Here is a 72089-nt window from a genome sequence, read left to right as displayed (position 1 = left end):
TTTTTAGCCCTAAAAACTCTTCAACCCTTTCTTTTTTTTAATACAGCATCATTGATGAGTGTTTTGTAAACCAAATGTGTGTCTGGCGAGCAAGTTGTGAGCTAAGTATTTATGATGATTTCATTTGTAACCACTTGGACACTCATGGTGTAGGTTTATTCCTCTGTGGTATCAGCCCAGAAGTCAGCACTTCGATGTTATAAATTATCATTGATATGGCCATATGTATAAATTACCTGCTTACAAAGCATAAAGTTGAAAGCCTAGTATATTTGATTTTATTTTGTATATGTTTAGGTCATAGCAACTAGTAAACCTATACCATGTGGACCTTGTGAAGAGTGAAAAGTAAACACTAAAGGTAATGTATGGTGTCCTAACTGCGAAGAAGGATTAGGTTCAACATATTTGAGTCTGCATAAAAAGTCTAAACGAACACGAAATCATAAAACCATTGATATAAAAAATTATAAACCATCTATCCAAGCTATCACAACAGAATGAGACAGACATGGTCAACAATTCAACTTGTACTGTCCAAATCATTTAACACCTTGCTGTGACCAATGTATTTCTAATAGTCATTCAAAATGTTTTGGGATAAAAAGTTTAGCAAGTGTGGTGGAGAAAACAAAGATTGAAAAATCGAAAGAATCTAGAAAAGGATATGAAATCCATCTTACATCTCTTGGATGAAATGGTAAAAAACCAATCAAGCATCATCAAAACAGGACAACAACAATGTGAAGGAATAAAAAATCCATCCTAAAAACCAGGGAAGAAGTAAATAAACATCTGGACCATCTTGAGAAAAAATTATGCCAAGAAATAGACATCGTCTGGTATCAGAAAAATTTAAAAGCAACATATTTTATTACTGAAGTTAGAGGAGAAAAGACAAAGTTAGAGAAAATGCAAGATAATTTACTTTCGGTCAGTACAAATAGTTCAAAACTTTATACATTTCTAGGCATACACTAGATTGAACAACAAGTACACCAATATCAACAATAAGTTGTTGATCTGGAAAAAAAGACAGGGCTAAAGCATTTAACATCAAAATGAATCAAAATGATGAAATAGAAAAGATAGTCAGACAATTGGAATCACGAAACTCCTTAGGAGAAATGACAGTCGTTAAAACAGAAACCAAATTAAATAGAGTATCGATTATGAGAAGGGAAGCACAAGTCCAATCGCGAGAAAAATCCAGCATAAGCAACATGATAATGAATATTGAGACAAAGATGGATATCAACATAGGGTATATCAGTGACATGATTTGTCTGATGGATGGGAGACTTATCATAGTTCAGAATGAATTCAATGTTAACTTACTTACCTCTGATGGCAATCTTTACATATTACCTATAACTAATGAAGCCTTTACTGCTACACAGATCAATCAGGACACTATTGCCATAACGTATCCTAGTGAGGAAGCCATAAAAATCTTCAATATGGAGAATGAAACAGTGACCATCATATCATATCATATTAGACAAAGCATGTCTGGGTACTAGTATATCATATTCCAATAATGCTCTTGCTGTTGGTTTCGATGGTTATGAACACGAAGAAGATGATGTAGGTGAAATCCGCATTATAGACTTAGAGAGAAACACGCTGAAGTCAATACTAGTTCGGAACAAAGCATCACTGATTTACCTTATTTACTGTAACGACAGAGTAATCTATAGTGGGCATAATAGTACAGTACGCTGTGTAGATGAATCAGGTAATCAGACCTGGCAATATGGACAGGATTTATCAGGACCATGGGGACTTTGTACAGATACTTATGGTAACATTATTGTAATAGACCAGCAATCTAAACAAGTTATAGTAATATCAAAAGATGGACAGAATAGTAAAGTACTGATTAATGAAGAGGATGGACTAGAGAAACTGCAGTGTATTTGTTTCAACTATAATGAATTTTCAGGTTTTGTGTGTGATTTCGATGGCACGTAAATAGCAAAATTTAATTTATCTTCGGGATAAAATTTAGGCGTTCATTTATAATAAAAAGACATTACTAGTATTTTATATGCTTTATAAAATATGAAACCTCAATCCCAAAGCAAAATACTAGTACTAAGAACAACGAACTGACTTGTGCAATGTGATGTTTAGATTTTGACATTTACTGGTGTCATGTGAAAGTAAAATAACAAAATATCGAAATCCAAGGAAAATTCAAAATAGAAAGTCATTTATCAAGTGGCAAAATCGAAAGCTCAAACACATCAAACGAATGGAACGCAAACTGTAATAGTTCTGCTAGCATGTCAGCTAACTGCTAGTAGTCTGTTGTTATTTATGTATTATTGTCATTTTTTTTTTAATTTTCTTTGGTTACATCTTCTGACATCGGACCCGGACTTCTCTTGAACTGAATTTTAATGTGCGTATTGTTATGCGTTTACTTTTCTACATTGGCTAGAGGTATAGGGGGAGGGTTGAGATCTCACAAACATGTTTAACCCCGCCGCATTTTTGCGCCTGTCCCAAGTCAGGAGCCTCTGGCCTTTGTTAATCTTGTATTATTTTAATTTTAGTTTCTTGTGTACAATTTGGAAATTAGTATGGCGTTCATTATCACTGAACTAGTATATATTTGTTTAGGGGCCAGCTGAAGGACGCCTCCTGGTGCGGGAATTTCTCGCTACATTGAAGACCTGCTGGTGACCTTCTGCTGTTGTTTTTTTCTATGATCGGGTTGTTGTCTCTTTGACACATTCCCCATTTCCATTCTCAATTTTATCTGAATCATTTCCTTGTGTAAAATACTGCTTTGTGTGTGTCATGTTTTGTGTGGCTTGTGCTTTGTGGCCATTTATTTATTGGATTGTTCGTTGTTTGGTGTTATATGTATAAAATGATTGATTTGTGTGATGATGATAATTGAATTGTCCTCCGTGTGATGTTACGTATTGACTTATTTTTGTGTTGTCATGGATTGAATTGTTCTTTTTGTGATTAAACTATTGAATTGTGATTTGTGAGATGTTATGTATTGATTTGTGCTTTTGTGATGTTGTGTAGTGCATTGAAGTGTTTCTATTGTGATGCTATGTATTGAAAAAAGTAAAATCACTGAACTCAGAGGAAAATCAAATCGGAAAGTCCCTTATCATGGCAAAATCAAATGACAAAGCACATCAAAAACGAATGGACAACAACTGTAATATTTCTGACTTGGTACAGGCATTTTCAAATGTAGAAAACGGTGGATTAAACCAGGTTTTATAGCGCTAAACCTATCACTTTGTACGACAGTGTCATCAAATTCCGTTATATTTACAATGATGCGTGAACTAAACAGACATAATAAATTAAATAGTCAAAATATGGGTACAGCAGTCATCATCGTGTTACAATTTTAAAAGAAACAATTTAACAGAGCACAAAAGCATCTATCAAATTAAAATTATGTTTTAAATTGTTCTTATTTTGAGTTATGTTTGTATGATGCAATGTATTAAAGTATTCCTTGTGTGATGTTATGTATTGAATTGTATTGAATTGTGATTTTCGTAATGGTTTGTTTGTGATGCATTGTATCGAAGTGTTCCTCATGTGATATGTATTGAGTTGTGCTTTCTGATATGTTATGTATTGAATTCTGCTTTGTGTGGTATCATATATTGAGTTGTACTTTTCGTGATGTTACGCAGTGAACTGTGCATTTAATAGTGTCATAGGTTGCAATGTTACCGTGTAATGGATTATTTTCTGTATGATGATATATTTAGATATGCTTTCTGTACTGTTTTCATTAATATTATGCTTTGTGTGATGTTATGTATTGAATGGTACGATTTGGGATGTTATGTTTAACTTTTTCCTTGTGTGGTGTTATGTATTGTATTGTGCTCTGTGTGGTGGTACGTATCTAATTGTACTTTTGAACACGTTTTAAATCTGTCATGTAAAGTCCCTTTATAAATTGCTATTCTGTTCAGTTTACTCATTTATGAAGTTCTACCTGTGACCTGTAGTTGCTAATATCTACGTTATCAGGTCTGTTGGATAGTTGATTTATTGGCATTCTAGAAATATTCTTTTTTATACAACGGCAACACTTTTTTATGTTCAGCTAAGCTGTTTGTTGGTAAATATCTTAGATTTTGGTTACTAACTGTTTTCTACCATCTTCGAATTGTCGTTTGCAAATACTAACTATTAAAATTGAGAATAGACTGTTTGTTTCCTGGTTTGAATTGTTGCACATTGTGTGATACCAGACCCTTTTACAGCTTGCTGTGCGGTATGGATTTTGCTCAATGTTGGAGACCGCAGAGTGACCTATTGTTGTGTACATTATGTCATTTGGACTCCGGTGAATAGTAACATTGAATTGACAATAATACTGCATCTCCTTATTTTTATTATTGTACACACTTTAATGAGCCATCTATTATATTTGAAGCTATTACTTGAATTTTTCAATTCATAAGTGCTTTTCATTTGTTTGAACATTTTCCAGTCAAAATTCCATGCTAGAAATTTTATAATTTATCTGAATTCGTTTTCTTTTGTTACTTAAAACAAATTTTAGTTTTAATTTCAAATCTCCAACATTTATCTCTCCTTCCACTTTTTATACCCGTGCTCCAAAGGAGGGGAGGATAAATGGTTGACATGTTTCCTGCAGTCTTTTCCATCGAATTTTAACTCTATTTCTCTTAAGAACTGAAAACTACAAATTCTTCAAAATTCTTCATGCATAAATTCTTTAAAAGACAGAGTAATTAAGAAGATCTAAGAAGTGTGAGCAAATGAACATGGATTGACCATGAACACGATTAATGTATCACGGCCAGTGTGCATGGTATCTAAAAAAGTAAACCTTTATAGAAAGTCCAATTAGCCGAATTAGATGCCTCCGATCGAAGAAGGAGTGGAAATATTCTTTGTCTCTAGTCTTACAGTTTTGAAAACATGGGACAAACTGACAGAAACAAGGACAAAAAGATGCAAATTACTGGAAAGGAAGTAAATTTCCTATTAAGAAATATTGACAGGGAGCACATTTTAAGATACTTTTTGACAATTAAAGAATAAATTTGATGACAGGACTTACAGTCCGTGTAACGTAAAAGTTAACAAAACGAACGATGCCCGAACCATGTACGGACGATGCCCGAACGATGTACGTACGCTTCCCGAACGGTGTACGAATGCAAACGAAACGCTGACCGAACGTTGTACGGACGCTGAACGAATGATGTACGAACGAAACCATGTACCATAAACCATACCATAAACGATAACATAAGCGTCCTTTTATCATATATCCTATGGTTTTGCGTTAATCGTTTCATTTAGCGTATACCGTATCGTTTAGCGTACATCGTTTCGTTTAGCGTATACCGTATCGTTTAGCGTACATCGTTTCTTGGCGTGCATAGTTTCGTTTAGCGTTTATGTTTTTTTTTTTTAAATATAAAACATGAATTGTGTTCTGTTAAATCTTTTTATATAGGTGATAACATGCGTAAAATTCGGATCAATCAACATTTTTTTGAAAATAGCCTATGGTATCACCCTTTTTTTTCAAATGAACAATTCAAGTTATTTAAGATGGAAGTCGGTATTAATATAATGTTCTTACAAAAATATATTCCGTGTCTTAAGATTGACTTTTTGTTCAAAAAGATTGTTTAATATTTTTATGTATTCTCTTTTAGAACATGTCTTTTAAAATCGACTGAATAGCAGTTTTATCTATATATGTCGTAATTAAACCATTTAGTTTTGTATTATAGATTTTTTTTATTCATTTTAAAATCAGACGAAAAAAAACAAAATATTCGAGAAATTTCAAACAAAAACAATTATTCATTATGTGCCTCATCAACTCTAAACATAAATCCCTACCAATGTACAAACGATTGTGTATTATTTTACCTATAAATGCCCTTTACTTTAAACAATCATCAACATAGGCGGATCCAAGGGGGCCTGGGGGGCCCGGGCCCCCCTTTCGTGGGAAAAAATTGATTGATTATATAGGGAATCATTGAAGCATGACTGGAACGGCCCCCACCCCCCTTTAGGTCAGTCAGCGCCCCCCCCCCCCACCCCCCCCCCCCCCACACACACCTTTTAGGAAAAGTTCTGGATCCGCCATTGATCAACAATTGTCCGGCAAAAAACTAGACCATTTCCTTCGATTCCTGATTGTTCTTATACCATTTTCTCTAATTTTCTTTTACCATTTTCCTCTGTTCTTTATTTTGCCCGTTATACTCTTAGACTATTCTAATTTTGTATTTTTTTTTTCTTTATTTTCCTGTATTTATACCTCCTTAATTCGGAGCAACCCACCCTAAATATACATATGATACACACGGTCTATATATGTCATCGCTTGTGCCATAATACACATGTTTGCATAACACAGGATGTCCTTGTTCATATTTATTTTAAGTATTGAATGCTTTTTTGTAACTTCATTGTGCACCAGGGTGTAAAAGTGTTGACCGAAGTACATTTTGTAAGAAGCGCGAAAGCGCTTCATTCTGAAAATGTGCTTACGGTCAACGCTTTTACAACCCTATGAAGTTACAAAAAGAAGCATTCAATACTTATAAATACATTTTTTTAGCTAGGATTATGAAAACACGATTTTTATCAAGTTTTTATTTAATTTACCTGTGCACTCTATTGTGGGACCTCGTGTCATCTTGAATGATACATTTTATTGTGTAATGAAATTGATTAAGGAATAACGCAAGACTGCAGTGTAGCCAATCAGAATAACGTATTATAATTCAATTCAAATCTTTATTGCCATAAAACTACATATTTATAGTATGTGACACAACATATAATGACACATACATCTGATGTTAGTATAACATTGTAAATGTCCTCCTAATGATACATCTAATAGTTGGCACTGGCCATTAAACATCTAACTATAAATTCATCCGTCATATTCTTAGTTTTGTTATAATGTGTAAATCAAACAACATGATGAAACAATAATTATTGCAGATTTTCACTAGGGAAATACTGGGAAATAATTGTAAACAAAACCACTCAATCACATCCCTACGACACAAATTAAAGTCTAGCCTTTTCACATTAAAATACGTTATTTTTATCTATTTCAATCTATTTTGAATAATTTCAAACAATTTCAAATCAAACGGTCATTTTTCTTCTTTGCCATAAAAAAACAATTATTTTCATTTCTTATTTTAAACAGATCGATTTTTTTTTTCAATGGTCGGTGCCTGTCAGCATTTATAAAACCGTGTTTGCCAGAAAAAAAGCTACATAGAACAGGAAAATAGCAATGTCTTAGAAATACTTCGAGTCCCGACATGTATTTTCTAATTTCTGTTGTAATGTGGTGTAATGCAAAGTGGTAATTCCTGAATACTAATTTGTACCCATCAAGCATCTGGGGTTAATAACAAATCTATGGACAGTAGTCTCTTTTTCTTTACTCACAAAGTATTCACCTAAATCATGTTTTATTTATGAAAAATGCTCATTGCTGGCGAATGTTAAACATTGATCTCTAGGTTTTCAATTATTTAGTTGTTGGGTTACTTTCTGATCTCGCAAATCTGACATTTTATGGTCATTATTGTTTGCATCCAATTGCACCAATGCATTCAAAAGATATAAACGCAACACCGTACAAGAGTCGTTATTTTACATAAACTATTAGTTTTTTTTTCTTTAACGAAAACGAAATACGAAACCACTTCTCGCAATTCGCTTTGGGGTTATTATGCTTGTCTTTTGACAAAATATAGCATTGTTTCAAAAACAAAACGTATAAGAGTAATATATAAAACTGAACTAGAGTGAAGAGTTGAGAAGTAGGAATTCCGAATTTCAATTGAATGATCTAAATCTTAGTGTATTTCTGATCTATGTCACCGTCACCAGCTAATAAAAGCAAAATGGATAAACATTATTTATGTATGTGCCTGTCCCAAGTCAGGAGCCTGTAATTCAGTGGTTGTCGTTTGCTTATGTGTTACATATTTGTTTTTCGTTATTTTTTTTTTTTACATAAATAAGGCCGTTAGTTTTCTCGTTTGAATTGTTTTACATTGTCTTATCGGGGCCTTTTATAGCTGACTATGCGGTATGGGCTTTGGCTCATTGTTGAAGGCCGTACGGTGACCTATAGTTGTTAATGTCTGTGTCATTTTTGTCTTATGTGAATAGTTGTCTCATTGGCAATCATACCATATCTTCTTTTTTATATAGTAGATCTTTCTAATTTTTAAAACAATATTTCTCTTGCTTCGTTGATAAAAGGACACTTACAAAATAGTGAATACTATCCTCGCCAAGATGACTATAGCTGCTTGCGGTATTGGGTTTGATATTGATAATATTTAAATCTGCATTTGAATAACTGCACCATTTTACTCAACTGCAATGGTATTAAACTGATAACCGTAACTGGAATTACGACTATCCCAATATGGCGACGGCAGATATATGTAAAATCTTTACAGCCATTTTTTTCTCAAATGTAGCATGTTTTTGTCAATAGTTAGTCAGCTGCAAGGTTTTTCTATACCATTAAATCGTATTTGAATCGTAACGGTGCACTGTAATAGTCTAAGCGCTTTGAAAATTGCCGTTGAAAAATTCTGCCAAGATCTGTTACAGAATAAGGTTGTCAAAGTTGAGAAAAACGCTTGGTACTTTTATATACTTTGTGGAAAGATAGAAAAAACACTATAATTTTCGTCAGAACTCAAAGATTCTTCGGTATGTCCCATTGTCTTCTGAATACTTTTTAAGATGAACAATTTAAAATTTTTATACCAAACATTTAAAATTTTACTCGGCGTTTATAAACAGCATTGGAAGTACAACATCTTATAAACGATAATCATTGATAAAATTAATGTAAATGAGCCACTCTTTCTCAGGTTGAGATGGAATATGTTCGTTATTTGATTTAACGAGTTTAACAATCGAAACCCCTGCAATATCGTCTTATGGCAAAACTAAACTTCCAACAACGGACAATGATTTCTAATTATACGATATTCTTGCAATGGATGTTTTAAATGCAATGAAGAACTTATCAAGTAAGACATTTCTTATCCCTTTTCAAATATGAAGTCACATGCACGAAAAAGTTTGTCTGACAGCATATTTCATCTTGGCCACAACTCCCCCACCCCTACCCTGTTAAAATTTAATGGTATCTCCCTAGTGTTGATTTCGACCTCGAGCTTTTATTGTAACCGCCGAGAAATAGTCAATTGTAAGTCGATGTGCCTCTATTCTCCACCAACACAAAACCACAAGCTGAGTGAGGAGACTTTCTTGCTATAAGACGTCTAGAACTATTTTCAACCTTGTCGTCTTATTTTTAAAATTATGTCATTGATGATCTGATCACTACAACGCTTTAAAAAAGTATTCGTTCTCGTGAAAACTAAGATTTGTTTAACTTTCAAGTTTTATCGTGGTCTCTTCTCATGATATAGCGGCTATTTGTATGTTGGCTTTACAGCTAATTTCCTTATGCATGTAAAGCGAAACTTTGGTTAGCTTGCTTGCTTAGTTTGTATATTTTACAATTGTAATTGGGATAATGTCCAATAAAATTTAAATATAATATATACAGATTAAAATATGCCTCTATATTGTTTGAAGATGTCAATGTTATTTACAAAGCTTGAATCCATGTTTATACAAACTAAGCAAGAAAGCCTATCAAAGCTTTACTCTACAAGCATTAGGAAATTAGCTGTAAAGTCGACAAGATAACAGGTTAATGTATTCAAGTGAATTTAAGATCGGTTGCAATTACAATGGTTCAATCAATCTTATCTTTGATGTGCCATATTGGCATCCCTATAAAATAAGACAGTCCATGCGTGACCCATGACATTAAATATTATGAATGTCAGTGGATATTTTCTTTGTGAAGCTAGCACTAATAAGTAAGTAAAAGAGGGACGAAAGATACCAAAGGGACAGTCAAACTCATAAATCTAAAACAAACTGACAACGCCATGGCTAAAAATGAAAAAGACAAACAGAAAAACAATAGTACACATGACACAACATAGAAAACTAAAGAATAAACAACACGAACCCCACCAAAAACTAGGGGTGATCTCAGGTGCTCCGGAAGGGTAAGCAGATCCTGCTCCACATGTGGCACCCGTCGTGTTGCTTATGTGATTACACATCCGGTAAATAGTCTAATTCGGTAGGTCACATTCATGAAAGGGAAGGGGATTTTAGTTACGACGTAAGTAAGTAAGTAAATTATTTATTATAGTGACATGTGTTTTTCACAAAATATTATATAATACAGTGAGATATAAAAACAATAATTAGAACACCCGACCCTTTGGGTCTATAAGTCACTTTAAACATGAATTTCAATGGTACGACGAACAGAAATAAATAAATGTTATCGAAAATTTTCATCAAACATTTTTTTCTCTTACTAATAACATATATTATTAACGTGTCTAAAATATTTTGAAAAGTGAAATTAAACTCTTGAAAAGATCATTTATGAACGTCGTTTGTGTGAATTCACTTTTCGGGATTCAAGGAAAAAAACTTTTAGCAAACACTGTTGAGGAACACAAATAAAAAAATAATTCTGTATCATAAACTTAGTTTGTTAATATTTCCAACTCTTAAAACCAGCTGATATTTTTTTTTATTTCTTCATGTTAAATAACCTAACAAATGGGGATACATGTATACACGACTTCCCAAATTTAATCTAGTAAAAATTCAACTACGTTACCCAACACTTTTAATATTGAAACAATACAAGATATAGATATGTATTTTTTTTTTATCATATTGAATACTAGGAGCTATCTGAAGTCTGTTCATAGGATCTCAGTCTTAATATAGGCGTGGCAATCCATCACTTTTATCCAATCAAATGTCCTTAATATTAAAGAGTGACGTGCAATTGTGTCTGTGTCAAGTCAGATAAATATAATTATTCATATTTCTGGACGTACATATGTCAGAGTTTAGGCTATTTCATTCGATAGTAGTAGATGAAAATGTCCACTAGCAAATGTCTGCCTGTACCACTGAAAATAGATATAACTTCCGGACTAGCGAACACAGGCAACCCAGTTACTAATCTTCCTGCTTCCAACTGAACGACATGCTCCAGGTTGTTGGAATCTTGATCTATTTTAATATCATCTGGAGAAGGATTACAGGAGAATAGCATAGTAATAGTCTTGTTTCGATTAAAATCAAATGAATCCTTAGACCATACTAAAATTTGTTCTAAATCGCTATTTAAGACATTCGCTAATTTGTTAGGACTAGTACTTGAATAAGAAAAGGATTTTTCATCAGAACACAATCGAGTTAGACTTATCAAATTACCAGCTTTGTCATATACATGAATAAGGAATAGTAGGGAACCTAATACAGAGCCTTGTGGAACTCCTGCATTAGTATTCTCAAAAGGCAAATATGAACTTGAAACAGAAACGCATTTTGTATATTTGAAATACAGTGTATACTAATTAAGTGATTAAATACGTTTTTAAATACATTTTTTTTTTCAAATACTTTGCCCACTACTGATAATAATGAGATTGGTCTAAAATTGGAAATCTGTGATTTGTACCCGGTTTTGAAAATAAATAAATGCTCAAAGTCAACTCATTTTAAAGAAGTTTTGAAAATAAAATGGTCAAATAATTTTTTTTTACATAAAGCAGAAATAAATTTACATGTTACATTATGAGATCAAAATACCTTAAATACCCCAGCCCAGAGATATCGTGTATATTCGACTGAATATACCATATCCAGAATTTTACATTCATACTTGTTACGTAACAAGATCTGGGCCTAGGTAAAAAGATCCAACAGGTGGTGTATATTCTAAAGTGTTTATCGCCTTCCATTATACATGCTGACGATGACATTTAGCTTTAGGGCCATTTTGTTTTCGCAAAGACAAACAAAAATTAAATAATTTTATATATATAAAATATTCTGTTGAAACATGTTTCATCATTTTTTTAAATAAAAGGTAAACAGGTTCACAAGCACAACGTCTTCGCAATTTCTTGTTCAGATCCATGGACACAGATGTCAGAATGAGTAAGAAAACACTAAATTCTTATACAAATATATTGTAAAATGGACGCCAAACACATTTTGATAGAATAGTGTACTGATAAATTTTCTTGTGTATTTTCTATGTTCTGGAAACTTCAACATCCCATCAACAATACTTAAATTAAAGTCCTAAGTTTAATCAAGTAAACATATATTTTTTAAAATATCATTTGCAAGGCTGCATGCCCATAGCATCTATCGTTTTCATATATTTCTTTTCCGCCATGCATAAGTTTAATCTTTACTTTTACTTTATTCTATATATATATAATTTGTTTCAGAGATCGATTTATGAACTTTATGCTTAAAATAATTAACCGACAATATATGTAGATGGTATACGGCATATAAACATACATGCAGAATAATAATCCCTTAAATATATTTTAGTTGATTGATTGTAAGTTGTTTTATGTCCAGGGTAAACTATGTCAAACAATTTTTATGAAGAAAAGAGTTTCTAATTTGTAGGAAGATTTTATAACATATTTTGCACAATGTAATTTAAAGTATTATTTCCTTGTTTCAAAGTAAAAAAAATATTATTTTTTTTCATATTTAAAAAAAAAAACGTGGATTTGTTTTGTGATCAATAGAACTTACTGCGACCAATTAAATTGTATTTATAATGAGGTTTATATTTAGGTCTGTGCCAAATAGGGAAACAATAAACTGATAAGTTGGTGACCATTTAGGCTTCGTTTAGATAACACACGTCTTCAAAATTAATAGTTTAAAATAAAATTTTGGGGAGTTAAAAATTGAAAAGTGAAACGCTAAAATGTATATACAAACCTATTCTATCACTTTCCTCTGAGCAAAGTCTTAAGGGAAATATATATATTGAAACTGTAGGAGATCATAGTGGGTTCAGTGTATATAAAGTGCGAATCCAGCTAGTTCATTTTTACTGTTATATGCGGGTATGTCTATTGTAGAATAAAGGATCATGGGAAAACTGTATTTGTTTACGTTTTGAAAATATCAAGTTAAAGGATTTTAAGTTAAGTTTTAACATATTTTCATTGTGATATGTCTTTATAATATACAAACATAGCATTAAAGTTCAAATAAGTGTTATAAAAGCATCATAATATAGCATATCGATTATTGAAAGCGATCCATTTTAACTATAGATGCGATGAATTATCACTGTTAGGGCAGTCATTATTAATGTAGAATTTTCAAAGATGCGAGGAATTTTTATTGTAGAATTATGTGATAAATGAACTTGCAACAAATGAAAAAAAACTTAGTTGATGACTTTAGGATTTATGATACATGTATTTTCAAATTGAAATACAAACTCCTCGTTCATTCTTCATCAAATATATAGCTTTTCAAACTTGTAACAAAAGCGATTCTCAAAATGTCATATTGTATTCTTCAGATTACGTTTCTCCTTGATTTTAACTTATATAGGGATTCACTGGAGCGTGACAGCAGCGGGCCCTCTTAGGCAGTCAGTGGGCCCCTACTTATGAAAAATTCTAGATCCGCGAATAGATACTACCGCAGAGGTAAAACCATGCACATTTGGGTTATTGTACACAAAATGCATGCTACAATTTTTGTTGATTTTAAACCCTTTGGAACTCTATGTGGGCTATTTCAGCAACTAGGCAAAAAATCCCCAAACTAGATACAAGGTTAGAATCAGCATGTCAACGAATTCTAAATATCTATATTAAAGGACTTTTGTCTATAAATTTGGACACCACAAAATTGAAAAAGGGACCAAAAATATAAAAAAAATGCATGCATCGGATACATTTGTTATTGAAGACATGACTGTAACAATAGGATGAATATACAAAAATATCTTATTCTGGGGTCTCATTGGGGGGTTCTGATCCCGGATCCCGCTTACTGTTTTGGCAGATTCCCGTATTCCGCTTATTGTTTTGTCAGATTCCCGTATCCCGCTTATACTATGCAGTTCTAATTTTTTGTAATTATCCGTGTCCCGCTAGACTTCATTTCCCGTTTTTCACTACACAATCATTTGACTTTCACCTGTCACGCTTGCAAAAAATCGGCAATCCAGCGTGACGCTTATACCCAAATGCGACCCACTATTTTACTCTATTTTGACTCATATTAAGCCCATTATAAATATATTAAAAAAGTAGCGTGGATTTTTTATCCCTTTTCATTCCGTCTCGTTTCGTTTTTGAGCCATATATAGATGTCGTATGTGACAATGAGACAACTCTCCATCCGAGTCACAATTTATAAAAGTAGACCATTATACGTCAAAACACGGTCTTCAACATGGAGTCTTGGCTCACACCGAACAGCAAGTTATAAAGGGCTCCAGTGTAAAACCTTTTATACGGGAAAACAAAGATGTACGTAATTAGTGGTGAAATGAATAAAAAAAATAAGGATATAAAGATCCCTATACGCTTTATAAGAAACTAAATTGAATACATTTGAAATAAATGTTATTTCTATTGAATTTATTAGAGTGTTTTAAAACCAAACTTTCCTCCGTAAGTTAAATTTTATCAAATCTTTCTCTTCCTTTATCTATTGTTTGAGCAAGTCGGCTAAATTAAGGCTTTACAGCTAATTTCCTAATGCATGTAAAGCAAAACTTTGGTTGGTTTGCTTGCTTTGTTTGTAAAATTGTTTATACAAGCTTTGTAAATAAGATTGACATTTTTAAACAATATGAATAGGCATAGTTTAACCTGTGTTTTTAATATTTGAATTAAATTGGGTGTTATCATAATGATTATACAATTAAAAAAAAGCAAGCAAATCAACTAAAGTCTTGCTCTACGTGCGTAAAGAAATGAGCTGTAATAGATAAAAAAAAATAAAAGTATACAGTGAAAATGCACCGCATATACAATACTAATGATTCGCTCCACAGTGAAAATGAAAGAATAGTATCATTATTCGACAGTAAACATGACTAGCATTACGAAATCATCATAGTGGAATTTAGTTAAATATGAAGAAACTGAATGACAAAACATATTCTGCGTTACACAACTTTAATAATTGTATTAAAATGAATATTTTTTACTGCATCAACATCTTACATGTTAGTTATAAAGCACCTGCACGATCTGTTAGTGAAATGTCCTAAATATTCACCTACTTTGGTATATATTTCACAGCTGGATGGCTTTACATTTTAACTAATTTTCTTCATTTTCTTCAAAAATTAAAAAAAGTTCGTCTGTTTATTTATCATTCTACATTTGACATTTATGGCATATACAGTAAAAATGATATTTTAGGATCCGCACTTTACATACACTGGTGGGTTTAACAACAACGAGCCAGCAATCAAACAACAAAAACACATAAGGACAGCTAGTGGGTCACATATTATTATAGTGTTCACCAATAGATAGACCTGTGTATACACAAAATGCCAATTTCTAAATCATCCCTTTTTCTTTATCATTGTGAATAATTTATCCCGGAAAATAGAATAAATGTACTACATGTCTTTGATTTAACAAATGATAAAAGATCTGGCGTAAAAACGTGATTCTTAATATAATTTAAAAATTGAGGAGAAAGCCAGAATAAGAAAGCTATACAATTTAAAGAATATCAATCTTAAAGTTTTACTACTTAGAGGTATAATGTCTCCCTTCTTTTAAGGCAGTGGCTATTCGTCCGGCTAGCCGGACAAATAGTCAAAAATGTCTATTCATCCGGCAAGTCGGACAAATAGCATTTTAACGGTTTTTCGCTATTTGTCCGGCCAAAAATCATAATGATGAAGATATAGCATTGTGTTTTGAAGGTTTTAAATAAAGCACGAGTTGTCTTAATTAAAATAATTATATTGTCTAACATCGTTTTATGAAAAAGAACTCATTCTAATAAAAAAAAAACAAAAAAAAACTATACATTTGATTCAGATTTTTTTTTATTCTAATATTCTAAAGGAATTTGGGTAGGAAAAAGGGGGGGGTGATTCTCTCTTTTGTAGTTCTGCCTATGAATTTCATGTAAGGTAAATAGTCGGGCCAATCATTATTGGCTTTATCTATGATTCCAAAAGATCCTGAATTTATTGTTTCTGTGCAGTTTGGTTAAAGTAAGGTCCCCATATGATTATGCACGATTCTTAATTAGCGTAAACGTCAATTAATGGACAAGCAACCCAACGGGAAAAATATAATTTAAGGGCATATCCAACAGTTTCAGGGGAGGTAATAACAAACGTAACCGTCGTCTATTGTTTCCCGTAATTTCACGGTGTTTCAACGACGTCATAATGGCCGTCTGGAAATGGCGGTTTCTTTCCTCAAAGGAAAGAGTACGGCGGGAATCTGCAAAAAACTCATATGATACAGTATATTAACAGAACTAGAACTCAAAACTTAAAAGATATCTTTGTCCTCTTGGTCTATTATAAATGAACTGCAATTATCTTGATCATTACTAGACCATACTCACTTAAGTTTCCGTTTTATTAAAAATCTTCATTACAGTAGAAAACAACGAGAGCAAATGCGCAATGATTTATTATTGCATTAGAATGCAACACAAACTTTTCCGAGATTTTGTCATTCAGGATAGAAAACTCAAAGTCTGGTTTTACTTGAGAAAGATGAGGAAAAAAAATGGTTTCTTGAGAAAAATAAGATACGGCGTAAACTAACATTAATCATGCATCTAGCTTTGCGTTGAAGTGCTAATATATACAGTAGGCTAGCTCTTTAAATGAATACGACCTTTAACCGGTAAACAATGTAAAACAAAAGATGACACAGTATTCAGATTTGTGCGTTTTTCGATTTACGAATAAGTCAATAAGATAAAAAAGTAATTGAAGCAAAAAAAAAAAGATACATGAAATAACGAATTAACATAAGTTTACAAATACATACCTAGGAGCATTTAATAAACAATTTGAAATTATTAATACTTTTTTACATATTATTGTAATTTATGTTTATGTTCCTGATATGGAGTTCTTCTAAAATTAAAAATCACTTGAATGGGTATTTCTGGTGTATATACATGTATCACACGTGTTATCTACATGTACAATATACGGAAATGACACGGCTGGGTATTGTAAAGTTACTGAATGAAGATTACTGTCAGGTGTATATCCCTGGGCATAGAATTTACTGGTTTGTCAAAACGGTTAGGTGCAATTTTTTTTGTAAAGGTTTGAATCGCGCTCATCTCTTCTTTTTCATAATATTAAATGCGCCAATAAATGGAACTTGACACATTCCCCATTTCCATTCTCAATATTATTAATTGTGTCATATTAAACTCGAAACGAGTAACCTATTTACACGTACATGTAACATTAGAATACGGACTTCAACTGTTAAATAACTTTATAATTACTAAAATTACTAAAATTTGAACTTATGTACTCCTTCCGTATGCCATGTTTTTTGTGTCAATTTTATCTTTCCACCAGGTCCCTAGTGCACTATTTTGTTCTAAGTGCACTAAGGATGCCCTTTCAGTTTACGGTATCTGTACCTGTAAATACCGGAAAACGACCTCCTCAGTGCACTAAGAAGAAACATTTGAAAACAAGTCTATAATATTTGCGCAATTAAAAATGATTGTTTTATTGGCGCAAATGAATGTTGCAGTTTTTACAATAAAGTGATGCAAAAAAAGGAATTGGCGTAATTAACTTGTGGCGCAAATTAATTCTTTTTTAGCGAAACTGGATATCGGCCTTCAAAACATTGTGTGTACACAAACTAAAGAGTATTCATCTTTTACGCAGTCTAGCCGGAGAATAAAAGTTTTTGTAATTTGTGTAGGATTTTAATTTTAAAATTTAATGAACAAGTAAGAAGATCGTTAGAAACCTTAAGTGAATCGGAAAATGAGCTATGCACGATGAAAGGGAAAAGTTTGGTGCGTCGATAAAAAATTTCATGGATGCATGTGATAATTGTAAAATGTCAAGTCTTTAATAACATCCATTTGTTGAACTGATTATTTCGATCCTTCAAATATGTGTAGAATAATAATTAAAAAATATATTATTTAGTCTCTTTCATATAAATACTGTAGATTTGTATTTGATCATCGATTGCAAACATAACGTCCAGTGAGAAATATTTCATGTATTCGTACAAAGAACAAATCAACTATTTTTAGAATACAATTGATTGGTTATTTAGGTAAATGATTTGCGACAGAATAAGTGGAACTTGGTCAGAACCTTACATCTACAATAAAGAAATATAAAAAGGGTAGAGTTATTTTTTAATTCTGTATTTTACTCATAATGGACTTGAGCACTTTTTACAGTAAAAACAAACAGTTTTAACACCGACAGCAGGAATCACAAGCGACGCTGGTTCCATAGATATCTTCAACGAATTTTTATATACACCTGGCAGTTTTCGGTTTATACCAGACTCTCACATTGAGGAGAATAAATACCATGGATGTGTTGTCTTTTTTTTTAAAATACATTTAGATATGAAACATGTACTTCATATAAAGCCTCATTTATAGAACATTCTTTATAATTTTTTGTGTCAAGGAAATATTTGGATCAGAGAAATGTTTGACGGAGGAGAGAGAGAGACATAGAGAGCCTGACTTATATCGCGGTATTTGGTCTCATGTTATTCATGTCAAAATGTGATTGGAGGAAACGTTTCCCATTCGTTTTATATATATTCCATAATGATATTAGTTAGAGATTTAATCCAATCCAAACTAATAATTGTGTTTTTTTTTATCCCGCATCTTTTTATTTTAAATCACTTTAACTCGTAACTATAATAATTGAAATAACTTTCTGAAATAAAACCCTAACATACGTGTATATCAGACGCTTAACAAAACGATATACCATACGATTGGTGAAACGCTAAACGATATCACACACCATACGATAAACGAAACGCTAAACGCTAAACCGTACCATAAACCATACGACAAATAAAACGATTAACGATACCATGAACCATACGTTATACAAAACCATCAACGGTGAACTTTACCATACGATGAACGAACGATGAACGAACGCTGACCGAACGTTGTACGGACGCTATACGAATGATGTACGAACGATGACCGAACTCTATACGAACGATAAACCGAACGCTGTACGTACGATTCCCGAACGAAATAAGTGTTAACTTTTACGTTACAGGGACTGTAGCTTCCCCTGATGCAAATTTTCAAGAGCTTGTCAAGTCTGAATAACTTATTATATAAAATGTTCAAGTAAAACTATTCATGTTTAATTACACAAACAATTTGGTTTTGTTTTTGATTGAGTGCTACACGTCAATACAAGTTCTCTGTTTCCTTTAGAAAGTTCAATAAAGTTTCATATAGCTCACTGTTTTGAATTACTGATTAAACGTTATTATCAATTATGGTGTAAGGGAAACATAAAGTTGAGAATGGAAATAGGGAATATGTCAAAGAGACAACAATCCCACCAAGGCCACCACCACTGTGTCTATAAAGCAACAAGGAAATGCCGCACCTAGAGGTGGTCCTCAGATGGCCCTTTAATAAAATGGTTCAGTAAAAATGGACGCAAAACTAACCTCCAAAACATATTAATAAACAAAAATTTAAAAAAAAACATACAAGACTAACAAGGGTCAGAGGACCCTGACTTAGGTCAGGCTAAAAAATGCAGCGGGGTATATATGTTTTGTGAGATCTCAACCCTCCCCCTTTACATCTAGTCAATGTAGAATAAAGAAGCGACTAGCAATACGCACAGTAAAACTCAGTTTAAAGAAGTCTGAGCTCGACATCAGATTAAGTAACAAAACAAACTGAAAAAATGACAATAATACATAAATGACAACAGACTACTAGCAGTTACTGACATGGTATCTCCAGACCTCAATTAAACTGACTGAATAATTATGTCTTAATCATATGAAAATCAGGTACAATTCCTCCTGTTAGGGGTTTAGTATCATACCATCATAAAATATATGAGAAGAACATAACCAGTATCCTCCTTACTTCTGGAATTTAACATAGACTTATCTGATGGAGTTTTCATTTGGGAGAGTAAACCTCATCCTTCGAAAATTGTTCTTCACAACATCGCCTTCAATTAGATTAAGTATCAACCAATAAATTTAAAGTTTATTATAATATGTTTATGACAATTGAATTAAAAAAACAAATGGAAGAAACCAACAATCAAAGAAAAGTTGGCTTCAAATTCATGAATTGTAATAGCAAAGACACAAATATAGACTTGAGCCAAGGCTCCGTGTTGACGGCCGTACATTGACCTATAATGGTTTACTTTTTTAAATTGTTATTTGTATGGAGAGTTGTCTCATTGGCACTCACACCACATCTTCCTTTATCTATTGAAACAGAGAACACTCCAACACATGAAAACATTTTGTTTATTTAACGGAAATTGAGAAAAAAAACAACAACCTAAGGAAGAGATTACTTGGCTGTATTTGGAAACACTTTTAGGAATTTTGGTCCTCAATGTTCTTCAACTTTGTAGTTTATTGGCCTTTGTATCTTTTTTTTGGATTCAAGCGTCACTGATGAGTCTTTTGTAGACGAAACGCCCGTCTGGCGTAAATACAAAATTAAATCCTGGAATCTCTGATGAGTTTATTTACAACCACTGGGTCGATGCCACTGCTGGTGAAGTATAAATTCCCCAAGGGTACCACCAGGCCAGTAGTCAGCACTTCTGTGCTGACATGAATTACCATTGATATGGTTATATTTATAAGTTAACTGTTTACCTAAATTTTGAATTTTTGAAATACTAAGGCTTTTCTCATCATGAATAGATTACCTTAGCTGTATTTCACAAAACTTTTAGGAATTTGGTCATCAATACTCTTCAACTTCGTCCTTTGATTGGCCTTTATAACTTTTTGGGATTCGGGCGTCACTGATGAGTCTTTTGTAGACGAATGTAAATACATAATTACATCCTGGAATATATGTTAGTGTATTTACAACCAATATGTCGATACCACTGCTGGTTGAGTTTTAATTCCCCGAGGGTATCACCAGCCCAGTAGTCACCACTTCTGTGCTGACATGAGGAATCATTGATATGGTCATATTTATAAATTAACTGTTTACCTAAAATTTTTATTTTTGAAATACTAAGGCTTTTCTACCTCAGGAATAGATTACCTTAGATGTATTTGGCAACACTTTTAGGAATTTTGGTCATCAATCCTCTTCAAAAGGTCGAGAACTCTAGATTTACTGACGTCAGAATATATTAGCATAGTAATTTTCCAAACACAAGACTAATGTGGCCTTGAAAAACTGACCAATAGATTCAATGACCTACAATGCATTGTGGGCTACTACGAGTATACTACCACTTGAAAACACGTGGAATTAGTGGAAAAACTGTCAACTAATATAGTGTCTGTGATTCTCAAAATAAATGGGTTTTTTTTGTTTACGTATATGAATATTGTAAAATATATTTGTTTACGGGCTTCTTCACTATTCGACTTTCTTTTTGGCCTTGTAAAAGAAGTTGAACAGGTTTTTTCAATTATGTATTGTACCTGTGCAATATTTTCACGACGTGAAACAGTGAAATTTCAGATGATGTGACGACTGTCCAGTATGAAAATGAATTGAGCTCTTTTAAACCTGTATATATAATGTCATTCCCAAAACCTTTTCTGCCTCGAAAAAACACGAAAAACTGGCACTGAAACACTTCTTTCTATACTTGATGAGTAAACTTTTAATCAGGACCTAAACTTAAAGTAAGAAAATATCATAATATTTAGTATGCTATAAAATAAGTGTTATAAAAAATAATTCGAAAATAAACTGACAACACCATGGTTACAAAATGAAAAAGACTAACAGACAAACAATAGTACACATGACACAACACAGAAAACTAAAGAATAAGCAACACGAACCCCACCAAAAACTAGGAATATCTCAGGTGCTCCGGACGGGTAACCTTAACTTATTTTGTATAGTTTCATTCATCGATAAAGTCCGTCGGTTGCTAATTTTATCTCAGGTGTGTTTTTATCGTTCCGTAGCTGTCAAATTGACGTATGTGCAATATCTCCAATTGTTTAAATCCTCTGCGTGCCATATTACCTATTAAGTTTTTCTCAAACGTGCTTTGTATATAGAAATAAGAAGATGAGGTATGGGTGCCAAATGAGACATCTTTCCATCCAAGGCACAGTCTACTTAAGCAAGCAATCATAGGTTCAATGCTGAAAAGTAAGCCATAAAGGGACCAAAAATAACTTGTGTAAAACAACCAAAACAAAAAAACAAAAACAACGGCCTAATTTTATATACAAAAGGAGAAGAGGTTTATCCAATATATAAAAGAAATATAATGGGTTAATATCAAACGCTACAATTTTCACAAAACATATGAAAGTTCCCACCTTGTCGCACATAAACATGGACATAATCATTAATGATTTTATTAAGGTTCGCAAATGTCCGAGTCCGTTAAAACAAACTTAGCAAAAACGAAAACAAAATGAAAATACAGTTGCTTGCTGCACTACCTTCAGAACAAAGGGAACAGTTTGAAAATCTCAAATGCTGAAATATGGCAAATATAAATACTTATGGAATTTGATAACACTGGCATGTATGTAAATATTTCATAATAGAAAACCGAGTCTTCGCCTTTTTTACGAACACAAAATTTAAGGATCACATCTTTTTCTTTTACTATCTATACGAACTGTTACTTGTTATGATAAAACTAAATACTAATCATTCATTATATACATGTATTATCTTTATAATTGAAAGAACAGAAATATGCACTTCATCTTTAAATCTCCATTGCAAAATCATATTCAGTATTACATGAACAACTTAAAATGTATATGGTTTTTTTTTTTATTATACATAAAAGGGTAACGGACAAAAGAAAATCACAAAAATACTAAACTAAAGATGTTTAAAATGTGTTGCAAATATAAAGCAAACATAAACATATTAGATATGTCAGATAGCTTTTCAAAACCAATCTATTCATTCGTTTCATTTCTAAAAAGCACAATTATCTGAAGAAACTGAGTTTTTCCTTAATTCAAGCAAGTTAGTTAATAACCATCATTCCACTCCCCTGCACTCCCTTCCATCGAATATATCAACAACATTCATTGGCTGCTACACAATAAATGCATTAAAAATATATTATTAATCTATAAAATCAAATCAAACAGACCTATAAAAATCTAATTACACGTGTTGGTTTAATCTATTCATATCTTTATTTATGTTTAAAGGGTTTATATGGTCATCTGAGGTCAAATCGATAGTTAATTCGATGGCGTCTGGACTAAAACACACACGAAACGAACCTACATATTATTTACCCCATGCTCTGTAAACTGTTTATTTTAGACTTTTGATAGTTTGGATAAATGTTTTACATTGTTATAAATCAAATATGAGAATTTGAGTCAAATCGGGAACCATGAATTTGACAGCTAGTGCCACTTTAAGGATGAACAAATATGCAGAAAGATACATTCTTTGTATGTTACTTGTATAAAAAGATGATATTCCAAAACTAAACAAAACGATTGTTTTTTCAAAGAAAATTAAGATATTCCAAAACTTTTTTCCTACCAAAACATTCATGTACTTATTAATAACATATAATAAAAATACGTTTCTCCAAACATAAAATTTGAATCCTTTAAAAGGTCATTATCAGTACATCATGCTATTCTGTCATATAGGTCATCTATAACCAATGTGATTTAAATATTTAATGACAACCTGAATCAGGAGTAAACATGTTCTTATCAACTTCCTGGTAGGATGACATTTTAGAAAACGGTAAAGAAAGTGATTTCCATTGTCAAAAAATCAAAAAGAGGAGGTAACTTTTAACTAAGAGGTATGTGTCAAAGTTAAAGTAACTTGTAGAAGTCAAGGATTACTAAGGGATTCTAACATAAACTAGTGATTCAGGGTATTTTTGTCATCTTATTTTGTGTTTGTTTAATTCAAATAAGAATAAAAATAGCCTACATAGTCAGGAATATGACAGTTCTTGTCCATTCGTTTTTTGATGTTTTTTCTCATATGATTTTGCCATGTGATTATGGACTTTTCGATTAGATTTCCCTCTGAGTTCAGTATTTTTGTGATTTTACTTTCTACATAGCTCACCTGGACGTATGTTGAATGAGACAAATGGCCTTTTCACATTTTTGCAACCTATTATATGGGACAACATCTATTTTAGCTCTTTAAAAGATATTTCAGAAAACTTTTGTTGCATTCAAACATTGTCCAAAATTAGGAATAAATTTTGACATAAGTGGATGTGACAAAGTTTTAAGTTGAAAGGAAGAAAAACTTATTTTTTTATCAATCATTGACATACCTATACTCCCCTTAATAATTACGTCAGACAATTGTATTGCATTTAGATGGGATAAATGATCTTTATATTATTAAATAATGTTAACATAATCCAAGATCAATCTGGGCACATTAATCATTTGCGCTAATTTGGCATGATTTGGTTTATTGGTTTGAGTCGGATTTCGGGATACTATTGCAGCCAAAGGCCCTATGCTAATTTTGGGGGATTTTTTTTAGATTCTATTGGCCCTTATTTATCTTATATGCATAGCTATAGGCTGGCAGCTGTACCTGTGGCTAATTGTAAAGACTGTTTTTGTTCTGTATAACTAGACACCTCACTAGTTAACAAGGGCCTGGCTGACACAATTTTGTATGAGGCATAGAAACCTGGCAATCCAGGGGATTCGATGTGTTCTTAAGAAACTCCCTTTGCAGTCAAATAAGCACTTATAAGGTCTGTTAGAATTGTGACTACTGGTATTACTTATAACAACACGCAACCGCCGCATCCCCTGCCTGAGTAAAAAGGAAATTATTTGATGTAAGTTAGTGGCATAACAGTTGATTAGTAATTGTAAAAATCATCAAAATAGAACTAGACCATTAGTTTCTGATAAATAACAATTTGACGAAATTAAAACTGATTTGCTCGCGTAGTACTATACTGAAAGTATCATCCAGAAATGAAACAAAAATAAGATTTTGACCGTTTTATAAAAGAAGAAGGACGAAAGATACCAGAGGGACAGTAAAACTCATAGATTGACAATAAACTGACAAAACCGAGGCAAAAAATTAAAACAAACAGACAAGTAATAGTACAAAAGACAAAACATTGAAAACTAAATACTGACCAACACGAACCCCACCAAAAACTGGGGTGATCTCAGGTGCTCCGGAAGGGTAAGCATATCCTGCTCTACACGTGACACCCGTTGTGTTGCTTATGTTATCACAAATCCGGTAAATAGTCTAATTCGATAGGTCAAATGCGTGGAAAAGGAAGGGTATTGTAGTTAAGACATAAGGAACCTATCCGATATCATTTGTGAAACGGTTATTCCATAACAGTCAACGAACTCGTGATGGCGTCCGTAAAATTTACGAAGGGATGATTTCAACTGCACCATTTGGATGAAAGCGTCTCCCATGAAACTAATAAAGGTAGATACAACATGACTAGTGTAAAATACTAAAGTTATTGAGATGAAGTTATGGTTCATTTAGCCTAAAGTAAAACTATGACAACCAGAAGTTATTTCACCTGAAATGTTTGATTTTAAGTTGTATTCATTATAACTTCAAACTGAAGCATGGTAAAGCAATAGTCTCTTTTTGTCTCTTTTGTGAAATGTTAGGAAGTATTTGACCTTAAGAAATTTCAATCAGGGGCGACTTCCAGCAAACCAACAAACCATAAGTATTTATATTTATACACTAATTTAAATACATTAAAAGGTTTTTAACAATCATCACAAAAAAAGGACCCATGGACCAACAGTGACTTTTTAAACAGGAATGCACTATCAACAAATGAAAGTTTCAAGGTGAAAGATCTTAAATTATTCTTTTAACAATTGTTTTAAAATTGTTTGGTATTCGGTGTCGATTGCAGACCTTTGAAAACCTTTTTCATTTTTAAGAAATTGGGGGAATTAAAACTAGACATATTGTACAACCACCTGCATTTACTTCTTTTGTGTACATAATTGGGTTTTTGTAAAGATTGTTCACTTCATAGCTTTATCTTATTTTATTTTGTTCCTATTGAATTTTCAAGATTACATATATAATTGTATAGTATTGTAGATCAGCTCAATGAGTTTGATTTTCTCGCTTCAGACGGTACCTTGAAAGTGAGAAAAGCAATCGAGTTGAGATAAACAATGACAATTTGTTGATCAATGTTTTATTGATGACGACGTTGTTAATTTCATTGACAATGGCACGTGCACACTAAGTTTCTTGCGACAATTTTTTTTATATCACTCGACTGTTTTTTTATTTCAGTCAGTAAGATCAAAAAGAAAATTTCGTAAAATAGCGACAATACATGTAAAACAAGATCAAATCTATCAGCTTTTATCTGTTTATATAATCAAAACATGGTCCTGCTTAATCTTAGTCATCAATATCTAATATGATTCAATCGACCTTTGTTAGGAAAACTGACATTCTTTGTCAAGTTTAAATTGAAAACTGATGATCCTAAAGATTGAAGTTCAGAGCACCTTCCATGTGGGAGATTCGAAAGAACAACTGCAGTGTTGAAGTGTAACTGATAAAGTAGTTATACTAGTTAGACCATACTTCCACTGAGACCCCTCATTGTTATAAGAAAAAAGGACATGCTGGTATATGTCAATGAGACATCAGTCAAATGACATAGACATCTACAGTTATACTGCTATAAACAACAGACATCTGTCTTTACAACATGACAAAATCTAAATGAAAGAAATGTATCCAAACTTATTTCTCACCAGTGGCATATTAGAGACTTTCAATCATTTCAACAATAAGTACCAGTATGTATGAACCTACTTTCTGGTTTTTTTCTGAGCATTTAACCACTATTATGTGATCTACAGATAACTTCAAACCATAATTTTAATAAAGAAATGAATGGGGAATGTGATGCCCCTGCTTGCATATACTGTTAAAAAGGGAAATAAACTCAAACATTGTAAAAGTGACCGTCATCGAAATTCAAACTTGATCTGTGTTTTGTGGTATAAATAAGCATTGTGTTTATGTTTCATAATATTTGGTCGAGGCAAACTAAAGTTAGAGAACGGAAACAAAAATTAAGGATAACTTTAAAACTGTAAAAGTGACGCCAACAAACTTCAAACTTGATTTGTGTTTTTTTGGTTATAAGTTTTATGTATAAGTTTCATAACATTTGGTGGAGGCAAACTTAAGTAAGAGAATGGAGAAACAAAATTTTGGGACGTACGGACATTCGAACGGACTTACAGACGCACAAGGGTAAAACTTAATGCCTTTTCAGCACGGCGGGGCCATAAAAAAATGCGTATTGGTTTTTTTTTCTAATTGAAGAAGCCAAAATATTATATGACAGAAGTTAATATTGTATTTCAGATACAAATACATTTATGTTGATTACCATCATCTGCAATGGATTAATAAACAAAAACAAATCAAACAAGCATATAATTTTTGAAAAAAGGCCTTCTTAAAACATTAAAATGATTTTTAAGTTTTTTATGTATGTTGGTTTAAGGGGGGGGAGTGTCAATAATAGACAGGACCTCAACCTAAGTAAAACATTTTTTCATTTCAATGGCAAAATTTCTTTTTTTACTATGCTATTATCTGTATAATGCACAGCCAATGTGTTCATTCACTACTTCAGATATACTGCCCTATCAAATGCAAAGGTTGATCAACTAACGAGCATGTACAATCTTATCATTTCCAACTATGAAATAATAAAATAATGGTTGTAGGGGTATTAGGGACTATTGAAAGGATTTTTCTTAAAATTGGGAAATTTTCAAATATTTTTTTGTACAACATAAATTCTAGATATATACTGAAGCTAAATAAAACTAGATAATTATGTTTTGTAATTTCTTAGAGAGAAAAAAATAACGAGAAAGTTTTAGAAAATCTAATGAAATATATTTTTTTACAAATATTAAGATAACCTTTAAACCTTTACAGTAAGGAGGAAGAAGAAATAAAAAAACCAATATCTACTAATAGCTTATAGGTATATTTTCCTTTCAAATTCAAAAGAAAACTTCCATCGTGTTTCATTAACTATTTCTTAGTCATGCTGAGGCCATAACTGTATAGTAAGAAGTAAAACAATAAGAATACTGAACTCCAAAACCAAATGACAAAAGCAAAAGCTCAAACAGATCAAACAAATGGGTAACCTATACCATATCGATTTTCTCCATTAGGCTTACTAACTTACTTTTTAAGTATTTTCAAGTAGTTATCATCCAATCAACCCATAACATGTAGACTTTTTCAATTATGCTAACAAACTTACATTTTATATTTAGGTCATGGCCTCCAGTAATCCTATACCATGTGGACCTTGTCAAGAAGGAAAAATAAACACTAAAGCTGACATCTGGTGTTACAACTGTGATGAAGGATTATGTTCAATATGTTCTGGTCATCACAAAAGATCCAAAGGAACACGTGATCATAAAACTATTGATATCACAAGTTATAATTCCTCCATTCAAGCTGTCAAAACAGAATGTGACAAACATGGTCGACTGTTCAATATGTACTGTCCTAGTCATTTAATGCCTTGTTGTGATAAATGTATTTCCACAAATCATTCAAAATGTGCGGAAATAAAAAGTTTAGCAAGTGTTGTAGAGAAAACCAAGGTAGAAAAATCCAAAGCATCAGTAGATAAAGATATCAACTCCATCTTACATCTTTTGGACAAAATGGTAAATAATAAATCAAAAAACATAAAAGCTGAAGAACAACAATGTGATGACATTAAGAAATCAATCCAAAAAATTAGGGACAAAATAAATAAACACTTAGATCACCTTGAGAAAAAATTATGTCAAGAAACAGACAAACTCTGGGATCAGGAAAAATCAACAGCTGCAGATTTCATTTCTGAAGTCAAAGAGGAAAAGACAAAATTACAAAAAATACAAGAACATTTACGTAGACACGAAACACATACTACAAAACTTCAATCATTTCTAGTCGTACACCAGCTTGAACAGCAGGTACATAAATGTCAACGATATGTTGACGATCTGGAGGATGATGACAGGACAAAAACTGTTAACATCAAAATGAAGCAAAATGATAAAATTGAAAACATTTTAATCAAGTTAACATCATTAGAATCCCTGGGAGAAGTAACAATTGATAAGACAGAAACAGACATGAATAGAGAAACAAGTGTGAGGCGGGAAGCACAAGTAGAATCGCGAGAACAATACAACATAAACAACATGACAATGATTATCGAATATCAAGCAGGGATTTATATGGATAAGGAGATTACTGACATGATTTGTCTGATGGATGGAAGATTTATAGTAGCAGAATGGTTAGGTCAACTTAAGCTACTTACTTATGATGGCAAATCTCAGAAGAATTTACAAATACCAGGAGAACCATGGGGTGTTATACAGATCAATCAGAACACTATAGCCATAACCTATCCTTATGAGAAAGCCATTAAAATTTTCAACATTGAGATGGAAACAGTAACAAGAGTTCTCACATTAGACACAGAATGCTATGGTTTATCTTTCTCCAATAATTCTCTTGCTGTAGGTGTTGGTGGTAAACAAATCCGTATTATAGACTTGGATGGAAATACACTGAAGTCAATACAAGTTCAGAGTAAATCAAACCTGCAATTCTTTATCAAATGTAATGACAGAATTATCTGTGGTGACTATCTTGGCAAAGCAGTGCACTGTGTGGATGGATCAGGTAAACAGATCTGGCAATATACACAGGATTTAGAAGGACCATGGGGACTTTGTAAAGATACTTATGGTAACATTATTGTAGCAGAAAAGGATTGTAATAAAATAATAGTAATATCAAAAGATGGGCAGAATAGCAAAGTACTACTTAGTGAAGAGGATGAAATCAAACATCCTCGGTGTATTTGTTTTAAACAAAATGAGTCTTTCGGTTTTATTGGTAATCGACAAGGCAGAAACTTGGTGAAATTCAAAATGATCTTCTAGATGAAACATACACAGAGGAGTATTATGATATTCCTGGCTTTGATACTCTCCAATCTACTATATATGTTACATTCGCAACGTGTCCTATACCCAACAGATGTCAATATAACATATATGTCACTCTACGTCCAAACATGTGTAGTTTCTATAGGATCGAAAAAGGGTTCTTTTAACAATAGGTGCGATGTACTGATTAAAATTATTTAGATAGATAAAAGATGATATGGTTTTAGTACCAATTAGACAACTCTCCGTCCAAGTCACAATTTGAAAATCAAACCATTATAGGTCACTATACGGCCTTCAACATGGAGTCTTGGCTCACACCGAACAGCAGGCTATAAAAGACCACCAAAATGTTAAACCATTCAAACAGAAAGACTATATCGCAATATGATGCACTGATAGGAATTGCATTTCGAGTTATGTTCTGATAGAAATGGTTTTTTTAACTCACCTGACCTGAAAGGTTAAGTGAGCTTTTCTCATCAGTTGCCGTCCGTCGTCCATCGTAGTCTGTTAACATTTACAAAATCCTTCTCCTCTGAAACTACTGAGACAAATTTAAGCAAACATGGCCGACAATGCTAAAAATAGAACATTGGTGTAAAGTTTTTGGTTTATATCTCTCAAACTGAAGCATTTAGAGCAAGTTTGACATGTGGCAAAATCGTTCATTAGATCTATAATTATCTGCCCTGAGATTTTCAGATGAATCCGACAACCCTTTGCTGGGTTGCTGTCCCTAAGTTAGTAATTTTTCAGGTTTTTTTTATTATCTTAGATATCATTATAGTTTCTAATAATATTTAATATCTAATACTATTAATTATAATTTTATTCTTATTTTACATGATTTCTTTTTGTGTAAAGAACTGATAAGAATTATACTTGGTTTGATGTACTGCTAATTGTACTTTATGTGATGTATTAATCAGAATTGTACTTTGTATGATGTACCTATAATGATTGTACTGTATTACGTACAGATAATATAAAAAAGGGAGATGGGTATGATTGCCGGTGAGACAACTCTCCACAAGAGACCAAAGAAACAGATAAGAATTGTACTTTGTGTGATGTACTGATAAGAATTGTACTTTGTATGATGTACTGATACTAATTGTACTTTGTATGATGTACTGATACTAATTGTACTTTGTATGATGTACTGATAAGAATTGTACTTTGTATGATGTACTGATACTAATTGTACTTTGTATGATGTACTGATAACAATTGTACTTTGTATGATGTACTGATACTAATTGTACTTTGTATGATGTACTGATAACAATTGTACTTTGTATGATGTACTGATAAGAATTGTACTTTGTATGGTGCATAGCTAAAAATTGTATTTTCTTGTATGCACTGATAATAAGTGTGCTTTGCTAAATGAACTGTAATGACTTTTCTATTAAAAGTTGTCCTAAATGAACAAGCATTGACAATTGTAGAGAATACACCTTTTGGTTTCATGCTGAAGCTGTGATAGTTGATATGCAAGTTTTTTTTTGCAACCACAACTAAAAGTTGTGGGCATATTGTTTTACCCCTGTCCGTCTGTCTGTCCGTTTTTCCGTCCGTTTGTCCCATCATGCGTGAATAGTTATTCCGCACATCATGTGTGAATAGTTATTCCGCATAACTCCTACTACAGTTTCAATCCTCTTTTTAGAGATAGTTGAACTTTTTCGGAGTATTTACTTGCACAAGAAGAGCGTTTCCTAATTACTCCTTCAACAGTTCGGATGCTGGAAAGTTTTCACTTTGCTTGCTGTTTGTTCATATATTGCTGGTGTGTCTGTGGTCAGGGATTAGATTTTTATATTGATATTTGCTTTTTTGATAGTAATTGAAATTTGTCATTTTTGGAGTATTAACTTGCATAAGAGGAGCGTTTCCAGAAAGATCTGCCAACAGTTTGAATGATAGGAAGTTAAACATTGTTGGCTGTTTGTACATATATCGGTGGTGTGCATGTGGTCAGGGTATTGTTATTTTATATTAATATTTGCTATTTTTGGGGCATGAACGGTTAAGTGTTATAGTTATTTTACATAACACTTTGCATCTGCGAGGGCATCAGTTGTGTTTCCCAGAAACAATAATATATGAAAGAAAGTCCTACAGTGACTTTGTTACATTTACAGTACTTCAGAGTGGACTGCGGGGGCATCACTTTGTCTAGCATAACTTGTACTAACATATCCTTTTTAATCGAATAAAAAAAGTAGACATTATACGCCTATATTCCATATTGTGTCGGCTAATATGAAAAGTGGATTTGATCTTAAATATGAACATAAAATCTATATACAAAAACCAATACACAAATTAATTTTTTTACAGAAACAAATAAACGAAAAACAAAAGGTTTTTATGCAAAGATGTCCTTCTTCATTCAAAATTTAATATTGTATTTCTAGAAATAGGAAGATATGGTATGAGTGCTAATGTGACAACTCTCCATCCAAGTCAGAATTATAGAAGTAAACCATTATATGTCTAACCTGGTTTGTTGTTTACAGATTAGACTTATCTATATATAATTAAACTTGTTTAATGACAAAAACTCCTGTAACCCTGCTGATTATATAAAGCCGTTACTTTTGTTAGATTTTGATACATATGCCTTAAACTGTAGTGTACCAGTATACCCTTAGTCAATTTTTAGAAAAGAGGGCATGTTTTGTTGGTTTATCAGATTCCTGGATGTACAAAAACTCAAAGGAAAATTCAAAACGGATTGTTCCTTATTAAATGGCAAAATCCAACGCTCAAACACATCAAACAGAAAAAAACTGTCATATTTCAAACTGAGTTCAGGGATTTCCTTGAGTAGGAAATGGTGGATCAAACCTTGTAACTGATTCATATGAAGCATTCAGGTAAAGTTTGAAATCATCTCTGTAGTTTAGAAAGAAGAACGTATTTGTAAGTGTACGACTGTTGACTGACGGTCGTACCTAGTAAAATCACAAACATACTGAACTCGGAGGAAAATCCAATTGGAAAGTACATAATCAAATGACAAAACACATTAAACGAATGGACAAGAACTATCATATTCCTGACTTGGTACAGGCATTTTCAAAGTTATAGAGCACTGAAGATCCAAAATTCAAAAAAGTTCAGAAACACTCAAGCGGTCAAGTAAAATTCTTTACAAAAAGAACTGATGAAGCTACCCGGACAGATTAATGAACTAATCGCTCTAAAAAGCCTGTGTCGCTCACCTTAGTATATGTCTATATTAAACAAAGGACACTTTGGTTATGGTGATTTGTATGTAGATCTTACTTTACTGAAAATTATTGCTGCTTACAATTATCTCTACCTATAACGAACTTGGCCCAGTAGTTTCAGAGGAAAATATTTTGTAAAATAAAAAGGGTTATAACTCCTTTCGGGGTCAATTGACCATTTTGATCATGTTGAATTATTTGTAGATCTTACTTTTCTGTACATTATTGCTGTTTACAGTTTATCTATAATCATATTCAAGATAATAACCAATAAATTGCTCTGCTGAGCACAGCTGGATACAACTTATAATTAACTTTGATCTAAGTAAGTTTGATATTGACAAGAACTGGAAAGAAAATGTTGAAGAAAAACACACAAGTGACAAGAGAAAAAAGACAATTTAACACAATTGATTGTAACATAGTTACAGACTTACAATGATTAACTTCAACACTTATACTTGTACTTTTATATCTTTATCATGTGTAACCCTTGTTCTACGACAGTCTTCATTTTTTCAAGCTTACTTTGATGATTAATATTAAATTCAACACAAGGTACAGTAAACCAGTATGTTATTTATTGAGTACAATAACAAATGTACATTTCAATATAATGCAATCATACATCATGTTCTTGTGTATAACACTCGCCCAGTATACTTATAGAAGTTTGAATAGTCACTATAAAGTCCTACACTCGTCCAGTATACTTATAGAAGTTTAAATAGTCACTATAAAGTCCTACACTCGTCCAGTATACTTATAGAAGTTTGAATAGTCACTATAGAGTCCTTTAAACACCTCCTTGACTCCCTGGTTCAGTACTGTATGGAGCTGAGCTAGTACATGCTTGTCACTGATATCCAAAAGTTTGTATATTGCTGAAACCAGTGCTTTCTGGAAAAAAGTTTATAAAATGAAAATATCATCTTCTTTAAGTCATTGATTTTTATATACTGGAAGAATGCAAGAATCCTTCAACAATTTAAAAAAAAAATACTATGGGAAATTTTAATTATTACGTACAAATATTACTGTTCTATGTTGCAGAAAATTCAATATAAATCTATAAAACTTTTATTCTATTTATTTTATACATGAATCATGTATTATCTTTTTAATTAAGAAATTAATACTTCATCATAAACAAAAATTTCAGATGAACCAGTAGATTATACATTTACTGAATCATTGTGAGAATTTTACCTTGACCATTGGTAACAATGTGTGTTGATGAACATGATCAACATAATCAGCTACAACATAAACTACTACTTTACTAAACTCTTCTTTGTGTGTTGATATTAACGTAAATAATCTGAAATTAAAACATAATTTATTTTGTGAACATCGAAAATTTATCTCAGTGCTAGATAATAAAATTAATTATCTAATTAATAACACAATTCTATAAATCAATATTCTTGTAATTGTCATAAAATACTTCAAATAACATAGTTACAAACCTTATCTTGATTATATATCCAATGTTTAGAAATTTACTTGTGACAACACTTTCGTGGCGTTGATCCAGTCGTGTGACTGACAGTTTGTGGTTCTGTTGTCCTAGTTTGTTTTACATGTTCGTTTTTATTCTGTGGTTAGCATGTATTGTATTGTTTATTTGTGTAATTATTTGTCCTGAATGTTCTTGCACTTATGTCAAGTATTGTTGCCATAAAAGTGGTAGCTTTGGCTAGTCACAAAACCAGGTTCAACCCACCATTTTTTCTTAAAATGTCCTGTACCATGTCAGGTTATTGACAATTGTTATCTCATAGTTCCTTTCCTATCTGTGTGTGCTGCATTTTCGTTTGTTTTTTGTTGCACTTCAGTGTTTTTGTTCATTCGTTGTTTTCCTTTTATAGTTGATGTGTTTCCCTCTGTTTCAGTTTGTAACTTGGATTTGTTTTCTCTCAATTTATTTATGACTTTTGAACAGTGCTATACTACTGTTGCCTTTATTTGTACAATTTATTAAAATATTATTAATAACAATATCCCTGACTGCAGCTATTACAGAATTGATACTATGGCAATGGCTAATCTGGCAACTGAGTACAAAATATAAATAGCCTTATTGCATAAAACTATAGTTGTGCTTCCGTTTTTTTTTTCAATTTTGGTAAAATGGTAAGATTTCTTAATTTTAGGCATTACAGAATTACTAACATCTTTGAAAAAGAAGTCAGCCTTCATTTCAACAGACTATCAATGGTCCTTCATACTCGAGGACATTTCTTCATTCTATCTCAATCCAGATTTATCTCCCTTTGATGAAATTGTTGCTAATAAATCACTTGTTTGAACACCCACACATAATCCATTATGACAAATGGAAGTTTTTAACGACCTTGACGGGCTGGGCTATACATCCCTTGCACGGTCGGTATCCATCATGGTAAGCTGATTGTAACAAATATATGGAAAAAATAGGATTGTTACATACCTGTCAATCATATGTATACAGCCAATCAAATCTGTTGTTACATTTGGCTTTTGGGATAAAACATCCTGGTCACCTTCCTGGACTAACCAAAATAGCAAACGTGTGTAGGTTAAGGAAACTTGAGGCCTTTCTTGTAACTCTTCAATAATATTTACACCTGAATTTTTACCTGAGATGATATGCATAAATAAACTGCAGGAATTGTCTACTTTTTAAGGCTGTGAAATCTATAATTTAATGGAAATATTTGCCTACTTATTTCTAACATAAATTAATGAGTATTGATAAACTTCTAATTGGATGTGTCAATGACTATATAGATCTTCAGTTGACTTTTTGATTACACCAAATTCTATAAGTGATCCAACACCTGAAGTGGCGATTGTGTGGTAAGGTAAAAACAAGTGGATACTGATAAGTATTCACAGTTGTCTTAAATTAAATAAGAATATAACTTCTGGTCAACCGCAATAACCGCAAAATGTAAACTACACTGTTTTGTTTCATGTATAAACTTGTCCTGATGATGCTGGTGAAACAAGTCAATAATAAAACTATTGCATTGCGATAAAAATCATTTGAATATTGTTGTCTTTTGTGGTGACATTTTCGGATTAAATCTGCTACATAAAAATGAAACTTAATGAATTGGTAGGATGCTTACATTTCTACATTCACATCAATAGTAAGATTCATAAAATTGTTATCTCCCCTTCACAATAAGCTCAGTTGAATTCTAAGATCTTCTTTATAGGACTAAATAAATGGCTACTCATAGTTAAATCTAAAAACAAAATAGGGTATCCAGATGATTAGCCATTTTCAGAAGTTTTTGTCCAAGATTAGTTTTTCTAGATACAATTAATATCTTAATTTACTTATAATAAGCTCTCTAAAATATTTTTTTATTAATAGTGAGAAATCATTTCTGAAAAACACATCCGTAAATAGTAAGCAGTGTTGACTGTTTTATTTTTGTTTATTTTTGATTGTAAACAAAAGATATCAGAGAAAAGAAATATGTGCCCAATCCAAGGACAGGAAATAGTTATATAGTAATATAAATACTGGAGCTAGTGGATATACACCTTATTGAGGCATGACTATCAGTTATAGAAACACTGTCTAATAGTGCCACTTGAGATGGTGGGTGATCCTTTATTGGTGCATGACTATTATCAATCACATTTATACAAAGGATATGTTTAGAACAGTTTAAGAACACTGGTATTATGTCAAACACTGCATTGATATGATTCAGTAACGCTTCGTTCAGTATTTCATACATGGATGGAAATGTTTCAATGGTAACAGGTACTAATAAAGTACTTCCTAGGATGTTCAGTATCATCTGTTTGGTGAGTGGACACTAAAAAGACAGAAACATTGTAACATCTTCTTTATACATTGCACTTTTTCATTCAAATTAAGAAGGAACAAATAAAGAAAAAAAATGGAACAATATGATGAAGTTACAGTTGACCATCTCATTCAAAGAATCATTGATTTTGACAAAATCTTTTATTTTAATATTTTACATCAAAAGAAAACTTTAGATATATTTTGAAGCAATCACACCAATGGACATGTTGTTTTCTAATGTGAGTGTTGAGAACTTTGAGATCTTCAGTGCTATACACTTACTAATATCATGGAACTGATATATCAGCTCTAGTTATAGAGCTGTTCAAAATTTAACCAACCAACACACACATGCACTGACTAGTTGGCTACTTGATGTTGACCTCCCACAGTGCACAAGTGTAGATATCTTTTATATTATATTATATGAATAGAAAATGTATCTACTAATTTAAAGGTCACATAAAAAGTCTTCTATGTCTAAATGCTGAAAAACACTTTATAATATGTTAAATGACTTAGGTCTCTCTCGGATATCTAACTGCTGAATGACACTTTATAATATGTATAATGACTTAAGTCACTCTCTGATATCTAACTGCTGGATGACACTTTATAATATGTATAATGACTTAGGTCACTCTCAGATATCTAACTGCTGGATGACACTTTATAATATTTATAATGACTTAGGTCACTCTCAGATATCTAACTGCTGGATGACACTTTATAATATGTATAATGACTTAGGTCACTCTCAGATATCTAACTGCTGGATGATACTTTATAATATTTATAATGACTTAGGTCACTCTCAGATATTTAACTGCTGGATGACACCTTATAATATGTATAATGACTTAGGTCACTCTCAGATATCTAACTGCTGGATGACACTTTATAATATTTATAATGACTTAGGTCACTCTCAGATATCTAACTGCTGGATGATACTTTATAATATGTATAATGACTTAGGTCACTCTCAGATATCTAACTGCTGGATGATACTTTATAATATTTATAATGACTTAGGTCACTCTCAGATATCTAACTGCTGGATGACACCTTATAATATGTATAATGACTTATGTCACTCTCGGATATCTAACTGCTGGATGACACTTTATAATATGTATAATGACTTAGGTCACTCTCAAATATCTAACTGTTGGATGACACTTTATAATTTCAAATAAATAATGACTCGGCAAAAGAAACTGTCAAACAGAAATAATGTTTAATAAATTAATACCGTTTATAACAGCTTGTAAAATAAATCATCCTTTTCGAAATTTAATTTGAAATATTAAATGGATTAAAATTTTTACTAAATTTTATTCATTTCAAACACCTTTTTCTTCTTTTTTTTCGACTTCTATCTTTCTTTAAATATTAGATAAAGGGGGTCTTATTGGGGGTTCTGATCCAGAATCCCGCTTACTGTTTTGTCAGACAGATTCCTTTATCCCGCTTACACTGTGTACATAAGCAATTCTCATTTTTATGGTAATTTCATGTGTCCCGCTAGACTTCATTTCCGTTTTCACATGTCACACTTACAAAAAATCGCCAATCCCGCGTCACGCTTAGACCTCAATGAGACCAAAGATAAAGGATTATACTAAACAGGTCAACATGTAAACATTACATAAATTGATAATCCTGTATGAAGATTCACTCTAACATTAAATCAAATAAGAAAGAATAAACTAACCATAATCAGTATCTGATGTTGTAAATCACATAAAAGTTTTTCCAAACAGCTTTTTCCTTCTAAGACAGATAACTGTTGTGCAATGCTAGTTAAATATCCTGTCACCTGTAAAACAAACAAAAAAGCATCAATATAGATGTTCAGCAACTTTATCTAGACAACATTATTTTAGGTCACAATACAATTTGTTCAGGAAAGGCTTAAGGGCATACGATACAGTTACAGAGGAGGTAATGACGTTGCTAACGTAAAAAACGTTTTTCGCGACGTCAAACTATGACATATCGGGAAAAGATGCATTTTTCGACTGATTTTTATCGTTCAAACTGATTTAATTTAAAAACGAGTGCATGGACCCCAATTTTTTAAAACGACATTTTGTTTCATTTTGCAGGGAGATTATGTGGACCAAATTTTATAAAACTGTAAATAGTGCATTTGTTTTAATTTTGATAAATATACGGCACAAAATTACGTTTTTTTTCTCAATTCATGACCATTTGATAAATGTGAGTTATTTTTGAATAAAAATTGCATAAATTTTTAGGATACTTATAAAATACAGAAATTACAAATTATTTATCAAAAAAAAATTTGTGTTTATCTTTTAAAACATTATGTTAAAAGTTATGGCTTTCTTTCGAAAGGGAAAATACGGCCACAAATCCGAATTTTGTGCAAATATACAAAATTTCGACCTCATATAACTCAAAACGTAGCACATGAAGGTATATATTTTATTACATATTTGATTTAATCAGGCAAAAAATAACCTATATAGAAATTTTCATCAAACTGCAAATACGGGATCAAAACTGTATCGTATGCCCTTAAAAAAGTCTTTAAACTAAATGCATACAGAGTTTCAAATTAATACAACTATGAATGTTCCAAAGAAGCTTAGACAGCAACAACCTATACAGAAAATAAATGGAGAATGTTGTTTGGCCACAGATACTTCCACTTGCAAATATGCATGAGTTAACTCACACAACCAGATGCAGAGATGCATGTTTCACTTAGTAAAAACCGTTTTGTGATTATAAGGGTAAATTCAGTTAAAATCACACGCTAATCCATGTCTTGAATTACATTTATAACTGATTCTCCTTTAGAAATTAGAAACTTACATAAATCATTCATGAAAGTAAAAATGTAGCCCTTCTTTTTCAACAAAAAAAAACAACGATTTATGAACAAAATAAACAGAAATAAAAGGTAAATATGTCAAAAAAAAGGGTACAGCAGTCAACATTGTGTTATAATATAAATCATTTTAAAAACAAACAAATATGTAACAAAGAAGCACAAAGAGGCATATAGACAAAGAACATTAGCAAAAGTTAAAGAAAGGGGCATAACTCATGAACAGTAAAAGTGACATTACCCACTTTCTAACATGATCTGTGTTTAATGGTAATTAGCATCATGTATAGGTTTCACAATTGGTTGAAGCAAACTAAAGTTAGAGAATTACAACAAAATATTCAACATGTTTTTGTTTTTTAAGGGGAATAACTCATAAACAGTAACAGCGACACCACCCAATTTCGAACTAGATCTGTGTTTTATGTTAATAACATTTTTGTAGAAAATTTATAACATTTGGTTGAAGCAAACTAAAGTTAACCCTTTCCTTAATGGAATTTTATTTTTTACATACTTGATTCGCATAGGTTTTTTCAATAAAATGCTAAAAAAATGTGCTTTATAGTATTAATGAATTTTAAAAAAACAAATATTTCATCAAATAGATTGTAATTAATTATCAAAGGTACCAGGATTACAATTTAATACGCCAGACGCGCGTTTCGTCTACATAAGACTCACCAGTGACGCTCATATCAAAATATTTATAAAGCCAAACAAGTACAAAGTTGAAGAGTATTGAGGATCTAAAATTCCAAAAAGTTGTGCCAAATACAGCTAAGGTTATCTATGCCTGGGATAAGAAAATCCTTAGTTTTTCGAAAAATTCAAAGGTTTGTAAACAGCAAATTTATAAAAAAAAAATGACCACATTTTTGATATTCATGTCAACACCGAAATGTTGACTACTGGGCTGGTCAGTAAGATGTTCTTATGAATATCCTTTTCATATTGGATACAAATTATATTAAGATTGATGCAGACATTTCATAGTCTCAGCCTTTCAACTGAGGTACTACACAGGCATCAAAAGGCGTCATTGTGGAGTAAAGGGGGTGGCGTCAAAAGGCGTCATTATGGAGGAAGGGGTTAAGTTAAATTTTGGGAAAGTTTTTTTTTTTTAACGTAATAATATCTTTATTGCATATTTGCTGTAACAATTTACTAAGTTTACAGCTTGTAACTTAGTATCCCTCATATTAGTTTACCTAATAGTTTAGGGAAGCACTATTTGGTAAGATATAACTAATTCATAATATTAGTATCTATAGTACAATTGATTTCACAATTATATATTAAAATAAATATTGTGAATACACATACAGATCTTTGTTCAATAATTTCCTTCCCTATTTTTATACATTAACTTTTCCGGAATCTTTTCCGTTATCGATTTTATCAATTGATCCGTATTCCATTGAAAGAAATTGGGCATAGTTAGTGTTATTTCAACAAGCATGTGCGTTATCGCATTATTGATTGTGTCTAAATATTCTTATATAAACAGGATTTAACTTATTTTATAAAATTTGGTAAGTATGCAATTTTTGTTTAAGCTTCTACTGATCTATTGTATGTCGTCGTGTATATGTATTACACAAGTAAGTCATTCATTTTAGCGTGCACAATTCACAATTTGTCTACACTAGAATAAATTATTAAATAATCGTGATTACACATGTTTATCTTTTTTTCCCTATAATGTTTATGAATAAAACAACAATATGTACCATGTCGTTACTTATGCATGGTTGAACATTTTTACAAACATGCCAACATGCATGATTGAACTTTTGAATAAACATGACCATATATGGCTTGTAAACAATTAACAATTGTGTTTAAAAATTACTGTTTTTACTTTTTATAAAATAATGTTTCAAAAATTTAAATTGATTTAATTCTGATTTTTTTTAAATCTTCAATGAATCTATTTGTTTTTAGAATTGTCTTACTATTATTTTTGTTATTAAAATTGTTCATTTCAATAATATCTGAAATTTCTTTTTGGAAAATTTTCAAAATGTTTATTTTTTTTTTTTGTTTTCTTTTCTGAGACATAATATGCTTTATATAATGAAAAGGATATTACTGTTAGTATGTAGTTAATATCAAAGTATGCTGAGTCTTCAATTTTGTACCCTATTACTAGATTTTCAAGACTTATAATGTTTTTGTCTATACCTAGGGAGTTCATTAATTTCATTGCTATCTTCAGGAAGTCTGTATTAAATAAGCAGTTGACAAAAAAGTGTTCATAGTTATCTTTTTCTTTACAATGTTTACATAAGTTGTCTTCAGTAATTTTCCACTTTTTTAATAGTTCATTGCATGGCAGAATATAGTGAATAAGTTTCCATCTAAACATTTTTAATCTGTTATCAGTGAGATATTGAAAAATGAAAACAAAGTTATTTTTGAACTTGTAACTTAAATTTTTGTCAAATAATTTTTCCCACAACAGAAAACCGTTCGGTTTTTCATGATTTTCTTTTAGTTTGAACATTTTATAAAGTTCTCTTGTGCTCGTTAATGGAGTTATTGTTGTGTACCTAATTTTTAAGTCGTTAACAACTTTAACTTTAGTTTTGATGGATTCTTCAGTACAAAGAATTAATTTCCAATTCATTGGAATAGCCTTTTTTAACATATCTATTTGGTTTATCCAATTTTGTTTATATTTAAGCTTAGATAAGATGGTTGTTTCAGAGATTTTACCCTCTTCATCAATGATATCATTTATTGTAATTATATCACTTTTTATCCAATCGTCAAAGTTTAGACATTTTCTGTTAAACCTAATATTATCATTTCCCCACAAAACTTGTTTTCTAATTTCAAAAAATCTTTTGGGATATTTTGTGTTTCCTCCTTTTTCACTAATCCAATCTTTAATTAGTTGCTTGTAAAAGTCTGGCATATTTTGTAGCTTATTTTTATCAATGTCTTTAATACTTTTTAAATTCATTTTGAATACAAGAAGATTTTTCCCTAATTTGTTAAAATAAAATTTTGGAATGATTGTCCAATTATCATTTTTATCTTCACTTAATTTTAAAATCCAGCTGATATGCAGTGATTTTATGTAAACATCAATGTCTGTCATTTTAAGTCCACCTTCCAAAAAATCTTTTGAAAGTGTGGATCTTTTTATTTTGTCTTTTTTGCCTTTCCATATAAAATTATATATCAAAGTTTTAAAATTTTGCAACATTTCTTTAGGAATTATAGTGTTTGAGGCAATATATGTTAGGTTTGGCAAAACAAGTGATTTGATGATGACTATCTTTCCTATAATAGTAAGATTTCTTTTACTCCAATCAGTTATTATTTTTTTACATTTTAAAAGCTGTTTTTCAAAGTTTAATTTTTGACATTCTTGTTTATTGTGACCAAAGTAAATTCCAAGACTTTTAATAGGTGTAGTACACCAATTTATATCTTCACATTTATCACGACAGTGTTTCAATTGGCCTAGCCATATCCCTTCAGTTTTTGTTTTGTTCAATTTTAAGCCTGAGAAAGTACCAAATATTTCTATTAAATTAATTGCAAGAGTAACATCTTTTTTTGATTGAAGAAATAAAGTAGTATCATCTGCTAGTTGGCAAATTTTTAGAGTATTACTTTTTCCGTCTAGTTTTATTTCTAGTCCTTTTAAATTTTTATTTTCCCTTATCTTAATTGCCATTACTTCTACTGCTAGAACAAATAGTAACGATGATAACGGACATCCTTGTCGGATTCCACGTGAAGCACTGAATCGAGTAGAAACCCACCCGTTATTAATAATGCATCCTTTAATATCCTAGTACATTGTCTGAACCCACCTAATAAAATTATTTTTAAAGCCAAATTTCTTTAAAGTCTCAAACATGAAGTCCCATTCTAATGAGTCAAATGCTTTTGTAAAGTCAAGGAATAAGATTGCCCCATCTATTTTAAAAGTCTCAGAGTAATCTATTACATCTTGTATTTGTCGAATATTAAAACCAATATACCTATTTTTTACATATCCTTTCTGGTCAGTGTGTATAATTTTGGGTAGCAGGGGTTTTAATCTTTGTGCTAAAGCATAAGCGAGTAATTTTGCATCATAATTTAAGAGAGTTATAGGTCTATAATTATCTAGTGAAAGAGGGTCATTTTTTTTATGAATTAAGGATATTAGACCTACTTTCTGAGTGTTTGATAGCTTTCCTTTTTCATAACAATAATTAAAAGTAGCGACTATAAAAGTTTTTAATTCTTCCCAAAATTTTCTGTAAAATTCAACATTTAATCCATCAAGCCCAGGAGCTTGATTTAGTTTCATTTTAAAAATTGCATCAGTACATTCATCAACAGTTATTTCCCCTTCACAAGTATTACTTTCAGAGTCATTTAATTTTTTATATTCTTTTAGAGATTCTAAATACTTTTTTGTTTCTTCTATCTCGGGATTTTTTGTAGAGTACAAATTTTTATAATAATTTGCTTCTAATTCTAATATTTTGTCTTGATCTCTTGTAATTTGACTCTTATCATCATATAATTGGGTTATTGTTTTTCTACTCTGTCTAGATTTTTCCATCCCTAGAAAATATGCTGAATTTTTTTCTCCCTCTTCAACCCATTTTACCCTTGCGCTTATTCGGTTACCTTTTATTTTCTCATTATAGAGTTTTCCTATTTCATTTTCTATATTTTCTACTTTCTGTACTAAATTGCTTTTGTTTTTGTCATTGCATGATGATTTGTCTATAATTTTATTTAATTCCGTTAACATTTTTTCCAACTGGCTGATTTGGTCTTTTTTATTTTTAGCTTATATTTTACAATAGTTGATTGTCTGGTCTCTAACTTCAATTTTGAAATTGTCCCACACAATGTCAAGTTCAGTTTTAGTTTTTGCCTTGTTTTTATAATTTTTTATTATCTTATTAATTATTTCAATGTAGTCTTCATTTTGAAGTACACTACTGTTAAGTTTCCAGTATCCCCTTCCTTTTTGTCCTCTACTTAAATTTATTTTTAAGGAAACACAGTTGTGATCTGTGTATTGTAGTACTATTGGTCTTATATCACATGAAACACAGTTTTTGAATACCTCAGAAGCAATTAAAAAATAATCAATTCTTGTCGACTCCGATCTATCTTTTCTACTCCATGTATATTGAATTTTGTTTGGATTTCTGTTTCTCCACACATCACTTAGTTTAAGGGACTTTATAAGTTTATTTAAGTTGTGAGCAGGTTTTTTTTTTATTTTGGTGCTTAGATTTGCTTTTTGAATCAATATGGGATAAAATTTCGTTAAAATCTCCTCCTAGAATTAATTGACCCAAACTTTTTTCTTCTATTACAGCATGTACAGTTTTAAAAAAAATATTTCTGCTTTTTGGATTATTTGGCGCATAAATGTTAGCTATTGTTATAATAGTGTCATCTATTTCAATATTAACAAGCAATAGCCTTCCTTCATTATCTTTATAGTCATCTATAATTTTAAAGTTTAGTTTTTTTTTCAGCCATATGGCAATTCCCCTTGAATTACTAGAACCATTACTTAGTATAAGTTTGCCTTCAAATTCAGTATTTAAATGGTTTATCAAATTATCTGTAAAGTGTGTTTCTTGCATAAGAAGAATGTCACATTTTTGGGTTTTCGACCATTCAATCAATCTTTTTCTTTTCCAGGTTGTTGTAAGCCTTTACAATTTACTGTACAGATATGAAGATGTTTGTTTCATACCATAGTTGGTGAGTATTTTTAATATTTATTTGTAACATCCATTATGCTTCAGTAAACGTAGGTAAATCCCCTTTGGAGTGTTAATAATTAAGTTACATTTTAGGTGACCTTCACAGAGACTATAAATAGACATTTTTCCAGGGGTTTTATTTTTAAAGGGACTTTTATTTATTAATCGACTTGTTCTTTGTATTATGAATAGGAGTAATATATTTATAATTCTTTTACATTTGTAGCTGAATGTATTTATTGTGTAATCATTACAAGTTTTACACTTATTAACTTTATAAATAATGTTAGCAAACATTATTAATTTTTTACCTGTACTTGTACTTTTTGTGTTTAAATTCAATCTACAAAAAGGATGATTTGTCCATCCTGCACATTTAATTTTACTGGTTTTACATGTGTTATTATGTAAAAAATAAGCATAGTTTATTTCTATTGAAGACATATAACTACAAGTTACATTCAAAAATGAGAAAAATGTGTTGTTTTCTTTGACCTCAAAGGTCATTATTTGGGTCATCCTTGTGACTTCACAAACAGTCATTGACATTTACATCATAACTTGAGTACACTCAGTGTCTGTTGGGCTCATATAAATATAAACACATATGTACTTCAATTTGAAATACATAATCAAAACATATTTAAAAAGAACTATTTGTATATACACATGCTTGCATATACATATAGATGTATAACAAATAAAAACAATTTTGTTATAAGTACAAAGCATGAGAATCAGTTTTGTTAAAATATTTGTATTTATAGAAGTGGTATGTTGGTTTAAATTTTTCATTATAACCACATTTACTTTTACAAAGTGTAACTTTTGGGTTTTGAATATTTCTAGGATTGAATTTTTGACAAATTTTATATATTGTAAAATTGTTTGCTTGAAGATTTCTATTTTTTGCTTTATTGCCAAAATGTGTTTGATTAAACATTTCTTATCTTTATTTTTAGGATAAGAAGATGGTGACCGATTTTGACTGGTCCTCACTGAACATTGGCTTCCAAAAAGTTGAAACCTCATCAGATATGGATAAAATATGAAAAGCTCAATATGTACAGACAGAACAAATATAATTATGTACAACTGCATTTTTTAAATTTTTTTTTTTATAATATATAATAAAATAGGTTTAATACAATATTACAGTGTTCACTAGTATTGACTGCTGATTACACTTAGACAGATTAATTATTTTTTTTTCGTGGTTCTTGATCGTTTTGTACTATTATTTGTAGCACCATCATGAAGTTTTTCTGTAGGGGTAACTGGTGACTTTTCAAGTCCACTGCTAGTTGTTGCTTTCACTGGGGTATCATGATTTTGGCGTTGAGACGAAGATTGAGTTGTTGTGAATTTGGTGATTTGTTGTTGTTCGGAGTTTTTGTTTGGAATTCCATTAGATTTGTTCGCTGTGTTTGCAGGTTTGTTATTTTCTCTGCGAGCAGGTATGACTTTTGGTCTAGCTGCTTTTAAATTGGGAATATCATCGAGCAGGTCACTATTGTTAGTGACAATCCCTGTTAGGATTGATTGAGATTGTTGCAGCTCTGTTTCAATGGATGTAGTTGGTATTGCTTCAACTATGTCTACTGGTGATTGTGTAGCCTCCGGATCTTCATTTTCCTCTATCTGAGGTTCTGCGTAAGCTTCACAATGATCGTTTTGATCTTCATCATGTACGCTAGAGTTTTCTTGTTCATTATCATGATTTGAGGATAAATCGCTTGTACATTCGTTCTGTCTGTGGCCTGATTCTCCACAGCTTCTGCATTTCCAATCATTTTGGCAGTCTCTGGTTTTGTGACCAGTTTCCATACATTTATTACACTTGATATTGTCGTTCTGTTGCCCTTTGTAAAGTACTGTGGCTCTGTATTTCCCAATGGGTATAGATTTGGGAATTGCCTTAACTGATGGGCAATCACAGATGACAATTCGATCTCCTGTCTGACAGTCGGTGATTTGATATTCGAATCTAAATCTTTCCCTGAAGTGTTTAAGAATTGTGCAGTTGTACCCCTCTAGCGCTCTCAAAATTTGTCCATCATCCGCTGAGAGCGGTACATCTTTCACACGTATTTTGACATCTGTAGAATTTTCTTCAAACCGAACGCGGGGATTTCTAGAATATATGAATATAGATTTCCCCCGAAGCTCAAGCCCGTCAGAAAGCAAACATTCTGTTTCTTTTTCTGTATCCAGGTATATCCGCCATAGACCTCTTATCCTTTGAAGACCCTTGATCAATCTTCTAGGTACTACTGCACCTTTGTACATTTCATCAATTGTCAGATACAAACTTTTTAAATGTGGTTTTGGTATATCTCCAAATACATCAGATTCTTCAATGAATACTGGTTTAACTGAGGATATAGAATCATCAGATTGATCAAATTTAGGACCGTTTTTGAAGGCTTCGGCATACGTCGCCATATTGGTTTTTTCTTGAGTGTCAGATTTGGTCATAGTTTACTCACCAATAGTGATATTTCAAGAAAAATTTTGGGAAAGTACAGGATGATGTACGGGACAGAGAAGGATGGACAAGGGTAACACACAATGTATCCTTAGCTACGATGGGGGCATAAAATAACGCTGTTATTGTATTCACTTGGTTACTGTTGTGGTAAACATTTTCAACAATCTCAAAGCCACAGGACAAATTTAAACCAAGCTTACATTTAATGATCCCCAAGGTATCTATTATAAAGCTTTTGTTTTTTGTTCCTGCTAATCAACCAACATGGCTGCAATGTCTTATGAACAGGGCACCAAGAGTGCATGTTATGTCCTTATTGTGCATATTGAAATTTTTGTAACTTTAAAATTTTAGAAAGCATTAGATCAGAAATTAACACATGGAGTGATCTGTCAAATTGATGTAACAAACTGAGTTTCATGTATTTTGAAAGGATCTTTCATGATTGTTTGACCAACCACAGTACTAGTGTATGCCTAGGGGCAAAAAAAAGAATATAGTTAACATCAAACTTGACCACCATTTTGTCATCAAGTCCTGATCAGGAACAGCATTTTAAATTTCAAAAGCATTGGTTTAAGGTAGCACAATACAAAGATTTTTCTTCCTCAATCAGACAACTTTAAACTGATGTAATTCCACTCATCTTTCTTTAAATTTTATAAATGAGGTATCAAAAGAAAGAAGAAGGATTAATTTTTCAAGTTGTGATAATTTCATTATGACATACTTATTACATAATTAATTGTTATGTAATTAGATGCCATATTGTGATGTCCATACTTGAATGATTTAGCTTTTTTGTTATTCATAGCATCCCAAAATACTTTATAGATTCTTGCACAACACAGTTTGACCTCCAAAACTATGTCTCAGATTTTTCCTATTGTATTTCATTCTTTCATAAATCTTCAACGAAGTTTGCAACCATAATTCATAAGAGACCACTAAATTCAATTGGGTATAAAACTTGTTCTATTGATGTTTTTAGAAATCTGAGACAGAGTTTTGGAGGTCAAGCTGTGTTGTACAAGAATCTATAAAATATTTTGAGATACTATGAAGAACAAAGACACTAAATTCATTCAAGTGTGGACATCACAATATAGCAACTAATTACATAATGATTAATTATGTAATAATTATATCATAATGAAATTATCACAATTTGAAAGATTAATCTTTCATCTTTCTTTTGGTACCTCATTTATAAAATATAAAGAAGGATGAAATGAATTACATCAGTTTAAAGTTGTCTGATTGGGAGTGAAAAAATCTTTGTATTGTGCTACCTTAACTGTTCATGTTTAAGTAATTGCACTGAAACAACATAAGGTTCTAGTTTAAAAGCTAAGATACCTTTTGCTTATTTTTTTATTTTTTTAATTGTATAAGTGAACTCTGAAATAGCGCATTTTCTGATGTAATCTTTTTTATATTTTAGCCAGAAAGAACAAAATTGTGATCCTATCTTTTCTTTTAATATTCTCAAAGCATTTTCCTATCTTCCTGTATTTTATTTAACAATTCAATTTCTATCATTTAGTTAAGCTTCTAATCACATAATGATGCTTTTTCCAGCATAATCCATATAAAATGTGTTATTTTGTAGCAACCTGTAGCTTGAGAAAATGCTCAGTGACCAATCATGTTTATTATATTTCTGAACATATCTCAATCCATATACTACATTTTGGCAAAGTATGAACAAATTCTATAATTTTTCATTGATACTTCTATAGGAAAATATACCACCCTAAAAGAAAGGAAAGTAACAAACAAGACAGATAATTTCAACCAAAACACTCATGTAACAAAGATTTGAAATATATTCCTCTGAACACAAGATTTAAATCATTTAAAAGTTCATGCTATTATCAGTACTTTTCCATTATATAGGTCAAGTATAATCAATGTCATTTAAATATTTACTGATAACCTGAATCAGGTGTTAACACGTCATAAAGAACTTCCTGGTAAGAGTATATTTTTGAAAACTGCAACGAAAAATTGTTCCCAATGCCATACTAACAGATGATTTCAAATTTTTCTGAAAGGTAAGTTACAATTTCTAACATCTTGACAGAGATAATGAAACCTTCTTCACCTGAAATAATTTTTTATCTATCTTGAATATTTCATTTTAAAAAAATCTAAAATATGAATTTGTTTTTGTTTATTTATTAAAGAAAGTAAAAATGTGAAATAAAAATTCACTTTTAGCACCCAATTTGATTCAGTTTGGTGAAAATAAGCAAAGAAACATGCCAATGAATTATTCACTTGCAAGTGAATAATTTGACTTCATTGAATCTTTAGTTTAAACATATTTTTTTTTATAGTGGATAGGATAATGTATAACAACTTATATTAATCTCTCTCCACTTAACCTGTAAATCTTTAATCATGTGAACTTCAATTAAACTTATTAAATAGAGAAGGGTTACACATCGACTACGCATGTTCAGCTAAGAAAAGGAAAATTAAGTCAACATTGGAATGAAACAAGGGTAAGCCATCGAAAAAATTACCTATTCTTAATGATGCATATTGTTAATATTGTTTGTAATAAATATACCATTTGAATACACTGATGAGTTGTAAGACTCGAGTCAAATAAAGAATTTGAATTTGAATTTGATTGACTGATTCAATCTACAAAAACTAATTCTAATAAAGGTAAAAACAATTATTTTTATATTGTTTTAACCTGTAATGTGAAATCAACTAGACCTAGAAATATCTAATTGCACGAGTTTGCTATCTATTTGTATCTTTGTTTATGATTATAAATGGTTATATAACTGACAACAGCCTCCAAAAGGTCTCCTTGGTGGTTATTTAGGTGGTGTCTAGACTAAAATACACATGAAATCTTGATACATAATTTGGAGTTTATGCATCATAAATTGTTTATTTTTAGACTTTTTTTTATTTGAATATAATTTTACTTAAGTAGAATATGAGAATTTGAGTCAGATCGGTGAGCATGAATTTTAAAACCGTTAGCGCCCGTTTAAGTTTGGTTTTAGGTCTGTAATGTTTTCTTTTTTATTGTGGCATACATCTTTTATGTTTTTTGTTCAAATCTATAATTTCGTCCAATTAGAGAAAAGATTTGTGACATCATGCAGCCCAATTTCCACAATTAAGCTTCCCAAAAAAATAGAACACTAACCAAAATCATTACTGCCTTCGTCATAAATTGGCCTTTTTTTTAGTAAAGTAAGCTGCAAAGCAGTTGATCAGTAAATGTCAAAATTATAAAAAAAAATTGTAAGGGTTCCGCGGAACACAGTTTCTCGCCTACTTTTGCTGTTAATCGCAGGCTCAAAAACGAGAGGAAAACAAGAATGTGCCCCAAGTACACGGATGTCCGATCTGCATTATCATTTTCTATGTTCAGTGGACCGTGAAAATAGGATAAAATCTCTAATGTGGCATTACAATTAGAAAGATCATATCATAGGGAACATGTTAAATAAGTTTCAAGGTGATCGGACTTCAACTTCATCAAAAACTACCTCAATCAAAAACTTTAACCAAAACTTCAACCTAAAACGGGACGAACGGACGAATGGACGGAGGAACGGACGGACGCACAGACCAGAAAACAGAATGAGGCATAAAAATCAATAAGATATTCCTCTTGATAATATGTTTTGATTATAAAAAGCTTCTTTCCAAAATTGATAAAAATCCTAGATAGTTTATGATTCTAATAAATGTTTTAAAAACTTTAACTGCAGACTGTATGTTACAGTAATGTTAACTGGAAGAAAAGTCCATTTATAAGTAAAATACGGAAAAAATGGATATAGTTTAAGAAAGTTATTAAAATTTCTAAAACTAATATCAGAAAAACTAATAAAATTGAGAAAGGAAATTGGGAATGTGTCAAAGTGACAACAACCCGACCATAGAGCAAACAACAGCCGAAGGCCACCAATGGGTCTTCAATGTAGCGAGAAACTTCCGCACCCGTAGGTGTCCTTCAGCTGGCTTCTTAAAAATATGTATACAAGTACAGTGATAATGGACGTCATACTAAACTCTGATTTATACACAAGAAACTAAAATCAAAAATCAAACAAGACTAACAAAGGCCAGAGTCTCCTGACTTTGGACATGCACAAAATTACGGCGGGGTTAAACATGTTTATGAGATCTCAATCCTCCCTCCATTTATGAGTAAAATTTGGAAAAAAATGGAATTTTATTTTTACAAAATTTACTTCTGGATACTATCTTATGATCATAAACAAGCTTCTGTCAAAGTTTGGTAGAAATCTAGTAAAGTTTAAGAAAGTTAAACAATAGTTTTATGACAATTTGCTAAAATTATAACAGATTTAGCAGGTACTTTAATTTTCATTTAATAATCCTATGACAACTAGGAGTTATTTCCCCTGAAATGTTTGATTCGACGATTTATCTATTATAACTTCGAACTGAAACATGATAAAACAAGTCGTTTTTGTCTCTTTTGTGGAATGTTAGGAAATACTTAACCTTGAGAAATGTCTAAGCAAACCATAAGTATTTTTTTTTCTTCACTAATTTGAAAATATCAAAAAGTTTATAACAATGATAACAATCATGCCCTTACTTATTCATGCTTAGGCCATATCTGTACACTAAACCTATACCATATGGACCTTTGACTGAATAACTAACTTTTTATATATTGTCAGGTCATGGCATCCAAACAACCTATACAATGTCAATCTTGTCTATAAGACTAACTAACTTACATCATATACATTTTATATATATGTGTAGGTCATGGCATCCAGTAAACCTGTACCATGTGGACCTTGTCAAGAAGGAAAAGTAAACACTAAGGCTGACATCTGGTGTTACAACTGTGATGAAGGACTATGCTCTACATGTTCTGGCAATCACAAAAGATTTAAAGGAACACGTGATCATAAGACTATTGATATCAAAAGCTATAAACCCTTCATGCAAGCTATCGATACAGAATGTGACAAACACGGCCAACAGCTTAACTTGTACTGTCCCAGTCATTTAATGCCTTGCTGTGATGAATGTATTTCCGCAAATCATTCAAAATGTATGGGAATTAAAAGTTTGGCAGGTGTTGTGGAGAAAACTAAGATACAAAAATCCAAAGAATCTGTAGAGAAAGATATCAACTCCACCTTACAACTCTTGGATAAAATGGTAAACAATAAATCAACAAACATCAAAACTGGAGAACATCAATGTGAAGGCATAAAAAGATCAATTGTTAAAATAAGGAAGAAAATGAATAAATATTTAGACCACCTGGAAAAGAGGTTATGTCAAGAAACAGACAAGCTCTTAGATAGTGAAAAATCAACAGTAACAGATTTCATTTCTGAAGTTAAAGAGGAAAAGAAAAAACTTCAAAAAATACAAGAACATTTACATAGAATAGAAACACATACTTCAAAACTTCATTCATTTCTGGGCATACACCAGCTTGAACAACAAGTACACCAACATCAACAATATGTGGACAATCTGGAAAAAGATAACAGGACAAAAGCTTTTGACATCAAATTGAAGCAAAATCATGAAATAGAAACCATACTAAAGAAATTAAGATCATTAGAATCCCTAGGAGATGTAATGGTTGTTAAAACAGAAACAGACTTGAATAGAGAAACCAGTGTGCGGAGGGAAGCACAAGTAGAATCACGAGTACAATCCAACATAAACAACATGACAATGAATATTGAGACAAAGATAGAGATCAACATGGAGAAGTTTATCAGTGACATGATTTGTCTGATGGATGGAAGAGTTATTGTAGTGGAATGGAAAGGTAAAGTTAACCTACTTACTTCTGATGGCAAACTACAGAAACAGTTACCTATATCTGGTGGAGCCTTGAGTGTTACACAAATCAATCAGAACACTATAGCCATAACTTATCCTAGGGAGGAAGCCATTAAGATCTTCAATATGGAGTATGAAACAGTTACCAAAGTTATTACATTAGACAAAGAATGCTATGGACTATCATTCTCTAAGAATTCTCTGGCTGTTTGTTTGATTGATGATGATGAGATCCGTATTATAGACTTGGAAGGAAATACACTGAAGTCAATACAGGTTGAGTGTCAATCATACCTGGATCATCTTGTTTACTGTAATGACAGAGTAATCTATTGTGACTATCATGGTAAAGCAGTATACTGTTATGATGGATCAGGTAAACAGATCTGGAGATATACACAGGATTTATCAGGACCAGATGGACTTTGTACAGATACTTATGGTAACATTATTGTAGCTGACCGTGAATCTAATAGAATAATAGTAATATCAAAAGATGGACAGAATAGTAAAGTACTGATAAGTGAAGAGGATGGACTGGAGAATCCTATGTGTATTTGTTTTAAACATAATGAGTCTTCAGGTTTTATTTGTGATTACAGAGGCACATACTTGACAAAATTCAATTTATCTTCTGGATGAAAAATTTACAATAAGCATGATAAGGAGTGGATTTTACAGAATTATAACACTGAAGGAAAAAAAAACGAAAATACTGTTATTTGTAGGGATGGCAATGAGAACTGCAGTACTCGAGTACTTGCTGAGTCTTGCTCAGAAGGTTGAGTACTAGAGTACAATTTTAGTACTCGAATACTCGTTTGCCTTTTAATCAATCTTCAGATATATCTTCTTACATTTGCCTTCACTTTAGTTCCATTTGGAATATCTTTCGTAATACTACTAAAAATAAAACTTATTCAAGACATAAATGTTTTAACCTGAGAGTTCTATGTGTTATAATTTAGTCTTATGTTTATCTATAATTGCAGAACGTGTTTTAGCAGTACCAGTATAGTCCGTTCCTGCCGAGAGGACCTTTCATATACAGGACTTGTTGTAACAAAACTTTGAAACAGTAGTACACAAGCTGTAAACTTACTTTTGTTTGTTAATCAAGACTTCCTTGTAAACATGATTGGTATGAGATCTACATTGTATGTAACTGATGTTTAACTGATGTTTAATCGAAACTTTATTATTTTATAATTTATAATTAAATATAAAATAAGAAATTTGAAATCCAATATTTTGCTGACATATTATGAGATACAGAATGTAGGTCGTTACATTTAAACATATTAAATACTCCACAGGAACATATTGTCTATCAAGTCAAACTTTATGAACATATTGATGGTGTTATTGGTATGTTTCTGAATTGGTCCATGGTTTTTTTTAACTTTAAAAAATAAAGTTTTGATAAGTCAAGAGGACGAATTGGGAAATTCTCTGTATATTTGTTTCAAACATAATAATGAGTTATCAGGTTTTATTTGAGATTACTTTGGCTTATATTTGGCTAAATTCAATTTATTGTCATGATAAAATATACACTCAGGAATCCAATGATAAATAAACTCATCATAGATACCAGGACTAAATTTAGTACAGGTATATATGCCAGACGCGCGTTTCGTCTACAAAAGACTCATCGGTGACGCTCGAATCCAAAAAAGTTTAAAAAGGCCAAATAAAGTACGAAGTTGAAGAGCATTGACGATCAAAATTCCTAAAAGTTTTGCCAAATACAGCTACGGTAAAATATGCCTGAGGTAGAAAAACCTTAGTATTTAAATTTTTTTTTTTTTAAATATTACCTTACTTTTTATACATTACATGTACTACACATCTACTTTTGCATTAGTACTATTTCTGTACCACAAATCTATAGTACTGGAAATCTACTTTTAATATTCAATACTATTTTGTTACTTTAAAATTATTGTAATATTAAGGTACCTGTATTTTACAGTACAAATGTACTTAATTTGTGCTTGCAATTTTAGTTCTGCAGATTTTTAGTTACAATGGTATATTTTCAGCATTTTGAAAGTTTGTCTATTTCAAATCTCTTAAAGTTATGATTTTAAACATGAAATATTGTGATCACTGATGGTATTATTTCTGTACCAATTTCTTTTAGTACAAATCAAGTACTGTAAAATACAGGCACCTAAATATTACAATAATTTTAGAGAAAAGAAATAACACTAAACATTAAAAATAAATTTCCAGTTCTACAGATTTTTAGTGAACTTTCCAGTGACAAGAGGAGTTAGTACTAAAATAACATGCCTTTGTTAAATACCCCCGCATCAAAACAGCCATTACTATGAAGGTCAATTGGTGGAATTGAGATTAACCTGTTAACCCCACAGGTAAATTATAAAGTTGTTTCTCATATAAAACTGTTGAATGTACTATGTTGCAAAATTAATTTAAAACAGATGACCATCTGGAGTATGGCTGAAACAGACTTCAAATGTATGGTATTTGCATAATTTCTTGTGCTTGAAATTTTCAATAATTGGCTGTTTCCGACAGTCACCAATCTATCATTTAGTAAGAGGACATCATTTATATAGTGGAACATATATGCATCCCAGAGGCCAAACAACCAGACCCATCTTTCTTCCTTTATTAAGCACAGGTACTACCAGACAGGTGAAATTCAGGTGTCCATACTTTTATACTACTGTCAACCATTGGTTTATAAGCAGAATGAAGGAGAAAACCATCAACCAATAAAACAAAGCATAACCAGATGCTCCGCAGGGCGCAGCTTTATACGACCACAGAGTTCGAACCCTGAACAGTTGGGGCAAGTATGGACACAACATTCAAGCTTGATACAGCTCTGAATTTGGATTGTGATTAAATAGTTGACACAACATAGGTTTCTGACACAGAATGAATGTGGTCTAAGAACTCAACTTAAAAACTTAAATATTTTAAATTGGACATTTACCTATTATGGTCCAATATTCATCCTAAATACATGGTTAGATTCAGCATATCAAAGAAACCAAAGAACTCAATTTTTGATTAAATCAAATAAAGTTCAATTTTGAACCCTTTAAGACCTGTGGACCAATTTGATAACCAGGCCCAAATATCAAAAATCTAAATACATGGTTAGATTCAACATATCAATATGTATATCAAAGAACCCCATATATTCAATTTTTGTTGAAATCAAACAATTGGCATGACACAGGTTATGTTCTTCTCATATATGTTATGATGGTATGATACTAAACCCCTAACGGGAAGGATTGTGCCTGATGTTCATATGATGAAATCATAATATTTCAGTCAGTTTAATTGAAGTCTGGAGCTGGCATGTCAGTTAACTGCTAGTAGTCTGTTGTTATTTATGTATTATTGTCATTTTGTTTCTTTTCTTTGGTTACATCTTCTGACATCAGACTCGGACATCTCTTGGACTGAATTTTAATGTGTGTATTGTTATGCGTTTACTTTTCTACATTGGCTAAAGGTATAGGGGGAGGGTTGAGATCTCACAAACATGTTTAACCCCGCCGCATTTTTGCGCCTGTCCCAAGTCAGGAGCCTCTGGCCTTTGTTAGTCTTATATTATTTTAATTTTAGTTTCTTGTGTACAATTTGGAAATTAGTATGGCGTTCATTATCACTGAACTATTATATATTTGTTTAGGGAAGATCTGTTGGTGACCTTCTGCTGTTGTTTTTTCTATGGTCGGGTTGTTGTCTCTTTGGCACATTCTCCATTTCCATTCTCAATTTTAAAGTTTAATTTTGAACCCCGATTTGGACCAACTTGAAAACTGCCTCCATAAGCAAAAATTTTAATACATGTTTAGATTCAACATATCAAAGAACCCCAAGAATTCAATTTTTGACGAAATCAAATAAAGTTCAATTTTGAACCCTTTAGACCTGTGAACCAATTTGATAACCAGGCCCAAATATCAAAAATCTAAGTACATGTTTAGATTCAGCATATCAAAGAACCCCAAGAATTCAATTTTTGTGGAAATCAAACAAAGTTTAATTTTGGACCCTGATTTGGACCAACTTGAAAACTGGGCCCATAATCAAAAATCTAAGTACATGTCTAGATTCAGCATATCAAAGAACCCCAAGAATTCAATTTTAGTTAAAATCAAACTAAGTTTAATTTGGACCCTTTGGATCTTAATGTAGACCAATTCAAGAACAGGACCAAAAATTAAGAATCTACATATACAGTTAGATTCGGCATATCAAAGAATCCCAATTATTTAATTTTTGATGAAATCAAAATTCAATTTTTAATGAAATCAAAATAAGTTTATTTTTGGACCCTTTGGGCCCCTTATTCCTAACTTGTATGGACCAAAACTCCCAAAATCAATCCCAACCTTTCTTTCATGGTCATAAACCTTGTCTTTAAATTTCATAGATTTCTATTTACTTATACTAAAGTTATGGTGCGAAAACCAAGAAAAATGCTTATTTGGGCCCCTTTTTGGCCCCTAATTCCTAAACCGTAGGGACCAAAACTCCCAAAATCAATCCCAATCCTTGCTTTTGTGGTCATAAACCTTGTGTTGTGAATTTCATAGATTTCTATTTACTTATACTAAAGTTATAGTGCGAAAAACCAATGTGTCTTCGGGCGACGACGATGCCAACGTCATACCAATATACGACAGCAAAATGTTTGCGGTAGTATAAAATTTTTTAAAATACTCACATTATGAATAGACTGCATAAAACATGTGCTTTGTTCCTCTGACATACTACAAGATAACAGATGGTACCATGTATACATGCATACTATAACCTGGTCTGCCTCTGTTACTGTTATATCTATGTTCTGTAATGAATAAATCATAGTATAGGATAACAAGTCATATGACATATACAAACTGTTACCTGATGTGCCTCCTAATATCAATGTTCTGTAATTCAACGGACATGTCAGCAAGGGCCTCTCTGGTACATTTTATGTGAGGCAAATGGACAGATGCATACAAAGCAAATATTTGCAGGTTGTTTATTTTCATAATTTTGACACCAGCAATTAGTTGAAGGGTTTTCAATTGATATGTGTTTTGTTGATTCATGCACTATGATGGGTACTTCAGTGGTCACTTCCTTGTTGAACTAAAGGTAATAATTTTTTACATTTATTTTTTATATGTCAATATCTTTTTTTTTTTAAATTTAAAAAGACGGCTATATATAATAAGAAAAGCTGATCTTTAGATTTGATTGATTGATTCGTGGTTGTTTTAATAAAATCCTTAATAAGACATTTCTTTTAAAAAATTGTTTTGCCTTTTACCAGCAAAATCTATATTCACAGTTTTGAATTCGGATATCCTTGATGAATATATAAATTTTTCATAATGATTTGGAAACATGTATTATTGGTTGCTTAATGTCAAGTTGCAAATATTTCATGCATGTTCAGGGTGATCTGAAGAGAGACAGATGCTATCACCATGATCACTTCATCTCAGTTCTTTACTCCTTAAGTTTCAAAAAAAATTGTTCAAAAAACGGAGCCTGTTGTTCCATGGTTGTCATTGGTAAATGTGGTTCAAAGGTGTTTCTTTTTTTTTTATGTATAAATTAGAACGTTGGTTTTCCTGTTTGAATTGTAAAACACTGCTCATTTTTCAGCCCTTTATAGCTTGCTATTTTGTGTGAGCAAAGGCTCTGTATTGAAGGCCATACTTTGACCTGTAATTGCTTTTTATATGAAGTAACATGGATGGATAGTTGTCTAGTAGACAACTTTCGAGTTCGTTGCAATCCGTGAATACTTTGGTTTTAATGAACATCATTTGTGCATTTAGGTGCATTGTCACGTCCGTACCTGTGATGAGTGATTGGTGGAAAAAATTATAATGCTATATTGCACGAATTATTCGGCAAATAAAATTCTTATAATTGATATTCAGCACTGCTATCATCAGTTCATTGTGATTAGGTACCTACAGAACAAATATTATTTCTAGTTTATCCTGCTCAATGACTATCACTAAGACGCTTGATTGATGTTAATATAGCAGGGATACAGGCGATCACCTCTATCTGGTTAATGGCCTCATAAAGGCGCACATAATTCAAGAGTGTTTTCCGGTGACAGACAAACTCGAAAGTGGTTTATTGGCACTTATACCACATCTTCTTGTTTATATTTACACACCACATTTAGTTATCATGATAATATTTCTTACCAGTGACTGCTCTAAATTACAGAGCAGTTCCTTAAAATCTTGTATGTCACATGAAACAATGACTGATGATACCAGGGACAATAACTCTTCACAAAGGTCATGTGTACTAATATCAAGGTCATTCTTTACTTTGTTGTGTAGATATTGCTGCAGTAAGATAAAAGCTCTGTCCAACATTGTTGTCCTTACTTCAAGGGATAATACAACAGTATCTTTAAGTTTGCATGATTCCTTTAAAAATCTGACTGCAGTATTCAATTTAGGGCTGGTCTGAAAATATATTTACAATAAATAATTTAAATAACCGTTTGTTACAACATTGTAGCTGTATAAACTGATAAAAACATATTTGACTATAAACAAAATGCACATACCATTTCTTAGCATAAAAATGGTGTGTTAAATCATATTTACTTCAGCCATAGGAAAATTACTAGAAGCTATAAAGAGCCTGTGTGGCTCACTATGTGCATATTCAACAAGGGAAACATTCCAGCATTGAAGACAAAATAGAATTCATGACAAAAATCTGTTTTGCTGATCTTGTATTACTGATAATTTATTCTTTAAAGTTCTCTCTATCTTGTTTCGGTTATTGCTCAAAACACAAAAGTAGGCTCAAGTAAAATCCTAATTTAAGAACAACCCCTCTTATGAAGAGTGACCGTCACAGTCTACTAACTATACCTGCAAAATTTGACTTGTTAGTTGATCTTCCCTTGCTGGTATTTTTGTGATTTAAAGTGTCTATTTATCTATCATAGTTTCTATCAAATAGGGCAAAACCCAAAACATACTTCAAAATTCTAATCATTTCTAGGTTTACATCAGATAGAACACAAAGTACACCAATATCAACTATATGTTGAAAATCTGGGAAATGATGACAGGGCAAAAGACTGTTGTATCAAAATGAAGCAAAATCATGAAATAGAAAAGATACTAAATTTATAAATATAACCATATCAAGACAATTCATGTCAGCAGAAAAAGTGCTGACTACTGTGTTTGTGATACCCTCGGGGAAATAAATCTCCACCAGCAGTTGCATCGACCCAGTGGAGGTAAATAAACTCATCATAGATACCAGACGCGCGTTTCGTCTACAAAAGACTCATCAGTGACGCTCCAATCCAAAAAAGTTTAAAAGGCCAAATAAAGTACAGAGGAAAGCACAGATTGAATCACGAGAGCAGTCCAACAAAAACAACATGACAATGAATATTGAGACAAAGAACAAGATCAACATTAACAAGGATATTACTGACATGATTTGTCTGATGGAAGGAAGCTTTATAGCAGTGGAACTGAATGCTGAACATAACTACCTCTCAAAGCATACCACAGAAACAAATACCTATATCTGGTGAGGCATATAGTGTTACACAGATCAATCAGAACACTATAGCCATAACGTATTCTGCGGAGAAAGCCATTAAGATCTACAATATAGAGTATGAAACAGTTAACAAAGTCATTACATTACACGAAGTTTGCCGGGGATTGTCATTCTCCAATAAATCTCTGGCTGTAGGTTTGAATTACCTTTTTTATGATGAAATTCGAATTATGGACTTGGAAGGAAATACACTGAAGTCCATACAAGTTGAGAGTGATTCATACCTAGAGAACATTGTTTACTGTAATGACAGAGTAATCTATAGTGACTGGAGAGGTAAAGCAGTATACTGTTATGATCGATCAGGTAAACAGATATGGCAATATAAACAGGATTTAGAAGGACCAAGGGGACTTTGTACAGATAGTTATGGTAACATTATTGTAGCAGACTGTGACTCTGATAGAATAATAGTAATTTCAAAAGATGGACAGGATAGTAAAGTACTGATTGGTTAGGAGGATGGACTGAAGAATCCTATGTGTATTTGTTTTAAACATAATGAGTCTTCAGGTTTAATTTGTAATGAATTAGGCAGTCATGCTTAGCAAAATTCAATTTATCTTTTGGATAAAATATACACTGATGAGTCCAATGATGCTACCTCATTTTGACACATGTGCTACAATTTTATATATTCATTTATTTATACAATAGAATCAGTCAATTAAGTTCAGTCTGACTTTATAAATAAAGGCAACAGTAGTATACCACTGTTCAAAACTCATAAATCCATGGACAAAAAACAAAATCGGGGTAACAAACTAAAACTGAAGGAAACGCATTAAATATAAGAGAACAACGACACAACATTAAAATGTAACACACACACACACACACACACACACACACAGAAACGGACTAAGCATTAGACAAAATCCTATGAGAATAATAAATATAACATCAAAACCAAATACATGAATTTGGGATAGATAAGTACCGTGACACGTCTTATAGTAATGTGAATTAACACTCAAAAATAAGAGAAAACAAACGACACAACGGAAACACAACGTTAAAATGTAACACACACAGAAACAAACTATAATATAACAATGGCCATATTCCTGACTTGGTACAGGACATTTTTAAAGGAAAAAAATGGTGGGTTGAACTTGGTTTTGTGGCATGCCAAACCTCCCTCTTTTATGGCCATGTGAAATGTAACATTAAAATGACAACACAACATTCCAGGACTACAATATAAATAAATAGGAGAACACAATTGACAAAAAAACACACGAATAAAAGCTAACAAAAGGAAACAAGTTTAAAAAATTTAATACGCCAGAAGTGCATTTTGTCCACACAAGACTTACTAGTGACGCCCAGATACAAAAGTTTGAAAGCCGAAACAAGTACAAAGTTGAACAGCATCGACGACCAAAAGTTCAAAAAAGTTGTGCCAAAATCGGCCAGGGTTTTCTGTTAGGTACCAGAACATCCCTATTATTTAGAATAATTTATACTTTTGCAAACAGTATATTTTATAAAATGACTATACAAAAGATGAACATGATAAAACTGAAGTATTAGCTTATTACAGGAAACAACCGAAATACATTACATAACCCGACAAAATGCAACACATCCGAATAAGTTTAAACCTCAACGCCAAGTGACGTCATGTTAGAAATTATAAAAAATGACAAAAAAAGACGTCACATTTGAAGACATTTTGGATCATACCACTTATAATTGGAATACATTTTTGACTTTTTTTTAGTAAAAGAAAATTTTCTCAACAGGTCATTATAAACCATCAAGTACTTTTGTTTCTAAATTTTGTTTTAAATCATAAGAAAATAATCCACAATTTTTAAATAAGATGATTTCTCATGATCTAAATTTCAATGTACAAGAGAGGGACGAAAGATACCAGAGGGACAGTCAAACTCATAAAATCGAAAATAAACTGACAACGCCATGGCTAAAAATGAAAAAGACAAACAGACAAACAGTTATAGTACACATGACACAACATAGAAAACTAATGAATAAGCAACACAACCCCCACCAAAAACTAGGGGTGATCTCAGGTGCTCCGGAAGGGTAAGTAAATCCTGCTCCACATGTTACACCCGTCGTGTTGCTCATGTTATAACAAATCTGGTAAATTGTCTAATTTGGAAGGTCACATTAATGAAAGGGAAGAGAATTATGGTTACGACTTAAGGAATATACCCGACATCATTTGTGAAACGGTTATTCCACAATGGTCACATAATTCAAGGTATTTTAACTTGAGGTAAACATAAATGCACTTGAGAACCAAACAGATTCAAACTTATTAATAATGCAGACATAAAAACTATATAAGTTCTGATAAATAAAGGCAACAGTAGTATACCGCTGTTCAAAACTCATAAATCCATGGACAAAAAACAAAATCGGAGTAACAAACTAAAACTGAGGGAAACGCATTAAAAATTAGAGGAGAACAACGACACAACATTAAAATGTAACACACACACACACACACACACACAGAAACGGACTAAGCATTAGACAAAACTCATAAATCCATGGACAAAAAACAAAATCGGAGTAACAAACTAAAACTGAGGGAAACGCATTAAAAATTAGAGGAGAACAACGACACAACATTAAAATGTAATACACACACACACACACACACACACACACACACAGAAACGGACTAAGCATTAGACAAAATCCTATGAGAATAACAAATATAACATCAAAACCAAATACATGAATTTGGGATAGATAAGTAAAATTGAGAATGGAAATGGGGAATGTGTCAAAGAGACAACAACCCGCCCAAATAAAAAACAACAGCAGAGGGTCACCAACAGGTCTTCAATGTAGCGAGAAATTCCCGTACCCGGAGGCGTCCTTCAGCTGGCCCCTAAACAAATATATACTAGTCCAGTGATAATGAACGCCATACTAATTTCCAAATTGTACACAAGAAACTAAAATTAAAATAATACAAGACTAACAAAGGCCAGAGGCTCCTGACTTGGGACAGGCGCAAAAATGCGGCGGGGTTAAACATGTTTGTGAGATCTCAACCCTCCCCCTATACCTATAACCAATGTAGTAAAGTAAACGCATAACAATACGCACATTAAAATTCAGTTCAAGAGAAATCCGAGTCTGATGTCAGAAGATGTAACCAAAGAAAAGAAACAAAATGACAAAAATACATAAATAACAACAGACTACTAGCAGTTAACTGACATGCCAGCTCCAGACTTCAACTAAACTGACTGAAAGATTATGATTTCATCATATGAACATCAGGCACAATCCTTCCCGTTAGGGGTTTAGTATCATACCATCATAACATATATGAGAAGAACATAACCCGTGTCATGCCAACAACTGTTTTTAGAATAAACGTGTTTAGTTCCGATGCAAAGACCTTATCAATGACTCAATATTAACGCCAAAATATGCAATCTTTAATGACTTGACAACAGTATCGTAATTATATCCCTTCTTAATAAGTCTATTCAAAGGTTTTGTAAGTTTCTGAGTACCGTGACACGTGTTATAGTAATGTGAATTCACACTCAAAAGTAAGAGAAAACAAACGACACAACGAAAGCACAACGTTAAAATGTAACACACACAGAAACGATTTTTAATATAACAATGGCCATATTCCTGACTTGGTAATATAGGAAAAAATGGTGGGTTGACAAGTTACAAAATTATAACTTGTAAAATGTATTTATGAATATCTGGTGTATGGCTGAAACAGACTTCAAATGTGAATTTGCTATTTTTTATAATTCAGAAAAATTCAAATACGCTTTTCGTTTTACTATATATATAAAACTGTATCCTCACCTGACTCTACTTCGGTTTTTGAATTCATATAAAAAAAAGATAAAATTTGGCTACAAAGTAACAACACTTGGCCATTACCTCCTAAGGAAAGGAACATTCATGCTATGTTTGGTTTCATTCAATTCAGTGGTTCTCTAGAAGAAGACTTGTGTATGCATTTCCCATAGGGTCCTATGTTAAACCAAGTCCCTCGCTGGCGGCCATCTTGGATGATGGATCAGCTACAAAGTTACAACACTTGGTCAGCACCTCATAAAGAAAGGAACATTCATGCTATGTTTGGTTTATTCCGTTCAGTGGTTCTCTAAAAGAAGTCATTTTTATGCATTTTCCATAGGGTCCTATGTTAAACTAAGTCCCTCGCTGGCGGCCACTTTAGATGATGGATCGGCAACAAAGTAATAACACTTGGTCAGCACCTCATAAGGAACATACATACTATGTTTAGTTCCATTACATTCAGTAATTCTCTAAAAGAAGTCATTTGTATGCATTTCCCTTAGGGTCCTATGTTAAACTAAGTCCCCCGCTGGCGGCCATTTTGGATGATGGATCAGCTACAAAGTAAAAACACTTAATCAGCACCTCGTAAGGAACATTCATGCCGTGTTTGGTTTCATTCCATTCAGTGGTTCTCTATAAGAAGTAATTTGTATGCATTTCCCATAGGGTCCCATGTTAAACTAAGTCCCCCCGCTGGCGGCCATTTTGGATGATGGATCGGCTACAAAGTAACAACACTTGGTCAGCACCTCATAAGGAACATGCATGCTATGTTTGGTTTCATTACATTTAGTGGTTCTCTAAAAGAAGTCATTTGTATGCATTTCCCTTAGGGTCCTATATTAAACTAAGTCCCCCAACTGGCGGTCATCTTGAATGATGAATCGGCTACAAAGTAACAACCATTGGTCAGCACCTCATAAGGAACATTCATGCTATGTTTGGTTTCATTCCATTCAGTTGTTCTCTAAAAGAAGTCATTTAAAGCCTTAAATATATAATTTTCTTTTTAAGTATGTGATATTGTACATATATCACTTACAAATTCCTACAGCTGTATAAAAATGCTATCTGGTTGTTTAAATGAGGCTGGGATAAGGTAGTGATGACATGATGTTTTCAATTGGTAAATAAATGTACAGATTTCAATAAAATATGACTTTCAAAAAAGCGAGAATTTTAAATAGATCACCTGCTGACCCTGTAACTTTTTCCCCCCAAAATTGTTCATTTTTAGTGGGCATGAAATTTCTATATAATTTACAGAATCACTTTATGTAGTGTAGATCAAACGTAATAAGCAATGAACAAATATACCACTTCTATATATCAAGCATCTAATAATTTTATACATTTGTGTATTCAATTATGAGGTTGAGTATTAGAGTATTGAGATATTATATAATGAAAGGTCCGTTTAATTATGCAAGACTGATGTTGATTTGATATATGGTCAATATGGTTGGCATTTACGGAGGTGAGGCATTGTAAGTAAGGCCCCACAATGTCTTTGGATGTTTAGTGATCATGAGGGTTGTCAATCATACTGGTATTGTATCAATTCTTTTACCGAATCAAAATGACAAAAATAGGCTGCACATTCCCAAATCTTTTAAAAGGGCATACATACTTAAACAAATTGCTTCAAATATATAACCCAAAGTTTTCACAGTTCATATGTGCATATATGTTTATAGACATGAGAATTATGGGGACCTATATTTCAGTGTATACATTTGAAAGATTTGGTAGCTAACCTGTGCTACTTCTAATTAGGGTTTGGAATCTAAAATACATACAACTAAGTGACAAAAGAAAAACAAATTTCATCTATCAGTTATCTAATACTTGCTGACTCGAGTTATTAAAGAGGTCAACAATTTATTAATTACACAATAAAGTAATAACGAAACGGATTGTAAAGTTTTTTGGTGGAAGAAGACGTCAAGTCTTCTGAAGACCTATGGGACCGACTTTAAACTCATTGAGCCTCCGTATGCCGCATTCGTTTCTGTGTATTACAATTTCATAACAACTTAAGATTCCTGACACCGATTTTAACATATGATTAAGCATCTGAATCATTTAATTTGTAAATTAGTATTGAAAAACAATCACTATCGTAAATATGACCTTTTTATTTATGTAAATTAATAGATTTCATCTCATCCACATGAAATCCATGATCGTTATTTGTTTACTTGTAACCGGATGTTTTAACTGTAGATATTTGTAGTACGCATGCGTGAATTTGGTATCGGGACAACTCGCCCTGTTTACAAGTTCGCCCTTGAAGTTACGAATTTGCAATCTTGTAGACAAGAAGATTTTGTTTTTAATAAATAAAAAGGATCTATTTCTTATTAAATTGGTGTTTTTATTCATTGTTTTCCTTGTCATGTGAATTAGATGCCTTTCTACTTCAAATGGTTTTAATCTATTTATAAAATTATTCAAGACTCAGTTGACAAGAGCAGTACGTTACTGTTGGGAGAATTTGATTAAACTCTAAATGCTCATAGAATAAGAAATATAAATGAGACTGAATGTACCTCCTTCTGAATAATTTATTGCAATATAAATATAAATCCCTTTTGGAAAGAGAAATCTGACTTTTGTCAGAAATATTTTTTTCACATGTGCAAAGGTAATCACGTGTGGTGGCCATATTGGTTTGTTAACAAATATGTGAAGAAGCCTCTAGAACCATGACCTAAACATAAATAGTCTCTGAAAGCGTAAACTTTATGCAATACTATTTTATCAATCATGATTATTTTCATAAATACAAATTTGATTATTTAAAGAAATAAAATTATAACAATTACGATTTTAGATTAGAGATTCTACTCAGACATGCTTTGATCTATTTATAGCCAAATTAGTTTACCTGTGTGAAAATGTAAATAATTTGTTTACTAAACGAGTAAAGACAAACTATGGATGGAAGATGATAATTTACATAAATATTGCAGGACATTTGATTGATTTTAATAAATATAGGATTTAAAAACTGCAAGTGGAAACAAATTTAATCATTAGCTACATAATCAGCTGATAAATTTTCTCGCAAACATCGTGGTGATGTAACTGATGAAAATCACTCCATCAATCCTCCAGCCCTTTCACATATTAAGCAATAGATCTACTTATTATTGTAGAATATTCATTGAATATACATTCATCGTCTAATTGAATATATCGGGTAATCGGATATTTTTAGCTGACATTTTGGGTATCCGATTGTCCGGAGTCTACTGTACTACCATAAACATAATAAAGATAGTAAATTGTATTTTTTTTTTCACTAATATATTGACATAATACTGGTTGTACCATATTTAATTTTTGTATTCAGGTTGGGACCCCCCTCCCCCAATTATGAGTGGTTATCCTTAAATAAGGGACTGTTCCTAAAACAAGGGGTCATTTTATTGTTGAAATAAAAGAAAGAACATTTTTAAGATTTTTATTAAACTCAAAAGTGGGAAAATTCTTATATTTGGAACAACTTTTCTAAATAAAGAAGATATAAGTTTAGAAACAACAGAATATTCTTTTGACATATTTTGACCATTTAGTACTTAATATATGCTTAGTTCTTGGGGGAAAGTTTCATCAAATAATATGAATAAAAATGTGCTCATTTTTTACAGTGGGTTGTAATGTTCTTCTAATAAGGTTACCCCTCATTTGGAGTGTTGTTCCCAACCTGTTAAAGGTCCATCTTTGTGTGCATAATTCAAAATTGGAAATTTCAAAAAGCATCTAATATTCTTACGCAAGAAAATAAACCCTGATCTGCTAGCTTCATCTCTTCTACCGATTTAATAACTAGAATCATGCAAACAGACTTAAGAAAAAGGCATGTAAGTTCATCATACATATATGACACTTTTTCTAGACAATCCAGATCGTGCAAAATACTTCGCTTAAAATTGTAACCTTAAAGTTGTTGCTGTGCACTAAAAACCCCTATTTTTATGCTCCATTTATGGGCATTATGTTTTCTGGTCTGTCCGTTCGTCCTGCTTCTGGTTATAAAGTTTATGGTCGAGCTAGTTTTTGATGAAGTTGAAATCCAATCAACTTGAAACTTAGTGCACATGATCTTCTTAATTTTACTGCCAATTTAAAGATTTTACCTAATTTTCACAGTCCACTGAACATAGAAATGATTGTATGGAAGGGAAATCCATGTACCTATGACCTTTTCTTGTTTGAAGAAAAAAAAACAACATCATAACGATAATGGAACAAAGCAGCCTGGGTTAGTGGGGCTGCTTTTATGGTAATTCAGGTTACCTTTTATTCACCTTCTTTCACCTCAGAGCTATCAGCTCATTGATTCAGTCTTAGAATGATAAACTTCAACAAAAAATACTTGTACTTTTATACTTTTATTCGTTTATCACCATTTATCTTCAACAGTCAACATTTTCCCAATGTCAGAACAGATCACTTTGACTGCCTAAATTTACTTCAACACAAGGAACTGTTACCCAGCATGTTATTTATTCAAGTACAATATAATGCATAAATAAAGTTCTTGTGTATTACACTCGTCCAGTATACTTATAGAATTTGAACAGTCACTATAAAGTCCTACACTCGTTCAGTATACTTATAGAAGTTTAAATAGTCACTATAAAGTCCTACACTCGTCCAGTATACTTATAGAAGTTTAAATTGTCACTATAAAGTCCTACACTCGTCCAGTATACTTATAGAAGTTTAAATAGTCACTATAAAGTCCTTTAACCACCTCCTTAACTCCCTGATTCAGCACTGTGTGGAGCTGAGCTAGAACATGCTTGTCACTGATATCTAAAAGTTTATATACTGCTGAAACCAGTGCTTTCTGAAAAAAAAGTTAATAAAATGAACATATCATCTTCTTTACCGCATTGATTGGTATGTACTGGAAGAATACAAGAATTCATCAACAATATTTAAAAACAAATACTATGATTAACTTTAATTATTTCATACAAATATTTCTGTTTTATGTTGCAGGAAAATCAATATAGATCTATAAAACTTTTAATCTATTTATTTTATACATGAATCATATATTATTCTTATAATTAAGAAATAAATACATCATTTAGAATAATTTAAAATTTCAGATGAACCAGTAGATGAAAATGACGTGCTGCATAAATACATATACTGTATCATTGTGAGAATTTTACCTTAACAGCTGGTAGTAGTGTATGTTGATGAACATGATCAACATAATCAGCTACAACATAAACTGCTACTTTACTAAACTCTTCTTTGTGTGTTGATATTAAAGTAAATAATCTGAAATTTAGATTATAATTTATTATGTTAACATTGAATGAAAATATTTGTCCAATGAATGATCACTTTAAAATCATTAATAAATTTAAGTTGTATCCTCTATAAACAATCATCAATAATATGGGACCTCAATGCTATTCAACTCTGTACTTTTTAATTGCAGAGTCACTGGCGAAGTCTTTTGTGTCTCTGGCATATAATTCCAGAGTCACTGGTGAAGTCTTTTGTGTCTCTGGCATAGAAAATATTAATCCTGGTATGACTGTGGAATTTATTTTTTACAGAAACAATGAGCATCTAGTGTATACATGTCTTCTGATAGGAAATTTAGTGTTGTACCATGTATTAGAATATTATTAATAACCATATCTCTGACTGCAGCTATTACAGAATTGATACTATGGTAATGGTTTAACAGGTAATTGAGTACAATATATATATATAGTCTTAATGTAAATTTATTCAAAACTATAGTTGTGCTTATGTTGTTCATTTTGAGTAAAACAGTAAGGTTTCTTTATTTTAAGCATTAAAGAATTACTAACATTTGAGAAAAAGAAGTCAGCCTTCATTTCAACCGACTATCAATGGTCCTTCATACTCAAGGACATGTCTTCATTCTATCTCATCACAGATTTATCTCCCTTTGATGAGATTGTTGCTGATAAATTCTTTTTTTTGAAAAACCACAGATTATTCATCATTGTAAGTTTTTGAATTTGGACTGTAACAAATATATGGGAAACATGAGTTACATACCTGTCAATCATATGGATACAGCCAATCAAATCTGTTGTTACATTTGGCTTTTGTGATAAAACATCCTGGTCACCTTCCTTGATTAACCAGAATAGCAAACGTGTGTAGGTTAAGGAAACTTGAGACATTTCTTGAACACCTACACCCCTACCATAATTTTGACTGCTGATGATATGCATAAATAAACTGCTGGAATTGTCTACTTTTTAAGGCTGTCAAATCTATAATTTGATGGAAAATATATGCCTACTTATTTCTAACATAAATTAATGAGTATAGATAAACTTCTAATAAGATGTGTCAATGACTATAGATCTTGAGTTTGCTCTCTGATTAAACCAAATTCTATAAGTGAATCAACACCTAAAGTGGTGATTCTGTGGTAAGGTAAAAACAAG

General features: G+C 31.8%; 2 protein-coding genes and 1 long non-coding RNA gene across 4 annotated transcripts; 1 reads left to right on the top strand and 2 right to left on the bottom strand.

Annotated features, from left to right (window-relative positions):
• Positions 1–33998: 33998 nt before the first annotated feature.
• LOC143058820 (unhealthy ribosome biogenesis protein 2 homolog) lies at positions 33999–71822 on the bottom strand. Of its 2 annotated transcripts, none has more exons than XM_076232292.1 (3): positions 71692–71822; positions 70821–70932; positions 33999–34339 (listed from the first exon to the last, which is right to left on the bottom strand). In XM_076232292.1, the coding sequence occupies exons 1-3, from the start codon at positions 71817–71819 to the stop codon at positions 34184–34186; spliced, it is 396 nt and encodes a 131-aa protein (XP_076088407.1). In that variant the 5' UTR covers positions 71820–71822; the 3' UTR covers positions 33999–34183. The 2 variants fall into 2 exon arrangements, with proteins under 2 accessions (XP_076088407.1, XP_076088396.1); XM_076232281.1 differs by lacking the exon at positions 33999–34339 and adding an exon at positions 70010–70486.
• On the bottom strand, positions 36104–60668 carry LOC143061554 (uncharacterized). The gene is made up of 4 exons (XM_076233763.1): positions 60402–60668; positions 58907–59029; positions 38971–39075; positions 36104–36118 (listed from the first exon to the last, which is right to left on the bottom strand). The coding sequence occupies exons 1-4, from the start codon at positions 60576–60578 to the stop codon at positions 36104–36106; spliced, it is 420 nt and encodes a 139-aa protein (XP_076089878.1). The 5' UTR covers positions 60579–60668.
• On the top strand, positions 41538–47015 carry LOC143058755 (uncharacterized). The gene is made up of 3 exons (XR_012973219.1): positions 41538–41651; positions 45799–45861; positions 46826–47015. It is a non-coding gene; the product is annotated as an uncharacterized LOC143058755 (long non-coding RNA).
• Positions 71823–72089: the final 267 nt, after the last annotated feature.

This window comes from Mytilus galloprovincialis, chromosome 1, assembly GCF_965363235.1.
Source record: "Mytilus galloprovincialis chromosome 1, xbMytGall1.hap1.1, whole genome shotgun sequence".
In the NCBI taxonomy this organism is placed as follows: domain Eukaryota; kingdom Metazoa; phylum Mollusca; class Bivalvia; order Mytilida; family Mytilidae; genus Mytilus; species Mytilus galloprovincialis.
The sequence above is the reverse complement of the archived record's forward strand: the minus strand, read 5'-3'. Positions and strand labels throughout refer to the sequence as shown.

What these genes read in the sequence shown, in the direction of transcription:
- LOC143058820 (XM_076232292.1), bottom strand. Translation starts at nt 71,819, where the DNA reads ATGTCTCAAGTTTCCTTAACCTACACACGTTTGCTATTCTGGTTAATC. An exon ending in TGTATCCATATGATTGACAG is followed by an intron (nt 70,933 to 71,691) that starts GTATGTAACTCA and finishes TCTAAATTTCAG; the next exon opens with ATTATTTACTTTAATATCAA. An exon ending in CACTACTACCAGCTGTTAAG is followed by an intron (nt 34,340 to 70,820) that starts GTAAAATTCTCA and finishes ACTTTTTTCCAG; the next exon opens with AAAGCACTGGTTTCAGCAAT.
- LOC143061554 (XM_076233763.1), bottom strand. Translation starts at nt 60,578, where the DNA reads ATGTTGGACAGAGCTTTTATCTTACTGCAGCAATATCTACACAACAAA. An exon ending in GTAATTTAGAGCAGTCACTG is followed by an intron (nt 59,030 to 60,401) that starts GTAAGAAATATT and finishes TATTCATTACAG; the next exon opens with AACATAGATATAACAGTAAC. An exon ending in TTATGCAGTCTATTCATAAT is followed by an intron (nt 39,076 to 58,906) that starts GTGAGTATTTTA and finishes TTTGTTTTACAG; the next exon opens with GTGACAGGATATTTAACTAG.